The sequence below is a fragment of the Idiotropiscis lumnitzeri genome, chromosome 1 (genome assembly GCF_059441095.1).
Source record: "Idiotropiscis lumnitzeri isolate Australia: NSW breed Sydney's pygmy pipehorse chromosome 1, RoL_Ilum_1.0, whole genome shotgun sequence".
NCBI lineage: Eukaryota > Metazoa > Chordata > Actinopteri > Syngnathiformes > Syngnathidae > Idiotropiscis > Idiotropiscis lumnitzeri.
In genome coordinates this window covers 45,773,842-45,845,930 of record NC_142391.1, presented here as the reverse complement: position 1 = coordinate 45,845,930, position 72,089 = coordinate 45,773,842, and positions in this window count along the sequence as shown.

The following is a 72,089-nucleotide window of genomic DNA, read 5'->3' as shown; positions in this document are numbered from 1 at the left end:
GTACTTTTACTATTACAGTACTTTTACCATTGCAGTATTTTCTATCATGCAGTACTTTTCTATCATTTCAGTACTCTTACCATTACAGTACTTTTATCATTGCAATATTTTTATGATTGCAGTATTTTCAATCATTCAGTAGTTTTTATCATTACAGCGTTTCCCCCTCCGTATAATGGACAAACATTAGGAGTGTTTCCTTACACTTAGATACGTTTATACTGTGTATATTTGCATGCTTTTTCTGAATGTCTGCTGCTAATGTTATACATTAACGGCTACATTACGCCGCCGACTCTGTGTGATCTATATCTTTGCTGCTGTAACACCTCAAATTTCCCCATTGTGGGACTAATAAAGGACATCTTATCTTATAAAGGACATCTTATTCCACAAAACAGACAAGGTGCCCTGTAATGCGACATGCCTTGTGTGTAGACTGAGAGCCACAGACCTGTACATGTGCTATTGTGTCAAGGAACGGGCCTGTTTCACCGAAGGTCTTTTCAGAGTGCATGTTAGCACACCCTGCTGGTTAAAGTACGAGACCACTGTGTGCAGAATTGACTGTGACAAATAAATTCTGTACGTGTAAGTACGTGCGTGAGAAAGCTGGACAAAAGGGCAGCTGTCCACAATGTCATAGTCGGTCTTATCATTCATGTTATTGCAAGCAAGAAACATCACAGGTTTAGACAACAGACTGCAAAAAAAAACAACTCTGCCCATCTGTCTAACGAGCATCTGATTGGCTGAGACTGATAGGCTCCCAGAATGCATTGCAACTCTTTGTGTTATTTTTATTTCTTTTTGGGATATTAATGGCATGTTTTGTGTTAATTGTATTTCTTTGTTTCGTTGTTTGCTTGTATGCTATTCAGTGATTTGGTTTTGATTTAAAACGGTGACTCGAAGGAGTATGGTGACAAGTGACATCCCCCCTGACATTGTTGGTTTGCTTAGTTGTTAGGTGGATTCCTATAGTATCAGTGGTACTGCAATTGGCAAAACTGCCTTTCTCTATATTAGGGCTGGCTTGCGAGAGCTAGCATGCGCCTCATACTGCAATGCGTCTAGTGTGTGTGTTAAATACAGAAAAAGCACCCACAACTGACGCTGCGCCCTTTGATACAGCGCGTCTTTTGATCGTGAAAATATGATTTTATTTATTATTAGAAAAAAGTTGCAGCACAATGTGATTTTTTTAAATTTTATTTATTGACGACTTTCTTTTTATGATTGTCCGTAAATTGTAATAAAGTTAAACCGTGCACTTTTCATACCATTTTGGATTATTTTGTTTTTTCTTAAAAAAAAAAAAATGCTTAGATTTAACTGATCATCACTGTTGTTTTCAGCAAATTAAAAAAAACAAAAAAACTTAATAAAACAAATAAATAAATAAAACCCAATCTCACCTGTTGTTCAAGGTTGTATTGAAGCTTCCCCTTCCGGCGCCGCGCGATTGGCCAGCAGCTTTGTTCACTATTGAGCCTTTTTCGTGTGTTTTTTCCCTTTACCCTGTTGTATTTATTTTACCTCATCGCAGCAATGGACATCCAACTTGCGGTGGTTTTACTGCTGTTGGGGGCTGCTTTTTGCGCGATCGTGTCCGGAGACGAAACTCTTGACTACGGATCGATCATCTACACAAGAGATCAGCTGTTGACTTCAATCATGCTTCTCCTTCCTCCTCTCTGCATTCATTCACACAATATGTAACCTTCCACACCAGAGACAATAAAATATGTGACCTCTTCTATGCCAACACCAAGGAGGCGTACACGTCACTGCCCCTCCCCCCGCTGGGCAAAGCTGACCACAACTTGGTTGCTCTCCTGCCTGTGTACAAACCTCTCGTCCGCAGGCAGCCAGCTGTGACACGCACAGTTCAGCGATGGTCCGGAGAAGCCGAGGAGGCCTTGAAGGACTGTTTCAACACAACTGTGTGGGAGGTATTCAGCGAAGCTCACGGTGAGGACATTAATGGTCTAACAGACACAGTTACAGACTATATTAACTTCTGCATGGAGAACACCATTCCCACCAGGACTGTAAGATGTTTCTCCAACAACAAACCCTGGATCACACCGGACATTAAAGCTCTCCTGAAGGAGAAAAAGAGGGCTTTTGTTTCAGGCGACAAGGACGAGCTGAAGAGAGTGCAGCGTCAGCTGAGAAGGAGGATCCGAGAGGGGAAAAAGTCCTACAGGATGCGGATGGAAGAACAACTGCAGCGGAACAATGCCAGGGATGTCTGGAGGGGCCTGAAGACCATCTCAGGCCACGGACAAGCAGGTAAGACCCGGAAGGGGGGGGGGCTTCAGTGGGCAAATGAGTTGAACCTATTTTTCAATAGGTTTGATCAAATGTCTGACCCCGCTCAGGCTTCCCTGATGCAGCCCCCACCCACCCCTCCTGCCACTGCGAACAAGACCCTCTCTCCCCCTCTCTCGCCCCTCTCTCTCTCCACAGGCTCCAGTTCCCAGCCTCATCAGACAACCACCACTTCCTCCTGCTCAGCCTTGTTCCTCACAACATCTCAGGTGAAGAACCAGCTGAGGAAGATGAAGGCGAGGAAGGCGGCAGGCCCAGATGGGATCAGCTCCCAGCTCCTCAAATCCTGCGCAGACCAGCTGTGTGGAATCGTCCAGCACATGTTCAACCTGAGCTTGAAGCTGGGCAGAGTCCCCCAGCTGTGGAAAACATCCTGCCTGGTTCCGGTTCCAAAGACACCCCATCCGAAGGAGCTCAACAACTTCAGACCAGTGGCGCTGACGTCTCATCTGATGAAGACCCTGGAGAGACTGGTCCTCGTCCATCTGCGCCCCCTGGTCAGCTCCTCAATGGACCCACTCCAGTTTGCATACCAGCCTGGCATCAGTGTGGATGATGCCATCATCTACCTGCTCCACACTTCACTCTTCCACCTGGAGAAGGCGGGGGGCACGGTGAGGATCATGTTCTTTGATTTCTCAAGTGCTTTCAACACCATCCAGCCCGCCTTATTGGGAGACAAGCTGGAGCAGGCGGGAGTGGCCCACCACCTCATCACATGGATTCACAACTACCTCACAAACCGGCCACAGTACGTGAGAACACAGGACTGTGTGTCTGACGTGCTCCTCTGCAGCACGGGAGCGCCGCAGGGAACTGTGCTGGCTCCCTTCCTGTTCACCCTCTACACCTCGGACTACAAATACAATTCCACAACCTGTCACCTGCAGAAGTTCTCTGATGACTCTGCGATTGTCGGCCTCATCACTGACGATGACGATCGGGAGTACAGAGGGGTTACGCAGGGGTTCGTGGACTGGTGTCAGCAGAACCGCCTCCAAATCAACGCTGGGAAATCCAAAGAGCTGGTGGTGGATTTCCGCAAGCGTCGGCACTCTCCACCTGCACCAGTGAATATCCAGGGAACAGACGTTGAGAGGGTCTCAACTTACAAGTACCTGGGTGTTCATCTGAACAATAAACTGGACTGGAGCGACAACACAGACGCTCTCTATAGGAAGGGTCAGAGCAGACTCTTCCTACTCAGGCGGCTGAGGTCCTTTGGCGTTCGGGGAACACTCCTCAGGAACTTCTATGACTCGGTGGTTTCATCAGTCATCTTCTATGGAGTGGTCTCCTGGGCAGGAGGCATCTCGGGCCGAGACAAAAAGAGACTGGACAAACTAGTGAGGAGGGCCAGCTCTGTCCTGGGCTGCTCCCTGGACTCTGTGGACTCAGTGGGGGGCAGAAGGATGACGGCAAAACTGTCATCAATGCTGGACAAACCAGCCCACCCATTCAATGACACTCTGAGAACACTTTACAGCTCCTTCAGTGACAGACTTTTACACCCTCGCTGTACCAAAGAGAGATTTCGCCGCTCCTTCCTGCCAACTGCTGTCAGACTTTTTAACAAGAACATTGGGTCAGGCCTACAAACGGGAGGGCATTAGTGCAATTGTGCAGTCCTAGGATGCAATATTAACTACTACTGTACTTTCAGCCAAGGGTGTACTTAAATATTGACCAATGATGTATTTTGTTTACCATTACAGTATTCTTATTACAATACTTCTATCACTGTAGTATTTCTACCACTGCAGGATGTTCACTATTACAGTACTTTTATCATTGCAGTACTTTCATCATTAGAGTATTTTTCTATCGTTGCAGTACTTTTACTATTACAGTACTTTTACCATTGCAGTATTTTCTATCATGCAGTACTTTTCTATCATTTCAGTACTCTTACCATTACAGTACTTTTATCATTGCAATATTTTTATGATTGCAGTATTTTCAATCATTCAGTAGTTTTTATCATTACAGCGTTTCCCCCTCCGTATAATGGACAAACATTAGGAGTGTTTCCTTACACTTAGATACGTTTATACTGTGTATATTTGCATGCTTTTTCTGAATGTCTGCTGCTAATGTTATACATTAACGGCTACATTACGCCGCCGACTCTGTGTGATCTATATCTTTGCTGCTGTAACACCTCAAATTTCCCCATTGTGGGACTAATAAAGGACATCTTATCTTATAAAGGACATCTTATTCCACAAAACAGACAAGGTGCCCTGTAATGCGACATGCCTTGTGTGTAGACTGAGAGCCACAGACCTGTACATGTGCTATTGTGTCAAGGAACGGGCCTGTTTCACCGAAGGTCTTTTCAGAGTGCATGTTAGCACACCCTGCTGGTTAAAGTACGAGACCACTGTGTGCAGAATTGACTGTGACAAATAAATTCTGTACGTGTAAGTACGTGCGTGAGAAAGCTGGACAAAAGGGCAGCTGTCCACAATGTCATAGTCGGTCTTATCATTCATGTTATTGCAAGCAAGAAACATCACAGGTTTAGACAACAGACTGCAAAAAAAAACAACTCTGCCCATCTGTCTAACGAGCATCTGATTGGCTGAGACTGATAGGCTCCCAGAATGCATTGCAACTCTTTGTGTTATTTTTATTTCTTTTTGGGATATTAATGGCATGTTTTGTGTTAATTGTATTTCTTTGTTTCGTTGTTTGCTTGTATGCTATTCAGTGATTTGGTTTTGATTTAAAACGGTGACTCGAAGGAGTATGGTGACAAGTGACATCCCCCCTGACATTGTTGGTTTGCTTAGTTGTTAGGTGGATTCCTATAGTATCAGTGGTACTGCAATTGGCAAAACTGCCTTTCTCTATATTAGGGCTGGCTTGCGAGAGCTAGCATGCGCCTCATACTGCAATGCGTCTAGTGTGTGTGTTAAATACAGAAAAAGCACCCACAACTGACGCTGCGCCCTTTGATACAGCGCGTCTTTTGATCGTGAAAATATGATTTTATTTATTATTAGAAAAAAGTTGCAGCACAATGTGATTTTTTTAAATTTTATTTATTGACGACTTTCTTTTTATGATTGTCCGTAAATTGTAATAAAGTTAAACCGTGCACTTTTCATACCATTTTGGATTATTTTGTTTTTTCTTAAAAAAAAAAAAATGCTTAGATTTAACTGATCATCACTGTTGTTTTCAGCAAATTAAAAAAAACAAAAAAACTTAATAAAACAAATAAATAAATAAAACCCAATCTCACCTGTTGTTCAAGGTTGTATTGAAGCTTCCCCTTCCGGCGCCGCGCGATTGGCCAGCAGCTTTGTTCACTATTGAGCCTTTTTCGTGTGTTTTTTCCCTTTACCCTGTTGTATTTATTTTACCTCATCGCAGCAATGGACATCCAACTTGCGGTGGTTTTACTGCTGTTGGGGGCTGCTTTTTGCGCGATCGTGTCCGGAGACGAAACTCTTGACTACGGATCGATCATCTACACAAGAGATCAGCTGTTGACTTCAATCATGCTTCTCCTTCCTCCTCTCTGCATTCATTCACACAATATGTAACCTTCCACACCAGAGACAATAAAATATGTGACCTTTTCTATGCCAACACAAAGGAGGCGTACACATCACTGCCTCCCCCCCCGCTGGGCAAAGCTTGGTTGCTCTCTTACCTGTGTACAAGCCTCTGGTCCGCAGGCAGCCAGCTGTGACACGCACAGTTCAGAGATGGTCCGGATAAGCCGAGGAGGCCTTAGAGGACTGTTTCAACACATGGGTGGGTGGTATTCAGCAAAGCCCACGGGTAGGACATTAATGGTCTAACAGACACAATTACAGACTAGGGGTGGGACGATACGGGTAACTCACGATTTGATACTGTGACGATATTTGGCCCACAATAACGAAAATATCACAATACACAATGCCTGCGATATTCAATATATCATTAGAAATCTCTTCAACAATATATCACGACATATGTGACTAAAACAGAAAAAACTGGCCATAAAAATGAAAACATCAAATTTTTTTTCAATGCCAATACGTGTACAAAGTACATCATTGCCGCTGAGCCTTAACACTGTAGCTACGGCTAGACGAATTAAAGTGCACAAACATAACATGTTTTATGTAAACCAAGACACTGCACTGCTTTCTGAACCTGAAATGTCATTAAAGTGCTTTACGTTAACCCGCCCAGTGGAAACATCAAGGCATATTCTTCTTGAGGAACACTAACTGTACAACATGCTCCGACGTAAGAGCACACCAAAGGGAAACTTTGCTTTAAAAGCAGTAGGGATTGTCGGCTGTCTTGGTTCGCCTTTTTTTATCACCTGCGAGTAGAAACCGTGATAGCAAACGAGGTGGCTTTGCCGATTTGTAGTGTTGATGTTATATTTTACCTTTGCAAAGCAGTTCTTGCAGATTGCATACTCTTTATCCAGTGTTCTCCCGTTACCGGTCTCGTAGAAAGCGAAGTGTCTCCACACTTTCGAGTGGAAACTCTTGAAACTTGATTTGTTTTTCTGGGTTTTCCGCCATTCTTGCATTAGTTCTTTTTCTATTGTAAATTCTTCCCACTCTTCACCGGCCGCTGATCCCGGCAATTTTAGAACCGTTTGCGGCATTAGCGCCCCCACAGACAGGACAGGAGAGATTAAATACGGACGGTGATGATGAGGTAAATCCATTATGTGCGTTGTTTTGAAATATCGATATTGCCGCCAGGCTATCGATTATTTATTGCAACAGAGTTTACAACAATTTATTGCAATATCGATTTTTTTTCCCCACCCCTATATACAGACCATATTAATTTCTGCATAGAGAACACCATTCCATCCAGAATAGTAAGATGTTTCTCCAACAAAAAACCCTGGATCACACCAGACATTAAAGCTCTCCTGAAGGAGAAAAAGAGGGCTATTGTGTCAGGCGACAAGGAGGAGCTGAAGAGAGTCTAACGTCAGCTGAGAAGGAGGATCAGAGAGGGGAAAAAGTCCTACAGGATGCGGATGGAGGGACAACTGCAGGATAATAATGCCAGGGATGTCTGGAGGGGCCTGAAGACCATCTCAGGCCACGGACAAGCAGGTAAGACCCAGAAGTGGGGAGACCTTAAGTGAGCAAATGAGTTGAACCTATTTTTCAATAGGTTTGATCAAATGCCTGACCCCGCTCAGTCTCCCCTGCTGCAGCTCCCACCAACCCCTCCTGCAGCTGGAAACGAGACCCTCTCTTCCCCTCCCTCTCCTCTCCCCCCCTCTCTCCTCTCTTCTCTCCCCTCTCTCTCTCCACAGGCTTCAGTTCCCAGCCACATCAGACAATCACCACTTCCTCCTGCTCAGACTTGTTCCTCACAACATCTCAGGTGAAGAATCAGCTGAGGAAGATGAAGGCAAGGAAGGCAGCGGGTCCAGATGGGATTAGCTCCCAGCTCCTCAAATCTGCGCAGACCAGCTGTGTGGAATCGTTCAGCACATGTTCAACCTGAGCCTGAAGCTGGGCAGAGTCTCCCATCTGTGGAAAACATCCTGCCTGGTTCCAGTTCCTAAGACCCCCCATCCGAAGGAGCTCAACAACTTCAGACCAGTGGCGCTGACGTCTCATCTGATGAAGACCCTGGAGAGACTGGTCCTTGTCCATCTGCGCCCCCTGGTGAGCTCTTCGATGGACCCACTACAGTTCGCATACCAGCCTGGCATCAGTGTGGATGATACCATCATCTACCTGCTCCACAATTCACTCTCCCACCGGGAGAAGGCGGGGAGCACTGTGAGGATCATGTTCTTTGATTTCTCCAGTGCTTTCAACACCATCCAGGCCACCCTATTGGGAGACAAGCTGGAGAAGGCGGGAGTGGCCCACCACCTCATCACATGGATCCACGACTACCTCACAGACCGGCCACAGTGCGTGAGAACACTGGACTGTGTGTCTGACGTGCTCCTCTGCAGCACGGGAGCGCCGCAGGGAACTGTTCTGGCTCCCTTCCTGTTCACCCTCTACACCTCGGACTACAAATAAAATTCCTCCACCTGTCACCTGCAGAAGTTCTCTGATGACTGATTGTCGGCCTCATCACTGACTGAGACGATCGGGAGTACAGAGGGGTTACTCAGGGTTTTGTGAACTGGTGTCAACAGAACCACCCCCAAATCAACGCTGGGAAATCCAAAGAGCTGGTGGTGGATTTCTGCAAGCGTTGGCACTCTCCACCTGCACCAGTGAATATCCAGGGAACAGACCTTGAGAGGGTCTCAACTTACAAGTACCTGGGTGTTCATCTGAACTGGACTGGAGCGACAACCCAGACGCTCTCTATAGGAAGGGTCAGAGCAGACTCTTCCTACTCAGGAGGCTGAGGTCCTTTGGCGTTCGGGCAACACTCCTCAGGAACTTCTATGGCTCGGTGGTTTCACCGGTCATTTTCTATGGAGTGGTCAACTGGGCAGGAGGCATCTCGGGCCGGGACAAAAAGAGACTGGACAAACTAGTGAGGAGGGCCAGCTCTGTCCTGGGCTGCTCCCTGGACTCTGTGGACTCTGTGGGGGGCAGGAGGATGCCAGCAAAACTGTCATCATTGCTGGACAACCCAGCACACCCGCTCAATGACACTCTTAGAACACTCCACAGCTCCTTCAGTGATACACTGTTACACCCTCGCTGTAACGAAAGAGATTTCACCACGCCTTCCTGCCAGCTGCTTTAAGACTTTTTTAACAAGAACATTAGGTCGGGCATGAGTGCAATTTTGCAGTCCAAGAATGCAATACACACTACTTCTGTGCTTTATCCAATGCTGTACTTAAATATTGACCAATCCTGTATTTCGTTTACCATTACAGTATTCTTATCACGACAGTACTTTTATCATTGCAGTATTTTTCTATCGTTGCAGTACTTTCACTATTCCAATTCTTTTATCATTGCAGTATTTTCTATCATGGCAGTTTTTTTTTCATCATTGCAGTACTTTTACCATGACAGTGCTTTTATCATTGCAGGATTTATTTTTATCATTGCAGTATTTTCTTTCATTCAGTATTTTTTTTATCATTGCAGCGTTTTTATTTATTTCCCCTCTGTACCATGTACAGACATTAGGAGTGTTTCCTTACACTTGTATATGTTGTGGAATGTAAGGGTGTACATACATGGGGATCTGTGTATATACGTATATACTGTATATATTTGCATCCTTTTTATGAATGTTTGCCGCTAATGCTATCCATTAACAGCTACATTACGCCGCCGCCTCTGTCTGATCTATATCTTTGCTGCTGTAACACTGCAAATTTCCCCATTGTGGGACTATTAAAGGACATCTTTATCTTTATAATGTTGCTAAATCAATCATTACAAGAGCTCTGCAAAATTATGTGTAATTTATTACATTGCCAATGATTCGACTACTGTAGTAGAAAATGACACCAGCTACCAGTCATTTTTATGACATGCAAGCTTATCTTACAAGCACCCACTAGCACAAACAGCCATTAACAAATTACCTTTCACTAATCTCCCTAAAGTCTTATTTTTAAAGCCATAAGGGATACAATACATCCATCCATTATCTGTACCGCTTCTCCTTACTAGGGTCGCGGGGGGTGCTGGAGCCTATCCCAGCTATCTTCGGGCAGTAGGCGGGGGACACCCTGAACTGGTTGCCAGCCAATTGCAAGGCACACAGAGACAAACAACCATCCGTGCTCACACTCATACCTAGGGGCAATTTAGAGTGTTTAATCGACCTACCGTGCATGTTTTTTTTGGAATGTGGGAGGAAACTGGAGTACCCGGAGAAAACCCACGCAGGCACAGGGAGAACATGCAAACTCCACACAGGAAGGCCGAAGCCGGGATCGAATCCATGACCGCTGCTGTCTCTCACTGTGAGGCCATCATGCTAACCAGTCGGGCCACCATGTCGCCCCGCATAAAATACATGTGATACATATATACAGCAGTGGTGGGCAGCCAAGGCCTTTAAGGCCTTCTCTGCCGGCCTAACATAATTAAGAAATCATGATCATATTCTTCACATTGAAGTCGTATTATATCCTCCTGTTGTGTTTTAGTGAGCGTTTTTATGCAATCAGAATTCAGCTAGCTTGTTTTGCCAGGCACATTTCACAATACTAGTAGCACGCACTATTCGTCCGAGGTCTTCAGATACAATTGTGCGGGCATCTGTTCTGTCAAAGTCAATGAGCTTTTGGAGTTGATGGACAGTTGCGATAGCCAATGAGATCACGAGTTGGTTACAGTGAGCCTTCTCACTGGCCTTACGCTGAAGGTGATTAAGGTGTTTTGTGATTGGATACTCACTCGTGAAGGGGCTGCGCTATGTGGAATCAACACACCCAAGTCGTAACTGGCGACCGTTCGAAAGTGTAAAATATATAGATTTTTTTTAAACCACAATGGTCGAAGGAGGGAAAAATGTAGATTTAATTGCAGATACACTTGCGAGGCCATTTTCAAGACAGACCTTTCAAGATAAGATAGGTCGTCCAACATTTACTCAGTACTGTGTGTCTTTCTGTATATTACTAGTCCACTGAAGGCCAGTGTGTGAAATGCATGGCCCGCCACTGATATACAGTATATCTGTATTAGGCAGAAATTAATCTGGATGTACTTACCTAATTATGCCGCTTTCTCTCACTGAACAATGAAATAGGTGGAGTTTCTCAATTTAGACATTTTGAACATTCAGGAATGTTTATATATTTGTTTTCAAGCTATTTTCACCATTCTAAGTTGATTAATATTGCATGGAAATAATAAACGTACTTCTATGGGTAAATATGCTCGTGTTCTACCTTTGATCTCAGCAGACTAACAGGTTTTGACTTAAAAGGTGTTCCAAAATCTGGCCCCACCCCACCCCAAAAAAAAACATCAGAAAATGAGAATTCAATGACTTCTGAGTGTGCTTTGGGTAGGGATATTTTTCTGCAGACATAATTTTTGAGTCCAGAACCAAAAATTTAATGTTAGTTCCATTAATGTTAGATCCATTAGAGAGGAAACTAAAGTCGTAGTGATCATTTTCACTTAATTGAACAGCTCATGAATAGGTTTTGTAGATTAGCTAAGTATGTCTAAACAACAATTGTACTTTTTGATAACTGAGAGTCTTTAAAGAGAGAGTTGTAATTGTTTTTGTTTTTTTAAATAACCCTATTTTTTCTGGTGTAGCTGAATGACTAAGAAGAGGCTTTGGCTAACCAGAGGAAGGTGAGCGTCATGTTAGCCCACAAAGCTGAGAAAAAGCAAAAGCAGTTGCATTTTGACTGCCAGTCACCGCCAGTCTGACATGTCTCCAAAGAAACTACAAGCCACAGCGGAGAACAATAGAGGACATCAGCAAACCTCTGCTTCTACAGATTCTTTGGTACAGCCACCTTCACGATCCAACAGCTGCGTTCACTAATAAAAATCAGATTGCGTACCTCAGACATCGGGAGGCCAACATACGACCAGTGTCTCACTATGAAGCACCAAATATATGGGAGCCATTATTATGACCAGTGTTGGCATAGCACATCAGGGCATTAGGTCAGCATAGGGTGCGTATTCTGCCGCTCGATACACACACACACGCACACACACACACCCCCACCCCCGCACACACTCGCACACGCGAACGCACGCGCACACGCACTCCTACGCACCACGCCCACACACGCATATGCACGTACACACCTACACGCACACACACACACGCACACACGTGCACACGGAAAAAGCGTCTTCTTGTGTACTGCGTCAAAGGCCTCAAATGTTATGTTAAATGTTATGTCACTTAACACTTGGCATGGCCGTCAGTTGCGTGCCAAATCACTTGTACTGTGTCTATATCTCCTGCCTGCCTTGCTCCTTGTATTGTCCGCTCATATCCTTCTCTTCTTGTGTCCGACTAATCTGTTTGTTGTTAGTTTCAGTGTATTTAGTTCCTTTGTTTCACTTGAGTATTTTTTTGTTCTTTATCATTTCTATGCTTTCCTGGTACAGTTGTGTTTCTTCGTTCCAATAAATACTCTGTAGCACCTGATTTTTTTAAACTATTGATTTTTTTAAACAAAATATTTATAAATAAAATTATTCATAGGATCTTTTATTTTAAATTTCATGGATACTGTTTATCTGAGGACATTGTAAACCCCATTTTGTGTCGTAAACAAAAGCCTACCTGTTTGTATTCAGACCTTTTCAAGTTAAGAAAAGGAAATTATAATTTAATAGGATTATTTATGTTTGACACATATAAAGTGAGGACATAAATAAAATACAGATGAGTTTCACTTTTGGGTATGAATGGACTTGATGATTCATTAAAGCTGTGTAATTCTTTGTTGGGGTTGAAGAAAATGTCAAATGTAAACTAATTCATGCTTCAATTGCCATAGATAAAATGTAAAACAGTTTGCGATTATAATGTGAGTGTATTATTTGTTGATTTTGGTCTATTGATATTCTCAGTGGGCGGCACGGTGGCCGACTGGTTAGCACGATGGCCTCACAGTGAGACACAGCAGAGGTCGAGGGTTCGAATTCGGCTCCAGCCTTCCTCTGTGGAGTTTGCATGTTCTCCCCGTGTCTGCGTGGGTTTCCTCCCACACTCCAAAAACATGCATGGCAGGTTGATTGGACGCTCTAAATTGCCCCTAGGTATGAGTGTGAGCGCAAGTGGTTGTTTGTCTACGTGTGCCCTGCGATTGGCTGGCAACCAGGGTGTCCCCCGCCAATTGCCGGATGACAGCTGGGATAGGCTCCAGCACCCCTGCGTCCCTTGTGAGGAGAAGCATTACAGATAATGGATGGATATTCTTAGTGATTCGCAGAACTGTGTCGGTAAGGCAATAATAAGCCTGGTGCTTCAGCCTCTTCCATTTTTTTGTTGTTAAATGATGTGCAAATATATAGGTTTTTATATATTTATTTTTCTGTATTATATTTAACCATAAATCATTCATTCATCCATCCATTTATTCATTCATTCATTCAAAGAATAATGTCATGTTCAGTGACTAACCTTTGTTTGTCCCAGTCCTTGGGCATGGTGGATGGGCGGATCCTCCAGTACACACCTGCTTGTCATCCCAATCAGCTACCTGGGTATATAGGTGCTGGAGAAGTTGAAGCTTGTCGCCGGAACATTGTTGCTGCTTGCCTGGTGCCGTAGTTATCTTGTGCTTCTGTAATCCGCCGCATACCTTAATTTCTCCTAAATTAATTCTGGTTCTAGTTAGTGATGTTGAGATGAAGCTTCGTGAAGCATTAAGGCTTTCCATGCAATGAGACTCAAGGGTTTGACTCATGTGTCGAAGCCTCAAAGGTGGTTCAAGCCCCTCTGGCACTACCAAGTGGACATAAAGTTTATCGAAATGCAAGGAAGAGGTTTTCTTGTGCAAGGTTTTGATTAGGATCACTCACTTGCTCTCTTGTTTGAATAAAGTTTCTGTATTTGCTCACATTTATTTTTTGGCTCTGCTTTGGGGTTCAAAGTACTGTTCACACGATCGTAACAAATAAACTTATTTTTGGTGTTTTTCTGCCTGTACCTCTCCACAATGTCTCCATTCAAAGCCACAGCTCCAGTAACACAACATACACCTTTTAATTTCCTTCCATTCATTATTATTAATTACAGTAATAATTATTACATATGATACTGATACATTTTAACAAGGAAAAATATGCAAAGCTTTACATTCTTAAATTGTTAGGGTCCTACATATTATTGACTCAAATGGCGCAAAGTACATAATAATAATAATAATGATAATGATAATAATAATTAATCTGTAATCAAAACTATGCTTAACCAAACTCTCAACTGCTTGAAGCCTCACTCCCATTCTCACATACTGAATTTCATGCTTGTGTATGTGTGTCGCGCACGCAAGTCTCTGTGAAACTTTACAAATTGGTCTGCCATTATTTAAACATCATAACACAATGTATTGTAACATATTAAATATTTATAGAATGGAGAACATAAAGTGGGAAGCAGGGGGCAGTGTTGTATCAAACTGCAATCACGCACATCTGCAGGCATCGCAGCTCTGTGGGTTAACTGTGTTACATCCAGAGTGTACACTGCCTAATGCCCAAAACCTGCCAGGTTAAGCTCACCCATGTTCAACTATGGTTCTGCATTTGGTAATTCACTAACTTGCAAATATCTTTTTTTTTATAATTTGCAGAACCCCCTGCATATTTATGAGAATGTATTTTACATGCCAATCATGAAGGCGCATCCATTATTTTCGCCTGTGATTGGCTGGCAACCAATTCAGGGTGTACCCCGCTTACTGCCCAAAGATAGCTGGGATAGGCTCTAGTACCCCCTGCGACCCTTGTGAGGAGAAGGATAATGGATGGATGTATGGCATTATTCTCGCGATTCTCTGTCGGCCTCAGTTCCTGGCAAATGGAGCCATAGAGCAGTCTCAACATTTTTTCAGTGATGCACCCCTTGTGAAATATTTCTTCAGCCAAGTACCCCTGAACCAGCGCAAAGCATTTTTTGGGTTAAAAAAAAAAAATAGACTTGCCTTCATTGTTTGATTAAAGTTAAGACCCTTCCAAACTTCGTTTGTTGGTCCACATAAAAATAATCAACAAAGTGTCCTCTTTTGGATTATATATCTGTGATCAGGTCTTCAGAGATAGTGAATGGCTTCTTGGCTTTCGCTACGAGGAACGACATACGAAGTTTCCGCTTCATATCTTAAATTGATCTGAAGTCAGAGTATCCTTCTTGCTACCAATCTGACATCCATGTTTCTTAAGTTGGCGCTGCAGATGCGCTGCCTTCATGCAACTGTTAGCAACTGTTAGAAAAAAACCCCACAGGGCCTCTGGTTTGTTGTAACTTGTGGGTTTAAATCCAAATAAGATATCATTTCAACATACAATTGGAATTTTTCCGACTCTGGTTTGGCCTTCTTTTACAAGTGTGCCTCCGTTTTTTTGGAAGACTTACACTTCAACTACAACTCCATTGTTTGCATCTTCAAGTGATTGAAAGGTAACGATTGGTGGCACGTGACAAGTTGGGTCAAACCATTCTCGTATGGGGGAGAATCTATTTTTTTTTAAATCATCATTTTATGACCTTATATTTTCCTGAAACATGTAATTCAATAATTATTTTTTAAAAGATTTTTGAACGTACGTTTGTTTTATTTAAAATCTCGCATACCCCCTGGAGTTCCTTCAAGTACCCTCAGGGGTGCGCTTAGCCCCATTTGAGAAGCACTGCATAGAGGAAGTGGAGCCCAAACTGACCTAATTCCATGTCAGAGTTTCTACCGCAAGGAATATAAGTGGTTGAAGATGGATGGATGAGTAGGCACTCCAAGCATGATTGATTTATTCAAATGTATTTGTTAAGGCTACTTTTATGGTCATGTGTTGTATTTAGTTAAGTTAAATTAAGTTAGGTTTGGTTAGGTTAGGTTTAGGTTAGCTAAAGTTAGTGTAACACTCGATTCCCTGGGGGTGGTGAGTGCTAGTCCGACATCGGGGTTCGTGGGAGAAAGAACAGCACACGGAGAGGGAATAGCTCCACATACGACTTTATTCATTCGTCCGCTGACTCCATAACCTCGAGCCTCCCTCTCGCTCGTTCCTCTTTACACTCCATATCCCTCCGCCAATATAACAAAACAATAGTTCCCCTAAATAAGAAATAAAATAGATCTATACAAATATAGACATTCTCGTGAAAATAAATCTTACATACCTTCCTTCCTTCAAATGAAATGTCCCCATTTCAACTTAACTAACCAAATACATACATTTGTCCAGAAAAATAAACCATCAGTGGAGAAAACATGCAACCCATAACAAAGGATATGAGAACAATATCAAGTCATACATGAAAACACGTAAGCGAAACAAAGGCATGCGTTGCCCATTGGCTTTTCATTTTTTTTTTTTTTTTTAGCTCCCGTTACCGAACAGCCTGGCCCCTTTACACAAGAAGCCGCTGAGGCTTGCGAACAATACGACCACTTCTAGTCATAGTAGGCAGTGAGGGGTCACTGTGGGCGTGCAAAGATGGCCTATGGGAGACTCGCCCCGTCGGCCCCCTCTGTAAAGGCACAGAAGGCCCAATAGGCTCTGATATCTGAGTCGACCCATTGGCACCAAAACCATAAGGAAGAGAACCAGACAACGCTGTGTACCGAAAACTAGCGTCTGACTGAGGCAAAATCCTAGTCGCCGGGAATTCAATTTCAGTGCCACGGTACGGTTTCAAACGATCATAGTGAATGACTTTTTGTGCAGCTTGAGGATCCCTAACATCCAACAGCTTGTAAACAAGTCCGTCATCATTCACAGCAACCACCCTAAAAGGCCCAGTCCAGTTCGGACAAAGTTTTTGTCGTTGTGTGGTAGGATCATTGAGCCAAACTAAATCCCCACACTGATAAGGCTTAAAATTAACTTGTTTGTTATAGTAATGTTCACGTTTGAGGTCTTGGTCTTCTCGATGCAAACGAACCATTTCAAAAGCCGAGCCCATACGTGAAACCAGTTCCGAACCATAGTTTTGTGGGCTGGCAGTTTCCCTGGGAGGGGCCACTTGCACCTCCGCGGGTAGCCTTGGCTCCCTGCCATGAGCAAGAAAATAGGGTGAATAACCCGTGCTCGGGTGAGGGGTCGCATTAAAGGACAGGATCATAACAGGTAAAAAATTATCCCATTCTCCCCCATGACCATGAATGAATTTAGCCAATTGTTCCTTCAACGTCCGATTAAATCTTTCCACCATACCGTTACCTCGTGGGTGGTATGGCGATGTTCTTTTCTTTTTAATGTGTAGTCGCTCACATATAGTTTGAATGACCTCTGATTCATATTGTCGGCCTTGATCGGAAAACAGTTCTTCAGGAACACCATGGTCTGGAATGTACCGCTCACAGAATAACTGTGCAACCGTTGTAGCCTTTTGGTCACGCATGGCATAAGCATTGACATATTTAGTAAAATGATCTTGTATTACTAATACACATCTGTTGCCCGCTGCGGTAACTGGGAGTTCAGTGATGTCTGTGCACACAAACTGAAACGGTCGGTCAGACTGGATGGAATGTAAAGGCGCTCTGCGTTGAGGCACGGGTTTCCTAAAGGCTTCACATGACTTACACAGGTTACAAAAGTTTTCAATATCCGATCGCATTCCTGGCCAATAGCACATCGACAATGCTCGCTTAACAGTGCGCTCCGCACTGTAATGACCAGAACAAGGATTGCCATGAAGAAAATGCATGGTGTCTGTAACCAGCGAGGCTGGAATCACCACCTGATAGCACTCGGGCTTCCCCGGGACACTGCGACCTTTACGACATAGTATGTCATCACGCAATACTAACTTAGGGAACTGCCACCAGAGCTTCCTCTGAACCCGACCCTTAACCTGTCTAAGGTATGGACGTTCTCGATTTTTCACCCAAGCATACACTTCAGAAAGCATTGGATCAGACAGTTGTGCAGAAATTATGTCATCAGTCTGTACAGAAAACGTTGGTGATAACAGTGTGTTGATCTGCTCAGTGTTGCCATCCACCGAACATACCTGGGTCGAGTGCCCATTGTCAACAGAAGGTCCCAAAGCTGGGCCTGACAAGTCAGAAGTGGGGGCCGCAATTTCAGCGTCTTTCTGAAGGGAGTGACGCTCAACTGAGGGCAAAGTCGACTCCTCGCGTGTCCCAGATGGAATCCGTGACATAGCGTCCGCATTGGTGTGTTTCTTCCCTTCTTTGTGAGTAATCGTCCACTGATAGGGATCCAGTTCCAACGCCCAACGACCTCGGCGTCCCGTGGGGTCATGTGTGATGTCCATTTTTCTCAAACTGAGCAAAGGTCGGTGATCAGTAACAATCGTGAATGGGTTACAACTCAAATAATGCTTGAAGTGTCTAATAGACCAAACAATAGCATACAGTTCTTTATCATAGGTAGACCATTTCTTTTCAGTTTTTGAAAGCACATGACTCGCATAAGCCACCACCCTTTCCAGCCCGTTTTGAACCTGAGAGAGAACTGAACCAATCGCAAAATTAGATGCATCTGTACTCAGAACAAATGATTGGTCAAAGTCAGGGAAGGCCATGATGGGTGACAAAGTCAGTGCATCTTTTAGTGTCTGAAAAGCCAAAAAACAGTCATCTGTCCATTCAAAAGGTACTTGTTTTTGTGTAAGTCTGTGAAGAGGCTGTGCCACAAAGGCATATTTATGTACAAAACGTCTATGGTAGGAGCACAGACCCAAAAATGCGCGTACCTCTGTCGGTGAACGTGGAACAGGCCAGTCACGAATGCGTTCGCTATTAACTGGGTCCAACGTCAGTCCATCACGGGACACAATGTGTCCCATATACTTCAGAGTCGTCTTGCAAAACTCACACTTCTTTGGATTAAGTTTCAAACCTGCTTCTCTAAAACGGCCAAGGATGTCTGACAGATTATGTAAATGATCGTCAAAACTCTTTCCCATACAAATAATGTCGTCTAGATAAATTACACAGGTCGTCCAGTGAAGTCCTCTCAGAACAAGTTCCATCAGCCGCTGAAATGTTGGTGGGGCATTTTTAAGACCCATGGGCATTACTTTAAATTGGTAAAGACCATCGCCCGTTGTGAATGCCGTTTTGTGTCTATCTACGGGATCCATTTTCACCTGCCAATACCCGCTAGACATATCCATTGTTGAGAAGAACTGAGAGCCCGATAGCGCATCTAAACTATCGTCCACCCTAGGCAAGGGGTGTGCATCAGTCACAGTGACAGAATTTAGTTTCCTAAAGTCCACACAAAATCTGTATGAACCATCTTTCTTCCTCACGATCACCACCGGACTGGCCCAAGGGCTCATACTGTCCTCTATCAAATCCTGTGCTTTGAGAGCCTCCACTTGACGGTGGATCTCTGCTTTAACATTCTGAGAGGTGCGATAAGCTCTCTGTGAAATTGGTCTGTCAGAGGTCGTAGTGATTTTGTGTGTGAGTAGGTCAGTCCTCCCGAAGTCGTGTGAATGCTGACTAAATACGTCGGCAAAAGAGGTCAAAGTGTCTGTCAGTTGTTTTTGTTGTGTAGGTGTCAGTTTCGGATTCCCCACATCTGGAAGGGTGGCTGCCTTGTTAACATCAGATTTCTGAATATTCACGTTACAAACGGAACTGTCAACAATCGTGTATTCACCCTGGCCATCATTAAGGACAGCGTGAAAACGTCCTATTTGTGTACCACCATGTAACTTGACCTCATCATGACAGAGATTCGCCACCTTAACGCAAACAGAGCCTTGGTCTACCTTAACCACTGTCCATGCAAAACTCATTGTAGATTGATCTGTGTAATGTGGCTCAAACACACCTGTATAGTTGTTAGGCTGAAGTCCCTTAATAGGTGCCTCAAGACTAGCAGTGATGACCTTCTCAGACATGGCAGGGATAGTGACTGTGGATGAAACTGAAACAGTAGCCAAGCACGGAACATATTGACGTGGACTAACTAATGGCACAGTTCTTCCACCCACATCCAGTGTCATGTTCCGGGTGTCCACGACCATACTATTAGCAATCAAAAAGTCCCAACCTAAAATGACTGGTTTGGTACAGTTCCTAACAACCTGAAGAGAGTGAGTCATTGGCTTGTGTGCGATACTTAGGTTTACAGAAATTGACCCTACAGAGTCCAGGGGGTCACCTGTGACCCCAGTGAGAGGAATAAATTGTCTCAAAATCGGTTTCCTCTGTAGAGCAGGTGAACGCATTCTAAAATCCTCACTGACAACAGAAATGTCCGCCCCTGTGTCGACAAATGCATGCACAACAGTGTCCTCAATAATGATTGAAACATATCTCCTCTCATTGTCAGACAGAGATGTATCATCACTTACAGGTGAATCAAATGGCGTGTCGATGTCCTTCTGGGCCTGGGAGCAAGCAGTCGACAATTGGCCCTCATTGCCAACTACTCGCAGTTTCCCATATCCGACTGAGGATGTGAAGGAGACTGGAAACGTACACGTCCAGCCGGGCTTGGAGAACGCCGACGGTGTCCGCCGGAATAACGATCAGGAGAACGGCCATAGTCGGTGTACGCCCTCGGTGAAGGACTGCGGCCTCTTGTGTAGCGACGTGACAAGTCAGATTGAGTGCGCGGACCTCGTCGGTTGTACTCATCCTCCTCACGTTTGGGCCTCCGGTATGAGCCGCGATGAGTGAAGTTGCGCTCGTAGGAAGAATCTCTGCGACGAGGTGGTGACCCGTAGTGCCATTCCAAAGGAAAACGATCTCGACGTAGTCCATCCGGCGTGGAACTCCTGTGACGAAATCCATAGCCAGGGCCATCACGATGCGAATCCTGACCTTGCCGGTTAACAGCCAATCGAAGCTGTTCCACCTTGTCTGATAATGTCTCAATAGTCTTTAACATCTTTGTCATCTCATCAGCAGTGGCTGAGTGGACACCCGGGGAAGCATTCGGCAGATGGGGTGTTAAGATGGGTGAAACAACTGGGTACGTTGGCACTGCAGGAAAAGGGTGAAGAGGTGCAGGAGCAGCAAACACTCTGTTCGCCTGATGGGCAGTCTCAATTTGTATAGCAAACTTCAGAGCATCCTCCAGCGTCGCAACACCCTGTTCGTGACATCGCAGTTGTAGATAAGGATCAAGTCCAGCAATGAAGCGTCTAAATTTTTCTCCTCGCTTAGCATCATCGCCATATGTTGGAAAAGCTTCGTCTACCAGGCGGCTGATTTCTGCAGCGAACACAGGGAGAGCCTCACCAGGAAGGCGACTGCGAGCATTAATGTAGCTTTGAAATGTAGACAAATATGCTGTTTGTCCAAAAACAGCCTTCAGTTTCTCTTTAGCCGTTGCATAGTTGTTCTTCTCAGCATCAGATAAACTGTCCCAGTAACTAAAAGCAGCTCCACCCAAGCACGTTGGTAACAGCTTTGCCCAACTGTCCTCGTCAGCATCAGGATGAGCACTCATAGTCACTTCAAAATGTCTGCACCATTTTGCAAAATCTTCTTTTCCGTCCCCCATGAAGATTTGGCGGCATTGTGGAATGGCGCGGTTACTATTTGACTGAAAGGGGACCTCGTTCCAAAAATGATTTGCCATAGCTCCACGTTAGCCCCGAAAATACAATCTATAAAGTGTCCACCTCCGTTCCTTGACAAACGCGGCTCTTCTCAGTCGAATCGACAACAGAAGAAAACAAGACATGAGACACACAGCGTCGCGTCGTCCTTCGTTGTGAGGGGAATATCGGGCCACTCGCAGTTGTCATCGGGCGCCGCTAGCATAGCATTAGCATCGAAGTCCGAGCAAAAGTTCAACCTCACCGAATGCTGAAAGTCCACAAACCGCTGCCACCAGTGTAACACTCGATTCCCTGGGGGTGGTGAGTGCTAGTCCGACATCGGGGTTCGTGGAAGAAAGAACAGCACACGGAGAGGGAATAGCTCCACATACGACTTTATTCATTCGTCCGCTCACTCCATAAGCTCGAGCCTCCCTCTCGCTCGTTCCTCTTTACACTCCATATCCCTCCGCCAATATAACAAAACAATAGTTCCCCTAAATAAGAAATAAAATAGATCTATACAAATATAGACATTCTCGTGAAAATAAATCTTACATTAGGTTCCTGGGCAATGAAACATCCATTGTACTGTATTCAATCATATTATGCAACTTAGACTTAACGTTATAGAAATGTATTTGAATATCAATGCTACTGTTGGAGTTGAGTCACCGTGGAAATGAGAAGTAGTTAGTAAAGCAACCTTTAAAAGCCAAACTTACTCCAATAGGTGTTCGTTTTTTGTACTCAAGAAGAAAAGGGTCAAATAAAGACTCAACAACTGATTAGAATTCCGATATTTAGTTTCTTCAATATCTGGAGTTCAGGAAATAGTACAAAGACAGATATCTGGGCGGCTTTTTCTCTCACGAGAAACTGCACTCGGGCGAGCACAGTAAAAAAATGTGCACCATCTTTCAGCCCAGCTTCAGTTTTTATAGGAGTTTTTTATGTCAAGGGTAATGTAGGTTGAATCGGTTAAATCGGTCGTCCTCGCTCCCTCCCACGGGACGGGTCCACGTCCAAGGGAAGGTCCTCCCCAGGTTAGTCATCGTCTGGATAGTTGATTCCCGTCTGGTCCTCAAGACTGGCACGCCAAGGCTGGCCTTCTCCGGCAGGCAGTCTCTCCGTCTCGCTCCCCTCTGGCATTCCTCTGTAATCTGGTCGGTGTGCATGTGTGCGCGTGTATGTGCAGGTGTATTTATATGTGCCTGTGTATGTGCGCGTGTATGTGCAGGTGTATGTATGTGTCAGTGTTTGTGTAAGCGTGTATGTGCGTGTGCTCCGATCTCCAATTGTTATGTCTTTCGGAATGTGTTTTTTGCGAGAGCGTCTGTGTGAGTCCTCCAGTGCCCAATTTGGTATGTTTGCATCTCTACAGCCAATGTGGAGAATGTGCTTCGTCGTCTTTGTCCATGAAGTGCTGTGAATGTGAGGGCAGCTCATGGAAATGCTATGTGTGCAAATCTGTTCTCACTACTGAGAATTTCAATAAAGTTCACACATTTAAACTAAGTACTAAAAATTTAGCATATGAGAATAATATAATAAATCAGTAAACATCAGGCCTACAATCCCAGTCATTCTTGTGACCAGTGCTTCTAGTTCCATTTGATAAATGCTTCTTGTTTCATCCATGTTTAAAATATTCAGTAAATATGAACCTGCTAACTTTAATAATCGACATTCTGTCCCGTATGTGTTTAAAATAATGCCAGTAATCGTAATACAATCCTTCACTACCTCACACTGAGAGCGCTTTCACGACGGTTCCCTTGCTCACATTAGTTTTCTCTACATGCTCCAGAAGTGTCCTTGGGTACCTTGAAAGGTGCCACACAGTGATAGTAAACATAGAATGTTCAATTACTAGACTATCAGGCTATTTTATTTTGGATAGCGTTTTCTTTTTTTTTACAGGTCTGCAATCGGATAGGGAATAAACCACATTGGACCAAGCCCCAAAATAGTCGTCTTGAATAGGCTCGAAGTCACTCACAACACAAAAGAGAACAAGTGATGGAGAAAATGGATTAATTCTTTTGACAGTCATTTGTTGTATAAAGCGGAACTAAGTGTTGTGTTGCGACATGTAATGTTCCTACACGGACACTGGAGAATAAGAACAAAAACCTAAAAAATACAGTTTATTCATAACTTGTGGTGTCGTGTGTCTCTCACATACATAGAAAACGTTACATGGTGTCAGAAGCTACATGGAAATAATGGATGAGGGGGACGCGGTGCAAAGTCGGTACGGCTACAGAGGGAGGGTTATGTCTCAGTTCGCCGCGCCGGGGAAGTTTGACTTTGTGCAAATTGCTGAGTGGCCGAGTTGACTGAAGCGTTTTGAGCGCTACAGAGTAGCGTCAGGACTGGATAAGCAATCGCAAGAGTTCCAGGTAAACAGCTTTATGTATGCTGCCGGCGGCGATGCAGAGGAAATTTTAAACGTCCTACCTCTGATGGATGCCGAGAAGAACTCCTACGATGACGTTACGAAGGCTTTCACAGCGCATTGCGTTAGCAAGAGGAATGTCATCTTCGAGAGGGCGCGCTTGTGCCAGGAGCAGGGTGAAAGCGTGGAGTCCTACTGTGAGTTTGGTGTTTTGAGAGAAGAGCTCATACGAGATTGCATTGTTGTGGGCATAGGAGACGCTAAATTATCAGAGAACTTATAGTTGGATGCAGATTTAACATTAGAAAAGGCTATGGCAAGGGTGAGACCGAGTGTAAAAATAAAAAGGCAACAGCCAGTCCTAAGAGGGATTGAACCGCAACCAGGACAAATAGAGACAATGCAGAATAAGTCTTCAAAGCAATTTAAGGCAACTAAAGACAAAACAGACACCAAGACAAGCAAGTGCAGTAGGTGTGGACTGTTAAAGAAACACCCTCGATCTGAGTTCCCAGCAAAAAAAGTGTAGATCTGCCGGAGAAGAGCAAAATGACACAGAGCTCCACAACAAAGATGGAGATGAAGGAGAGTTCGCATTCCTGGGTGAGATGGACAGCATGGGGAAAGAGGAGTGGAGTGAAATAGTGCACTTAAATCAAGGCAAAACACTCTTCAAGTTTGACACTGGAGCAAGTGTTACAGCAATCTGAAGCAGCATCTATTCCCCACAAAAACATGGATACTTGCAGGCGCCAGGAAAAGTACTTTATGGTCCAGCAAACAGAAATTGGATGTCAAAAGACGCTTTAAAGGTAAACTAACTAGGGCTTGGAGGACAACTATACTGGATGTGTACGTTGTTAATGGACTGTACAAACCATTGCTGGGTCTCCCTCCGATTAAAGCGCTGGGGATGGTAAAACGTGTCAGTGCAGTGCAGGCACAGGCAGAAGACTAAAGCTCAGTATCCAACAGTGTTTCCAGGCCTGGGGGAAATTGGAGGACCCTACAAAATAGAACTAGAAGCAGGAGCAACTCCCCGCCGAGTACCTTTGCCCCTGCGAAACAAAATTAGAGAGGAGTTGGAGTGCATGGAGCGAATGGGCGTGATTTCCAGAATGACACAACCCATACCGTGGTGTGCTGGTCTTGGGGTGGCACCAAAGGCACGGCCAGATCAAATAAGATTGTGTGTGGGTATGACCCAACTGAACTAATGGGTGAGAAGGGAGAGACACATCCTTCCAGCTGATGACCACACACTAGCCATGCTATCCAGAGCAAAGTGTTCACAAAACTTGATGCCAATTCCGGGTTTTGGCAAATCCCGTTGGCCGAGAAAAGCCGGCTTGTCACGACGTTCATCACCCCTTTTGGCAGATATTGCTTTAAACGGCTGCCATTAGGGATCTCATCAGCACCAGAGCACTTTCAGCGTTGAATGTCGCAGATGCTGGAGGGATGTGAAGGAGTAGTCTGCCATGCTGATGACATTGTTGTTTTCAGAGAAAACATTATGGAGCATAATAAGAAGTTGCACAAGTTCCTACAAACTCTCAGGGATCGAATGTGAGTTCTTAAAAGACAAAATTCTGTTTCTGGGACACTGTGTCACATCTGACGCCGTCTGTCGCCGGATCCAAACAAGGTCTGCCCCATCATGGAGATGCCTGAACCAAAGGATACGGAGGGTGTGAGGAGAATTATGGGCATCGCCAAAGATTTGGGAAAGTTTCTCCCTCATCTCGCATCCTACACAAAGCCACTGAAGGACCTTCTCAGTGAGAAGAACGAGTGGCACAGGGGTGTTCAACAGGACGCATTAAAGAAATTAAAAACAGAATTGAGCTCACTTGCTGCAGAGACATGTGTGACAGCTGACGCCTCATCCTACAGGCTTGGCGCTGTCCTCACACAGGAGCAACCAGACCAAGCATGGAGACCCACAGCGTTCATCTCAAGAGGCCCAACAGATGGCGAAAAACACTATGCCCGAATTTAGAAAGAGGCTCTTGCGGTCACATGGGCGTGCATAAGATTAGCGCCATACATTCATGGACTGAGATTCAAGATAGAGACAGACCACAAGCCTCTTGTGCCTCTGCTTAGCACAAAAGCGTTGGATGAGCTCCCACCCAGAGTACTATGGTTTCACCTTAGGCTGATGAAATTTACATTTGACATTGTGGATGTCCCGAGGAAAAGGTTGATAACTGCGGACACCCTGTCGAGAGCACCAGTTAAACATGTGCCGACACAGGACGAAAGGAACAAGGAGCTGGAGGTCAAAGTGTCCATGGACACTGTGATTCAAAGTATGCCAGCTACAGCACCAAGGCTTAAAGAAATCCAGCAGATGCAACACACAGACCCAGTCTGTGCCAAACTCATCCAATACTGCCAGCCAGGATGTTCCGAGCAACATGACTTGTCTCCTGAGATGGGACTTTACTGGCCTGAGAAGGAGAACATTACTGTGGTTGGAGAGTTTCTGCTTAAAGGACCAAGACTGGTTATTCCACAAAGCATTAGACAGGGAACCTTGGAATTGCTCCAAAGGCATAGTCAAATGCAGAGCTCGAGCCCGCCAGTCAGTCTGGTGGCCTGGACTGTCAGTGCAGATTAGCCAATATGTGAACAACTGCAACACATGTGCACACCACAGGGTGGAGCACAAGGAATCACTGATGACAACTCCAGTACCGCAGCGTCCATGGCAGAGAGTAGGCACGGACCTATTCTTGTGGGAAAAAGAGATTTACATTCTATTGGTGGATTACTTCTCAATGTACATCGAGGTGGCCAAACTGAAAACGCCATCGGCAGCAGCAGTGATTTCAGCCATCAAGGATGCTTTCAGTCGTCACGGGATACCAGAGACAGTTGCGTCGGATAATGGACCGCAATACATCAATGAACTTTTTAGGGACTTTGCTACAAAGTTTTAGTTCACACACATCACTAGTGGCCCACGGTACCCGCAGGCAAATCGGGAATCTGAGCGAGCTGTACTGTAAAAGGACTGTGGAAAGGTGGGGGTGATACAACAGTAGCGCTCCTCACATACCGAGCTACACCTCTTGAGTGTGGATCTTCTCCAGCGCAACTCGTGATGGACAAGCGATTGCAAACTGGTCTGCCACAGCACCCTCTCACCTTACTCCTCCGATGGCCAATTATGAAGGACTTCAGAACCAAACAAGGACTGTCGAAAGAAAATCAACGACATCACTTCAATCGCCGCCACAGGGCCCGGACTGACACCCCTGCAACCGGGTCAAAATGTGTGTCTGCCGAGAGAGAATAAGGAGGGGACAATATTAGAACATGCAACTACACCTAGATCTTATGTCATTAACATGGATGAGGGAAATATCAGACAAAATCGCACTCAGGTGAGGTCATTATGTCCAGCACTGGGTGATACACGGGTTAATACTGATCATGAGAGGAGTGGTACACAACCTGTAAGTACATCTGATACAGCTAGTAATAGCATACAAGATACTACTGATATGTGACAGCCTCAGGACGCTTGGACCTGTAGGGGTATTGTTTATCTAAAATACTTATACAGAGTTTGAGTCAAGCAAAAAAAAAAATGTCAGTTATAAAAACATGTTGTGGGTTAAAGGAAAAGAAACAATCCAGGTTACTGTATGGATGTGTTGTAGTGTGAATGTAAATGGCAAAAACAACAAAAGAAATGTGAAAAAAGGACTGTTGTATGTCAATGCTGATGTTGAAATGTACGGAATGTTCTGACTTAAGAGGGGAGGTGTTGGATATAGTGGAACTAAGTGTTGTGTTGTGATGTGTAATGTTCCACATGGACACTGGAGAATAAGAACAAAAACATAAAGAATACTGTTTACTCATAACTTGTGGTGTCGTGTGTCTCTCACGTACATAGCAAACGTTACATCATTAGCTGGCAGTGTCGCTCTGTAAAAACATGATGTTCAGAGAAGAGTACTTTTATGCATGTCAGGCATTGGCAAAGTGCGGTTCATGTGTGTCATCTTCAACACCGCTAATCCCATACGTAGGGGGTCACGCTTGGCAGTGGGGGTGATAGGTTGGTCGATGTCGGGCCAAAGGCAATCAAAGGGTGAGTCTTTACTTTATTTTATCTAATTTTATTTCACTCATTTACTACCAGCCCAGGTAAAATGAATGTAGTTTTTGGCGTCTATATCCGTCAATGGTAGCGAATGTTAAGAGTGGTTTACTTCTCTTTGTACTTTTAAAATATGGATTAAAAAAATCAAGCATCTGCCATGAATGTCACAGTTTGTGCCTGGATTTAATTAATTCACTTATTTTATAGAAGATAAAAATTATGTTTGAAATTAGAGCAACCTTGAAGCCAACTTTTCTCACAGATAAAAGGATTATGATCAACTCGAGGTTCAGCTTTTTTTTACTTACCTCGTTTGGTTATTGTACATGAAGATTTAGCCTTCTGAAAAAAAGGCCAATCCAAAGCCGGCAAAATTCCGGTTGTATACAATACAATACAATACAACTTCAGTTATATAGCGCATTTCACAACAGCTGTAGCTGTAACAAAGCACTGTCCATTTTGAAGATTATGTTTTATTTGGATCTACGCCCACAAATTGCAGTTGTCTTCTATGATCCAAAAGAGAAACTTTATGTTGATTGTTTTTTTGTGGGCCAATACAAACTTAAGTTTGAAAGATTCTAAAGTTTAATCAATCAGAAACCAATGGCATGTTTTAAGTCTTTTTTTAAAACCCAAAAATGCTGAAAAATATTTCACAGGGGGTGCATCACTGAAAAAAGGTTGAGAACCACCGCTCTACAGGATGAATTTTTTGGCCACATGCCATATATTTCGGCATGACTCAACCGCAAATGGTGTCCAAATTCATGCTTTTTCGAGCTTTTTCAAGAACTCAAATCTTCTAAACTTTATGCCTCCTTTCCTTCACCTTTGTCGTAGTTCATCATCAGGTCAAGGAAAGATGAAAAGGTGCTTCCTTTCCAATATGGGAAAGGACAGCATCTTTCAAATTAATTCCACTCTACTTTTGCTAATAGCGTCATCGCTTGATGACGAATATTGTTGACGTTAAACTCTAGCTTGGAGACTTTACCAGCAAATTATTAGCTTCAAGTGTAATGGACTCCCAAAAAAAGTTAGGCTAAAAACTTTTTAAGGAGGAGTAGGTTCCAAAAATTACTACCAAAAAAACAATGAAAGATGCAGAAAATTTGATATTTTCGCAAGTTGGTCCGCCCACAGTTTGAGCCAGTGCGTGTGTGTACTGGCCCAACGGGGTCATCTTCAGACTCAGAAGAAGCCGATGACAAGCTGCCAATAATTATTGGTCGCTGCGTTTTTGTCTAATTAAAGGAGTCTCACCTGCACATGAAAGCAAAGGATATAGCAGTATTTATTGCACACAAAACAAGCCTTGTAATTTGATCGAAATACGGAACATGGTTATGGTCCGATTGCATTGAAATATGGTGTCGAGACGGGAGTGAGGTTTACAGTCTTCTAAACTGTCGCGGGTTCCTTTTCGACCTCCTCCAAAACAAATGGCGTAGCCAGAATATGTGCAACAGTGATGTTTATTGTGCAGCCCTTCCAAAGTGCAACACAGTGAAAAGTCCCCCAAAAACCCAAAAAGTGACAATATAGTAATTTACAAAAATAAAGGGTGTCTATCTATATATATTTACAAAACCACTGAATGGAGTTCAACCATAACTACCATATCAGCTACTTTACAAAATGCGTCACTGTCTCGCTCTCCAGTACTACCTTCACTGCAGCACCTCTCACTCTATCTCCCGCCGCCTCTCTTTCCAAACAACTTACTTTATATAAGATTCGCCCCTCCCCTTGGGCATCAGCTGACATAATTGACGCGTGAAACAAACATATTTAAGAAACGCGGAAGCTCCCCCGCTGTTTGGTCTTCCTCTATGTCGTGGCTGTTATCTGCCGCGTCTCGTGACTGGTGAGTGTTCAATTGAACATGCGCGCGTGTATGTGTCCATGTATGCTTCCATTCATAATAAAACTACCAAGTGTGCACCCTCGGTCGCTCTATTAAAACTGTGACTGACGTGGTATTGAAGTGGTGCCAGGTGGGTGCGTATGTATTTCACGGGATGGAATTGAATGCATCAGTATGGGAATGTGCGGTGCATGCGTGTGCGCAATTGCGCTTCCGGGACCATGCTGTGCTGTGCTGTCCTTATTGACGGAGCTGCTCCGTCAAATCATCCCCCTCCTCCCGGAGATTGACGATGTGCGGCAATCTTGACAGGTAGTCTGCCACCACATTTGTTTTGCCCGCCTGATGCCGGATGGTAAACTTGAAGGGTTGCAGTGAAAGATACCACCTGGTAAGGCAACTGTTGTTGTCTCTCATGCTGTTGATCCATGTGAGGGCTCTGTGGTCAGTTTCCAGGTCAAACTCACGTCCAATCAGGTAGTAGCGCAAGCTCTCCAAGGCCCACTTTATGGCCAAACCCTCTTTCTCCACTGTGGAATACCTGGTTTCCCGTGGCTGAAGTTTGCGGCTCAGGTAGAGGATCGGATGTTCTTGTCCTGGTTCCCCTTGGGCCAAAACGGCACCAAGGCCGATAGCAGATGCATCCACCTGCACTAAGAATCTTTTCTCAAAATCAAGACTCTTGAGAACGGGAGCTGAACACAGGTGCTTTTTCAGCTTATCGAAGGCTGCTTCACAGTCCTCAGACCATTCGACAGGATTCTTTTTGTCCTTACATGTTAGGTCGGTGAGTGGAGCGGCAATTGTTGCGAACTGTGGTATGAATCTCCTGTACCAGCCAAGTCCAAGGAAGGACCGAACTTCCTTCTTGGTTCGGGGTCGGGGACAGTTCTGGATAGCATCCACTTTATCCATTTGAGGACGCACCTCTCCTCGTCCCAACTGGTACCCCAAGTATCTTGTCTCCTCTCGGGCCCATTCACACTTTGAGGGATTCAGTGTTAATCCCGCCTCTTGGAGTTTCCCCAGCACCACAGACAAGTGTTGGAGATGTTCTTCCCAGGTTTTGCTGTAAATCACCACATCATCAAGGTACGCCGCACTGAACTTGTCACATCCTCGGAGCACGTTGTCCATCAGTCTTTGGAAGGTCGCGGGTGCTCCATGCAGTCCAAATGGCATGACCGTGAACTGGAACAGTCCAGCTGGCGTTTGAAAGGCTGTGTAAGGACGACTTGACTCCTGTCGAATGGTCTGAGGACTGTGAAGCAGCCTTCGACAAGCTGAAAAAGCACCTGTGTTCAGCTCCCGTTCATTGATTGAAAGTGTCATTTTCTTCATGATTTTGTTGTACAAATGTTAGCAAGTACAGTATCCTATGCTTTTAGATAATAATTTGCTCTTGACAGTGACACAATAGGTTGATTGAACCGTTGTCATTTGAGGACACTGAAAGATATAGCTATGTGTCATCTGTATAACTGTGATAACCAACCTTGGCCTTTTGAAGCATTTGACCCAAAAGTAACATATACAGACTGAACAGAAGGGGTCTTAGCAATTGTTGTGTTGTTTGTGTTCAGAATTGTAGGCAATATGCATTTGTCAATCAATCAATCCATCCATCCATCAATCAATTAGTCAATCAATCAATCAAATTAAATTTAAATAGCATTTTTCACTCATAAAAATGCAACTCAAAGTGTCGTGCAATAAAGAAATCCAACATAAAAACAAGACCCATCCCCTCCGACTTAACATACACAGCGACATACATCCATCAGCACACCGGTGCTCACATACACATTAGTCACAGAACCTGATAAACTGCGTTAAAAAATTACCAGGCAAGGCACAGAGATTCCAGGCGGCACGGTGGACGACTGGTTAGCACGATGGCCTCACAGTGCAGAGGTTGTGGGTTCGATTCCGGCTACGGCCTTCCTGTGTGGATTTTGCAAGTTCTCCCCGCCTGTGTGGGTTTCCTCCCACATTCCAAAAATATGCATGGCAGGTTAATTGAACATCCTAAATTGTATTTGTGTGCCCTAAGATTGGCTGGCAACCAGATCAGGTTGTGCCCCGCCTACTGCCCAAAGACTAAACTAATCAGCAGAAGACAGAAAACATCAATAACTAATCATCAGTAACTCTAGCAGGCAGAGAATCACAACTCACAGTGTAAAGGTCAGTTTAACTATACACATCATCAGGATACAGTGTCTGTGTGCGTGTGTGCTAAAATAACAAGTAAGTGTCTGTGTGTGTGTTTAAACATGAATGAGTGTATAAAAACATGATTATAAATACATAAACTGATTAACTATCCTCAGCCCATCTTACACATGGACACAGCGGTTAACGGCTCTCTCTTCCAGTTCCACTCTTTCTTACTTTTTATTTATGTATGCTCGGTTTTATTAACACCAACTGTGGCACAGTATCGATACACCCGCCAGGACATCACGGACATTGGTTATCGATACAAAATAAACGTCTATGATCACAAAATTCCTGACACACTAGCGAGGCCACCTGGCTCACCGTGGATTGTTATCAGGACCGGGAGGCGACGCAGATGACGCAGTGAGAGGAATCAGAAGCAGGGCTGCAGGTCCATTCTCCTACTAAAGTTACGACAGCAGCCCCACAAGCAACCACTGCCAAGTCTCTACCCCACCAACCACAGATCCGTAGTCCATAAAATTGATGATCTGGAATTACAAATCCTGGCAAACCACTATGTTCGGGACAATTGTGTAATCATTATGACGGAATCCTGGCTGCACTCCAACGTTCCCGACGCTAGAATCCAGCTAGCTGGGCCCTCGCTTCATTGTGCGGTTGGTACGAGAAACACCGGTAAGAGCAGGGGTGGGGGTCTCTGTATTTACGTGCATGAGGACAGGTCTGAGCGTCATGAATCACAGCTGGCTGTCTGGCTGGGTTCCACAGGAATGGCGTGTCGCTACAATAATCCCGTTCCTGAAGAAGGACCGGGACCCAGCGAGCGTGGGAAGCTACCGTCCAATAGCCCTGACCTCGACAATTGGCAAGCTCCTAGAGCGTATGATTACAAACCGACTATCCTGGTGGCTCAAAGGACACACCATCCTCAGCCCATGGCAGGCCGGCTTCAGAAAGGGTCGCAGTACCACCGATCAATGCCTCCGACTATCCCAATTCATCTCGGATGGGTTCCAGTCGTCGCAGCGCAAACGCACCGTCGTCACATTCTTCGACTTCAGCCGGGCTTATGATCGAGTATGGCGGATAGGTCTGCTGACATCTATGAACAGAATCGGGGTCCCACTACGCTTTGTCGAATGGTTGGCTTCGTGGTTCATCAACCGGACAGCGCGCGTGAGAATAAATGACGCAACAGGTCGCAGCAGAGTCTTTAAGGAAGGCCTTCCCCAAGGTTCGGTCCTTTCACCCCTGCTATTCACCATCTACATAAATGACTTACTGGATAAGTTTGAAGACTCGACTTTGGTGAGCGCATATGCGGATGACCTCGCCATTGCAAAGAACGGCAGGAACAAGAATCAGGTATAACAGGAGCTGCAGATTGAAGTTGACAAGGTCGTGGCCTGGAGTGAGGAGGCGAGGCTTACCCTCAACACATCCAAATGCGAGACGGCGTTCTTCAGCTTAGATAGCGCCGAGGCGAAATGGAAGCGCAATATTGCAATATCCGGGGTGGGGCTGTCCTGCAACCCTAACCCGACCTTCCTGGGTGTCACCTATGACCGCCAGCTCTCCTTTGGGGAGCATGTTAACAAGCTCTGCCGCTCGATATCGCGACGTACGAACTTGCTGCGACATCTCGCCGGAACGACCTGGGGCTGGCGCAAGGCGGATCTTCGCCAAGTCTACACCGCCATGCAACGCAGCCTTGCTGAGTATGCGGCCCCCGCCTGGTACCCTTAGCTGTCAGCCACCAATATCGGAAAGCTCGGAAGAGTACAGCTTGAGGCAGCCAGAGCGATAACGCACCAGGTCCGAACAACCCCTGTCGAAGCCATCCTGGCTGATGCAAACCTTCCCACAATTGCATCGAGGCTTCAAGCCTCCTCCCTTATTAAAGCGGACGACTGGGCGCACCTCCCAGCGACAGTAGCCCGCAACCAGCTCCTTCATCTTCCCACCCACCATCGACTCAAAAAGGCTGATTGGCGGCACCTGAACCTGCCCACCCTCACCCGTCTCGGCATTAACCCCCAAATACCCCCCGACAAACGGCACTACCAACCCCCATGGGAGCTCCCACCCTCAATAGACACCATTTTTACTCCTGCATTCAAGACGATGCCCCCCGAGAAACAACTACAAGCCGCCACAGATACCATTGCCGCACTCCCTACACCCGACTTCCAATTATACACGGACGGTTCAACCCACGAGGGCACCACAAATGGCGGTGCTGGAATTGTCGTCATGGCCAAAGATAGAGTTGTACACGAATGGCATGCCCCCACGGGATGTCATAGCAGTTCCTTCCAATCGGAGAGAACCGCCCTAACTGAAGCTCTGCGCTGGTTAACAACCACCTCTTGGTCGTCCGCAACAATTATCTGCGACTGCAAGTCACTCGTCACAGCCATCAACAACCCCTTCCCCACAGACCCAGAAATCATCACACTCCAGCAAAAAGCCGCCTCCATCTCAAAAGACAAAGGCCTCCTGGGGATATGGGTCCCCGGCCATTGCAACCTGCCTGGCAACGAGTTAGCCGATGCCCAAGCAAAACTCGGCTCATCCCTGCCACAACCCCCAATTACAGCAGACATCGCAACACGCCGTGCCCTCATACGAAGGGAATGCCGACCGCCACCAATAGAGCACCCACGGATAAAGGAAGTCTACAAAAAAGCTCAGGACGAACAAAAGGAGGCCGAGTTATCAAAAGCCGACGTCACGGACCTTGTGCGGTTTTGAAGCGGCCACCATCCATCCCTCCGAAGGTGGCAACATCTAACGAACCAGACGGAGGACCCAAACTGCAGACTATGCAACGAGGAGGAGGAGACTGCGGAGCACCTCTGGCTGAGGTGTCCCGCCTTACAGATCAACCGCTACCAACGGCAGCAAGGCCAATCGATGGACGAGCTCGTCCGTCTACCTCGAGGCAGTCTAGCGCTTCTGAAGGATATCCTCAGGCGCCTGAGATGATTCAACAACAACTACAACAACGGCATGATCGTAGAGAAACTCTTCTCCCCCGACATCAAATACATGTCTGCTAAATGTCGGCCTTATTATCTCCCAAGGGAGCTAACAGTAGTGATCGTCACTGCATCCCTCCCGATGCTAACACTAGCACGGCGCTCTCGTTACTCGTGTGCGTCATCAACAAACAACAGCGGGCCCACCCTGAAGGCAGAGAAGCAGGAGACTTTAATAAGGCCAATTTGAAGACTACTCCCGAAGTTCCCCCAGCATGTTAAGTTTCCAACAAGGGGAGAAAACACACTTGATCATGTTTATTCAAACATCAAGTACAGAGCATTCCCCTCACCCCCCTCGGCCAGTCAGACCACCTGTCCTTGCTGCTCACACCGGCATACACCCCTCTCAGACGCAGACTCAGGCCCACCACAAAGCCTGTTAAAACATGGCATGAGACCGCCATGGATGAATTACAGGACTTTTTCCATCACACAGACTGGGACCTCTTTGATCATCAGGACCTTGATGTTTACACACAGTGGGTACCGGACTACATCAAGTTCTGCATGGAAACTGTGTCCCTGAATAAGACCATTCGGACTTTCCCAAACACAATACCCTGGATGTCAAGCCAGGTTCGCTCACTACTCAAGGCCTGTGACACTGCCTTCAGGTCAGACGACAGAGCTCTGTACAGTGTGGCCCGTGCTAACCTGAATAAAGGCATTAAGAAAGCCAAAACGGACTACAAGAAGAGGCTGGGGTCCCACCTTGCCAGCAACAGTCGACAGAAGGTGTGGCAAGGTTTACAGTATCACCAACTACAGAGGAGGTAGCATAACACCAGTAGACCTGAGTGCGTCGCTGGCGGAGGAGCTCAACTCTGCTTGCTTTGACTCACCCCAACCGCTACACCCCCGCACTCCATGCCTCAACTCCCCCTCACTCATTTTAGAGGAACACGGTGTGCTCCTGGCAGTAAACCCCAGGAAAGCCACTGGACCCAACTGAATACCAGGCAAAGTCCTCAGAGCATGTGCCCACCAGGTATCACATGTTTTTTGCAGGCTCTTCAACCGCTCCATGACTCAAGCAGTCAGCCCCTCCTGCTTGTAAACTTCCACCATTATTCCTGTCCCCAAAAAGTCACCCACAATCCACCTGAATGACTACCGTCCTGTTTTTCTCACGCAAGTCAAAATGAAGTGGTTTGAGAGGCTGGTTCTCCAGCGCATCTGAGACTGCCTTCCTCCCACACTGGACCCCAACCAGTTTGCATACTGAGCTAACAAATCCACTGAGGACGCCATTGACACTGCTCTCCATGTTGTGTTGGGCCACCGGGAACAACAGCAGAGCTATGCCAGGATGCTCGTTGTGGACTACAGCTCGGCATTCAACACAATCATCCCAGACATCCTCATCACCTAACTGGACATTCTCGGCCCCCCCGCCCTCACACGCACCTGGATTAAGGACTTTCTGACCAACAGACCCCAGACTGTGCTGCTCGGCCCCTAGACATCCTCCACCCGAACGCTGAGCACCGGTTCCCCTCAAGGATCCGTGCTGAACCCTCTCCTGTACGCTCTCTACACCTATGACTGCAGCCCGGTGTTTTGAAATTCCTTCCTACCCATCAAGATGTCCTACCAATGCCTTGTGCGTATGCACCAATCGTGATTTTGTTTGTTTGTTTGATTAATAGTGGGGAGTACTCAATATTTTTATTTTCATTGAGTCTTATTTTAATTTTTCATTGCCTCAAAATACTCTGACGTGTGTTTCTGTTGAGCACATTACTCACACAGTATGTATGCCATACTTGTTTGATATCGCCAGTTAAAGTTGTGTGTAAACACATCTATGCATATACATAGAAAATTAAACTGTCAGGACGTCCTACCTGCTTGTGTCTATGTGTATTTTACTAATATATATATATTTTTTAATGCTACCTATTTTCATGTAAACAAAACAATCTGAAAGCACACGGTTGTATTTTGCTGAAAAATTAGCCTCTGGTATGAAGTTTTGCATGAGTAGGACATTTTGACAGCTCAGGCTTCTGCTGGCCTTCTACCACTCGGCCATCGAGAGCCTGCTGACGTACTGCATCTCTACCTGGTACGGCGGCTGCACTGAGGCAGACAGAGTGACTCTCCAGAGGACAATCAGAACAGCGCAGAGGATTATTGGCTGCCCTCTCCCCTCCCTGTCGGACATCTACACCACCCGGTGCCTCAGCAGAGCTCTCAATATCATTAAAGACAATACTCACCCGAGCTCACACCTGTTTGACCTGTTGCCCTCTGGCAGGCGTTACAGGTGCATCAAAACAAAAACTAACAGACTGAAAAACAGTTTCTTTTTCGAGAGCCATCTCCATGTTGAACTCTCACGCACACACATACCCTTACCTTGCAGAACAGCGACATAATCTGTCTTTATTTTTCCAATTTCATATTTATTTTCTATTTAATTATTTAATCTTAAATTAATCTATTTTATATATATTATTAAATTATTGTTGTATTGCACTGGAGCCGGGAGCTCTCTAATGTCGTTGCACACTGAGTTCAATGACAAAAAGGGAATTCTGATTCAAATTCTGATTCCCTCCATGGCTCGATGGGAATCAGGCAAGACACAATTGGTCCATTCAAAGTCATTGTATTTACGTCATTAATAATGTCAAGATAACGGGACCAACTGGCCCCAATATATATGTTGACACAACACGATAAGCCTGTTTCCCTCGACAGTTAACAGTAAGCGCTGCCGTGGTGTTAAAAGTAACAGCAATGCTCAAGGTAGCAATTAGCTGCTTTACGCTTATAGATGAAATTGTAATATATTACGACCTACGAACTATTAACCTTACGAAAAGCCTTTCAGAACGCATTGTGTTTACTTATTTTGGTGACTTATTGAAGAAAACTGGCAAGACATGAGAAACTGCATGTAATCTGCTCATGTCCCCATTCTCTTTTAAATCAGCCATGGAAAGGCTACTCGTTGTGCAATGTTTTCAGAAGTCGAAGTGGGTGTCCACATGCATTTTGGGTCAGGTCATTATTTTGACATTATTTGTGACACAATTACAATGACTTTGGACATGGACAAATTGGGATCAGTCTCTCGCCTGACTCCCATCAAGACATGGAGAGAGGAGAGGGGGTTGTGGCCATATTCCTTATTTCGTGTGAACGGTTTTAAAGTCATTAGCTTTTTATTGGGGCAATACAGTGGACAACTCAGAGGTGCAGGGTTTGATTATGGGCTCCTGTCAACCCGCACCTGTGTGAGTTTTCTCTTCTTACGTCAGTTTCCTCCCATGTTCAAAAGACATGCATGGTAGGTTGATTGGATCCGATAAATAGTTCCAAGGTGTGAACCAGTTCATGCAACCAATATTAGGGTGTACCTTGCGTACTGCCCATGGACAGCTGGGATAGGCTACAGCACGTCCGCGACCCTAGTGAGGATAAGCAGCTCGGATAAAGGATGAATGGATGGATAGTTATGTATTGATTCCTGCGAAACATTTATTAATTAAAAACTAAAAAAACACTTTGTGCTTGAAAATGCACAAGGCTGAAATATGCATGTTTTTCATGTGGATTTTGCGTCTTTTCCCGATGCTTGTGAGGATTTGCCCTGGGTATCCCTGTTTTCCTTGCACTGCCAGCAAACAGGCTTATAAGGTTAACTGAAGGTTAAGGCACAATTACAGCAAGCGGCATAGTTGAAAGGGTCTGAATTATATTAATACTAATGCAAATACTTAAAAATACAGTTGCCGATCAGTGCCAGCTGGTGGAATTTTACACACACACACACACGCACCCCCACACCCACACACACACCCCCAACCCCCACGCCCCCCCCCCCCCCCCCACACACACATGACAATGAGAAAACAATAAAATTCTGTTTTAGGTAGTTATATGTCAGGAATCCCCTCTATACGCCTCTTACTCGCTGTTGCAGGCTGATGGCTAGTAGAGAACCTAAGGGGCATCTGACATTAAACCGTAAGAACGACACAACTGGAAACCCCCATAGACACTACAATGACATGCCGGGACTCGGGAGGCTCCTTAATGGGTCAGGCTCGTTGTCAAACACACTGACAACAAAATAAAATAAAATTTGTCTTTCCTTTTCCTTTCTTATGGGAGGCGGGCGGCATTATCCTGCTGGCCTGAGGGGTTCCAGGGTCTAGAAGCTCCCCTGCCTGGCTCAATGGGTCACCCATCCACTACCCCTCAAAAGCCAGTTAGCAGGAACAAAGGACCTTCATAACATGGAATAGACACATGCTTTTTGGGCCGCCTGCACCCTACAGGCTTTATTTATTTATTTGGGACAGCCTGAGCTTCCAGGATTCTTGTTCACACAATGGAAAATATTTGTACTGCCTGAGCTCAGACCACGTGCCATTGATTGGTTCTTTAGCTGCATGGCTGAACTCTGACCAAAGCTGTTTCATGTATTGACAGGACTGGCGTGATTAATTAAAAAGAAAATAGTTTTTAGTATGGCTGGCTGCATTTAGCTCTGATGTAGTGGCGAGTGGCAGTAGCAGTGGCACAAAAGGGGCAGGGAGAAGTACACACTGACATGACAATGACTGCATATTGTGGGGGTGTATGAAAAACATTAACCCACAATACACTGCAGAGTTTTGACAGATTTCTCCTCCAGGGCTGTTGAATTTACGAGCCATTACTACTGCCGGCCCAAAATCTCGTTGGTGCATTATGTTCCATGTCTTTCTCGATTAGTGGGGCAGTGACTGACATCTATTGAATAAACCAGTATTCTATGAGACAGGCCAGTTGATAGCATCTGTGTGACATGCTTGGACTGAGAGGAGGCCAAGTTGTTGTGATCTTTCCAGCAGCCCTTGTACTTCTTCTTCTTCTTATTTTTTTTTTTTTGTGCTTTCACGTGTTAATATTCGCAATGATCAGTAGACAATACTGGAGCCTCCTAGTCATCAAAGCAACTATCATGCTCTTCATTAAGATCCAGCTGGCCTGTTTCCACATTGGGAAATGGAACATTTTTGCTGAGGGGCACTGTAAAAAGAAATAGTTTCCTTCATATATAGAGACATAGAGTTTCATAAGTCTTTGAAAAAGAAATATTGGGAAGGAAAAATAAAACTTTCAAACGCAAAACTGTAGACCTCTATTAAGGTCAAGCAAGTCTGGTGATTATCAGCGCACAATAATGCATGCAAAAACCCCACATTAGTAGAAAGTCCTGGATCTGCACAAACATTATCGATTCTTCGTTGCTCCCATAAACAAGCAAAAAAAAAAAAAGGAGCACTTTTAAACAGCATTACTTCATTGCAATCTGTGCAAAAATATTTCATCAAATACCAACCTAGTAACAGACGTTACTGGCGTTCCTCTCAAAATTGTCCTGATTAGCCTCGAGTTTAAATAGTGTCCAAATGGGATGATGGAGGTTAATCGGGAAAAGCAGTCCTGGCTACTTGTCTATACACTTGGAAGGGAAGGTCATTTTATCGAACTATCTGGATATGCATGCATGCATGCATGACAAAATGCTGACAAATAATCTGTGAGGCCTTGATGCTCCATTAAATGATCGATTTAGCCCGTTTAGAGTAGGGGTTGCTCAGGGACCACTAAAGGTCAGTGTTTGCTAGTTCATTTATGGAGTGATTAATAAATCAATAAAGGTGAGTGAAAGGTTCAGTAAATCATACAATTCCAGGAGAGACTTGTGACTAATCTTAGTAAAGCTGAAGAGAGAGTCACTCCTGCTACTTCCTCTACTTTTATGGATACTGCTATTCATGCTTCTGAGCCTGTTGTGGAGTCAGTCATTTTTGTTCCTCTTGTCACTGCAACCATAACATATGAATGTCATTCAAGCATAGACTAATCAACGATGCATGTGTCCCACCTACTGTCTGGTTGTTGTAATTTTTTTGACCATTCAGAATATAACCTTTTCTTCATAAATTGGTGCATTACCCATAACAAACAAAGGTAAAATGTAAACATTGTAGATGTACAATATTAGAAATCAAAGTCTTACTGTTTTGGAGTGAGCCACGTGGCTGCAGTTATTAAATTATTATCAATCTTTATTTGACAGGGACAATGCAATGCAATCAAGCACGGCTTGCAGCTGATGTGATACATATGGAGGTCATGGCTAATACTATTTCCCAACTCCAGTCCCAAGTCGGGCTTTTCCAAAACATTGTAGAATAATATGAGATATAAAATATACATCAATTCATAACACTGACTGAGTTAATGTGTACTTCATGCTGATAGAAGAGGAGGATGCCAAGGTTCACAGCAAGTCTATAATAAATATTCGATCAGCGATGTAGTGGCATAACCCAACCTGCCGCAGAAGTCATAGCACAATGCCACATAGACAAAATATATTGTTGCTGCCTGATTTGCAGATGTAACTTTGACTTACATGAAAAGTAAAACATCAAATATGCAACAGGACAAAACATGTTTAATGTATCATTTAATCATTATTTCAACAAAATACTATTGCACAAAGTAAAAGGTTAAAAAACAACCTTACTTTTAGAATCACAGATTTCAAAATGAATGTGACGTAATAAATGGGTGGTAAATTAACAACCGCAGATTATTTCAAGTTAATACTACACTGGTTAATAACACAATTGGCCTCCTCCATGTTGCGGCCCTATTACATAGAACAAAAGTTGTTTATTGTTTTTAAAAGAGGTTATTATGTTGACAGATTGGTGTTGACATCTTGTAATGGCGAAGATGCTTTTAGATGATCTAAAGTGAAAGAAAAAGCTAATCAACAGAGTAATTGAGGAAATTAATATACTGTATCTTCAATAGCAGCCAGAGGGAGGCGGTAGCACCCCATGCCTCTCATCCACTGGTTCTTAAAAGAATACCAGTACTGAGGACCCATGTTCAGGTTTCAGTGCATTTGCTGTGGATTACTCTTTGAGCTATATTTTCTTTGCCTTTCAAAATGGACGGGATTGTAACACATACACATATTTGTTCATGTAATGCATACTTTATACCAGGGATAATTTTTTTATATGCATCCTGCCATTTAACCGTTGCTTGCTTCCTGCAGAACCTTTCTAACACATCCAGCACCATGAAGGGAGAATGCGGTAGGTTGTGCCACTTCTTTTTCAGGATCATGACAGGGCTGTGGTTAAATTTTCTGGAGCAAAATATGAAGATATGATAAACAATTATTATACAGTATAAGGTGTCCCAAAAACAAATAAACAAACAAAAACATTTTAGCAGCTGATAACTCCAATCTTTTTTCTTTGCAAATTGAATCCACTAAACCAAATCATGGCAGCCAGACTAAACTCTTAAAAAAAAAAAGGAAATTCATACTAAAATGCTACTGGAAGTATAAAAACGCAAGTTGAAGTGCAGAGACAATTTGGAGGGAGTTTAAAAAAGAACCACAAACATGAGTTACCATCATTCAAATTAGAGATTAGTTTGAAGTTCACCAGACCTCACTTAACTAGACTTCATTTTATGGCGATACCTAAAAGACAAATTCTATGCAATGAGACCTGCAAGAGTCACTGAATTGAGAGCAAATATTGAACATGAATGCACGCAAATACCAAGGGAATTCCTTCATGTGATGTGTCCATCAGTTTGTGTTGTCGTCAGTGTCTGGACCAGAATGCACATGAGTTTGACAACAGGGGGTGACAAAACAATAGAAGGATTTTTGTAAATTCTTTTACATGTTGAAAATTAAACATATTATAATAAGCATCGAGTTTACAATTTATTTAAAGTGTGTATACATTTTTGGGACGCCCTGAATATATCAGGATTTTTATCCCCCTAAAAACAAGCACATTCAGTGTGAAATTGTAGTTTTGTTGTTATAGCATGTCCAAAAAAAGTTGGCTTAGGGAAGATGTGCAAAGGGCTTGGCTAAGTGAAGCCATTTCCCTTTTTTTTCCCATCCTACTTCCAGTAATAAAAGTATAAAGCGAAGTAATCAGGGACTTACTGGGACTGAAATACGGGTATGTGGGGCACGGGGTGGATGGGTGTTGCGTACGGCGGCCAACATGCGGCAAAATTAATTTGTAGATGGAGAGCATACGGCGGCTGACATACATTGAACCTTATTTGTTGATGGCTGTTGATGAAGTGGGACGTATAGCGGCCGATTCGCTGTGGTTGTGGGTTGGTAGATGGGGGTAGGGGGGTAGTTTGGTGTGGCCTAGATGCGCACCAGTTTCAACTGGGGCATTCAAGGAATCTCTCGAAATTTGTAATGGCCACCATGCATGGGACATTAATACATAGGTGTACCAAATGAAATCAGTCATTTCCTCAAACAATTATGCATATATTTATTAATATACTAACACTATATATATGCTGATGATACACAGTTGAATATCTCTGTGTCTCCTTGGGACACAAGTCCATTGAATGCTCTTTTTAACTGCATTTTTTATATAAAATCCTGGATGGCAGAGAATATTCTCCCTCTTAACCAGGACAAAACCCACATTTCAGTTATTGGTCCTTATGGATTGATTAAACACAAGTAGACAGTAAGGCTTCTACTACTAGATTTTCTTTCAACATAAAGCCTGTGAATACTGTAATGTGTGATCTAAAAGATAACATGAATTATGAATCCTCCTGTTTCTTGATGGAACTGTGAACACCAACAGAAACTTTCATGCTCTATATCCATTCTTTTTTTTTTTTTTTAAATTCACTTGCTCCTCCATTTCATCTGTTCATCCCTTCACTGCATCCATTTACCAACTTCCTTACTTTGCATTCCATTTGCCTATATTGCATGAACAGACTATCCCTCTCTTACGTCCTGCGCTGCTTTGTCAAAGGCTTTAGTGGGAGCTAAAAAACCCTGCTCATTTTTCACTGGAACAGATTCTCATTTGCAATGTTGAACCGGCAGCAGACAACAGACTAAAACTAAGCATATTTTTGTCCTTAGCCCATTTCGGTAAGTAGGTTGAAATGAACGTTTGGCCACCTTGCGTCGGCGTCGAAGACATATGATGTACGTTACATAGGCACACGAGGGATTATTATAGCGATGGACGGTAATCCACTTCCGCCCTTGTTTGGTCCATCCTTTTTCTAAAACCTCTCGCCCTCCGCCCCTCCGTCCCAAAAATGCCCTTTCATCCGGGACAGACGGACGGACCGATCCGTCTCTGGGATGGATTGTCCATCTCTCTTTAAAAGTGCTTCCCATAGGCTCACCACTTGTGGGAGGGGGCAAAGGGGTTGGGTTCCATGAGAGCCGGGCAGCGGCAAGAGGCAGGGACCTTGGCGCTACAAAAATTCGCTGTTGGGACATGGAATGTCACCTCTCTGGCGGGGAAGGGGCCTGAGCTGGTGTGTGAGGCAAAGAAATTCCAACTAGATATAGTCGGGCTCACCTCCACACACAGCTTGGGTTCTGGTACCAGTCCTCTTGAGAGGGGTTGGACACTCTTCCACTCTGGGGTTGCCCAACCTAAGAGACGCCGAGCAGGTGTGGGCATACTTATTGCCCCCCGACTTGGCGCCTGTTCATTGGGGTTCAGCCCGGTGGATTGCCGCATATCGTCAATCTCTGGGAGGAGGGGGATGATGTGACGGAGCAGCTCTGTCAATAAGGCATGGCCCCGGGGACGCAAATGCGCACACACATGCACCACACATTCCCATACTCATTCATTCATTTCCACCCTGTTTAATACATACACTCCCCACCTGGCACCACGTCAATACCACAGCAGTCAGAGTTTTAATAGAGCGACCAAGGCTGCACACTTGGTAGTTTTATTGTGGATGGAAGCATACATTGACGCACACACGCCGCACGTTCAATTTAACACTCACCAGTCATGAGACGCGGCAGACAACAGACACGACACGACATAGAGGAAGACCAAACAGAGGGGGAGCTTCCGCATCGGTTAAATATGCGTTTTTTTTGCCCGATAATTTCGTCAGGTGATGCCCAAGGGGAGGGGCTAAGCATCCATCCATCCATCCATCATCTGTACCGCTTGTCCTCACTAGGGTCGCGGGGGGTGCTGGAGCCTATCCCAGCTATCTTCGGGCAGTAGGCGGGGGACACCCTGAACTGGTTGCCAGCCAATTGCAGGGCACACAGAGACGAACAACCATCCGCACTCCCACTCATACCTAGGGGCAATTTCGAGTGTTCAATCGGCCTGCCATGCATGTTTTTGGAATGTGGGAGGAAACCGGAGTACCCACGCAAGCACGGGGAGAACATGCAAACTCCACACAGGATGGCCGGAGCCGGGATCGAACCCACACCCGATGCTGTCTCTCACTGTGAGGCCATCGTGCTAACCATTCGGCCACCGAGGGGCTAAGCATGTATATATAAATATATATATATATATATATATATATAAATATATATATATATAAATATATATATAGAGAGAGAGAGAGAGAGAATATTTGTAAAAGAGGAGAGAGAGGAGGAAAGGTGCTGCAGTGAAGGTAGTGCCGTAGAGCGAGACAGTGACGCATTTTGAACTTAGCTGACATGGTAGTTGTGGTTTTATATATATATATATACAGTGAACCCCCGGTTATCGCGGTTAATGGGGACCGAGACCACGCGCGAAAACTGAAAATCCGCGAAGTAGCGTCGCACCTTCAAAAAAAAAAAAAGACAAAAAAAAACACCGTGTATATATATACTTCGCACCTATATATATATATATATATATATATATATATATATATATGTATATAAATATATATAGGTGCGAAGTAGCGGCACACCTTCAAAAATGCTTAAAAAAAATAAAAATAAAATATATATATATATATATGTATATATATATATATATATATATATATATATATATATATATATATACTGGTAGAGAGAGAGAGAGTGAAATTCATGTTATAACAAAAAAAAATTATTATTAAAACTTATTTTTTTATTCCCCAGCCATTATTTTTGTATTTATTTAATTACTTCGACTTTTACCTGCTGGTACGCCGTCCGGTGTGCCCTGTGAATGTTATGATTGAACAGGACTCTCCAAACGCAGACACGGGAAAAAAGGTGGTGATACAAAGATATTTATTATAATCACAATATAGTCAGTGTAATCAGCGCGTCTCGCAGCAGCTGACGAGACGATCGCTGGAGGAACGCCCACACAGCTGAAAAAACAAAAACACACGGCATGACAGGCACGGATCATGACAGGCACGGATCATGACAGGCACGGATCATGACTGTGAAATGAAAGGTGGCATTCTTCATTTATTTATTTATTCATTCATAACTGACAGCCTCGCGCTCCGCCGGTGCCCGGGCGGAAGGTGCTCCTCTTCGGCTTACTGTGACGCGAGCATGCCCTCCTCCTCGGGAGCTTCCATTCGGTTAAACTTAGGGGCCGCTTGGAACCGCCCGTGCCCGGGGAAGGTGCTCCTCTTCGGCTTACTGTGACGCGAGCATGCCCTCCTCCTCGGGAGCTTCCATTCGGTTAAACTTAGGGCCCGCTTGGCACCGCCCGTGCCCGGGGAAGGTGCTCATCTACGGCTTAACTGCCACGCACGCCGGCCGGAGCTCTGATACGGTCCGAACCGCGCGAAACGTCGCCACCAATCGTGTCAGGGGGAACCTGCTCTTCTTCGTCTACTCTCTTCTTCGTCCACTCTCCTCTTCGGCGCACGCCGGCCGTCTAACCGCTTCAGCGCCTCCTTGTGCCGCTCGGCAAAACTACAATGCCCCCGAATATTTTTTAGACCCGCGAAGCACTGAACCCGCGAAAGGTGAACCGCGAAGTAGCGGGGTTTCACTGTATATATATATATATATATATATACCCTTATTTTTGTAAATGACTATTTTTTCACTTTTTTCTGTGTTTCTGTACTTTTTGAGGCTAGTCACCGTGTTGCACTTTGGAAGGGTTGCACAATAAACATCACTGTTGCACATATTTTGGCTACTCCATTGATTTTGGAGGAGGTCGAAAAGAAACTCGCAACAGCCACCTTCCGCATTTCACAGATTCGGCAAGGGAGAGATGCGTCACTGCAAATGCTCGTTCCTGGAATAAAACAAGAAACAGGCCTTAGATTACCATCTATTGTTGTTACAATACAGCAGCCTGGAACCAACGAATCTAATGTTGCCCCACATTTTGTTCTACAGTGACGTGTCTGTATATACATATATACCTTAATTTGAGAAAGAGAAGAGATACCACCAACCAACGAGTAGTCACCTGGTGAGAATATTTCTAAGTGAGTAATTCACCCTGGCAATTACACAAATCTACACTAAATTATAAAAACAGTCAAAATGCTTTAAATATAGCTACTCAACTTTTCAGGCTAGCGTTGAATCAAACTTCTTTAATTTACATTGTGCACACGCATGCTCATTTCAGCTCTTCTTGGCAGATTGATTTTAATGTTGCATTGCATTTACTTCTTGTCTGTTGCACATTGTACATTTATTGAGCTGTTTCTTCACCAGTAGTTGTGAGAATAAATTAGCTTTATAATAGGAGAAAAATGTCAGCAGTGACAAAAAAACACATTTAAAAGGAAACACAAGGCCAATACGTTTTATATTTACATTACTCATGAACTTGAATGTGATGGTTGAATGTTACTTACTATGCGCTACTTTATGAAATTGGCTAAAAAGAAAAGAGAAAACGGGCTCCATCGCAAACGGGCGTCACAACAGATGGACTAACTGTTGGACCTTCGCACAAGAAAAAAACCCCATCTGTTTTATTCATTAAATTCACGAACAAGTTATCGTTTCACAAGAGGCTTCGAATACAGCTACTTGCTAATGTTTATCTACGATGAACACGGAAAGACTCGGCTTATTTTTTTAAATATACATTTATAAAAACTGTTAGAAACTAGCATAGTGGCGCTGTCTAATTTCTGGCGGTCCTGTTGTCGCTAGGAGCAAGTATAGTAGAAACAAAAACCTATAAAAGTCTCTTACTATTAGCAAACTTTATTTTTACCTAAAAGTGCATCACGCTCAAAAGGAGAGTTGGTAGGTGAACTCTGCTGAAAATGTTGTCAGTTACCGCTACCCATTACGCATGTTAAGTTACTGGAAGACCGTAACTGTAACAAGCTTCTTGTTTGTTGCGGATTTGTACTTGAAAAGATGAGTTGGTACAATTGGATAGTGTTTGTAAAAGAAAAAACTCAAAATATGGAGTAATTGAAACAACTAAAAATCTTTGCAGACAAGACATTTTCATGTAAAGATACAAATTCAGATTTTCATTGTTAAGTTTACAAATTTAACTTATGTAAAGTATACATCTTCTTTGAATCACTTTTTTCAGTGAAGTCAATGAGGCTATAAAGTAAGTGGGTGGCAAGATTGATTCGGAGCTTTGGCTGTCCTTTTCAGCAGTAAACTGGCGAGATTGCGCATTAGGTTTGGTACTTTTTGCCCCCGGACGATAGGACAAAGTGAAGGTGAATCGGTCAAAGAACAATGCCCACCGGACTTGAAGGGAAATCAAGCTCTTGGCAGAACGCATATATTGCAGATTTCTGTAATCGGTCCATATCACAAACGGATATTCAGCTCCCTCCATAAAATGCCGCCATTCATCCAGTGCCATCTTCACTGCCAGAAGTTCCCTGTCGCCAACTACACAATTCTTTTCCGCCTGAGACAGCCTGTGCAAGTAAAAGGCACAGGGATGGACCTTAACGTTCTGAAATTGCTGGGACTGCACTGCCCCAACCCCCACCTCTGAAACATCCACTTCGACAATGAATTGCCTACTCGGGTCTGGGTGGACAAGGATAAGAGCAGAAGAGAACAGCTTCTTAAGTACATCAAAGGTAAAGTCAGCCTCCCCTGACTAGCGGAAGGTTACTGTGGTTGAAGTGAAAGCGGTAAGGGGTGATGCTTCCCAACTGTAGTTCTTTATTAACCTACGATAAAAATTGGCAAAACCAAGGAATAATTGCAGCTCCTTGCACGTGGATGGTTTCGGCCATAAAGTGAGAGCGATTGTCTTCGCTGGGTCCATTTAGAGCTGCCCCTCATCTATAACGTAGCGGAGGAAGGAAGTCTAGGAAACATGGAATTCGCATTTTTCTGCCTTCACGAAGAGCTATTTTTCAAGTAGGCGCTGGAGGACATGGCATACATGACGTTTATGTTTGGAACAGGAGCTGAAGTGAGTTTCCTCTGCCAGGTGTACGGGCTCTCCCTTAGAGATAGGGTGAGAAGCTGTCATCCGGGAGTCAAGGCGCGGCTTCTCCGCATTGAGAGGAGCCAGATGAGGTGGCTCAGGCATCTGATTAGGATGCCTCCTGGACGCCTCCCAGGGGAGGTGTTCCGGGCATGTCCCACCGGCAGGAGGCCCCGAGGACGACCCAGGACTCTCTGGAGAGACTATGTCCCCCGGCTGTCTTGGGAACGCCTGGGGATCCCTCCGGAACAGCTAGAAGACGTGGCTGGGCTTCCCTGCTGAAGCTGCTGTTGTTGTTGTTGTTGTTGAGCAATGAGATAATTCGGGTTAGTGCTGTAAGGGTTGGGGTTGTGAGACATCTGGCAGATCAGTCATAGAAGTCCATCGCTCCCATTTGAGGAGCGTTATAGCAGGGTCCTTCGTCATAGTGTCGGGGGGAGGGGGTTCAGCAGGCGGCCTGTGGATGCGCGGGCAATCATAGATGACGTGCTTGGCAGTTTCGTCACCCAAGCCGCATTTTCTGCAGATTGTGTCCGTAGCTCGGTCGATCTTGGCTAGCCAATATTTGAGGCTGGGGCGGTGGCCAGATCGAAGGCGGCTACGTGTCACCTGGTCCTCCTCTCCTCTCGAGGTGTTGTTCTGCGAGACGATTGACTTTCACTCCTCTATCACCATAGATCTGCTGGGTGCGTTCATGGGCCGCCGGGCCACCCCTTGTCGCTCTCCGAATGGGTGCTTTAGCGGAGTCATAATGGTGGTCGACTGTGGTTTGGTCAGGGTCCGTCCCCTGTCTCGCCTGGGCGTCTGCTAACTCACACCACAGTGGCTTGGGCACCAGGTGAAGGTCACTTGGCATCCTCGCTCCGAAAGCACCAATAAAGCTTGAAGTATGATCTGTTCATCGTTGTCTTTGCACGGTCGGGATGGGTGCGCTGACTGGATGCGAGTCAAAACGTAGAGGCTGCCGCTGACGATTCTGGCTTTTTGGACATGTCCTTCGGCCTGTATGAATTGGAGCGCCTTAACCATTGCTTTGGTCTCTGCTTGGAAGGAGGAACACCATCTGCCGGTGGGAATGGCGAAAGAGCGGAGGACTTGGGGGTCTCTGGGGTGGCCGGTGGTGACGACGATTCCACCACCGCCTGTTGCGGTACCGCTCGTTGCTGATCCATCAGTATAGAGGACCAGGCCGAAGGTGTTGCAGCCTTCCTCCAGTCGTTGCAGGGCCCACTTCTTGTGGGCTTCCACATCTCCAGACTTTCTGCCGGAGGTCTCGAAGATGTGTTCTCCAACCACGGTGGGAGAAGTTCTGGCTGTTGGGAGGGGGGGGCAGGTGTTTCCGAAGATGGACTCCTAGATCTCTCCTGCCTTTTTCCGCCAGCTGGGCTTTTTCGTGCGTTGGGTGACTTTTTGAGTTGCTACTTGGTAGCGTGGGTTTTCTGGGTCGAGGCGTTTTGACTTTTCTAGCGCTATCACACCAAGCTGAATTGCCCTTGTAGCTAGCTTCGGTCGGTCCGCTTCTGCTAGGATCGCCTCCACCGGGGTGGTTTTGACCTGGCCAGTAATTGCCCGGCTCACGAAACGTTGGCAGGCTTCCAGCTTCTCCATCGTTGACGACGAAACCCATGGAAGCCAGGCCGATGCAGCGTATTCGACAGATGCTCTGCCGGTTGCTCTGTAGGTGGCTCTGAGGGTGCATTTATCATACCCCCACTCTGTAGTCGCCAGGCATTTCAGAGCCTTTGTCTGCCTGCGCAGCTTCCTGCCGATGGTCGCCGCATGGTGGGCAAACGTCAGCTGACGTTCATAGATGACGCCTAGGAACTTCGGGTGTGGGTTGTACTTTAGCTGTTGGTCGTTCAGCTTTAGGTTGGGGCGCCAGCTCGCCTCGTGGGTGTTGGTGGAGAAGAAGTAACATTCCGATTTTTGGGCCGAAAGCTCCATTTTCCACTTTTTACTCCATTCTGCTGTGGTTTACGGTTGATTGGAGGCGTTGTTCAGTGAGTCGTAGGCTTGGGGCCTGGCTCCACACTGCCACATCGTCGGCAAAGAGGCTGATTTGGTGGGTGTCGAGGCCGGTGGTGAGGTCGTTTATGTAGAAGAGGAACAGGAGTGGCGACAACATTGACCCCTGCGGGACTCCTTGCTTCAGGACGACGGTCTTGCTCTTTTCCCTCTCAAACGTTACCCAGGTGAGTCTGTTGGAGAGCCAAGCCTGTATCCACAACCACCTTCACGAGGTGTTGGGCGCAGCGGAGAGTTCCTGGCAACGAGTAACAACGAACAACGAATGCTGAAGCTGCTGCCTCCGCGACCCTACGCCGGATAAGCGGCGGATAACGGATGGATGGGTTTTTAGTTATTCTTAACATTCTATTTTACTATTTAATCATCTGTTTATTTTTCAATTTGAGTTTGCCATTTATAATGGATACTTCTAACTGGGGTTACACAAGACAAGACAATCCCTAGAGCTGACTTTCTCAAATGGCACACAAGATAGAACGTGGGTCGTATTCGACCGACTTGCCCAGTTAGCATTAGCCCCAAGCATCTTGCTAATTGTGGTCTGCCTGTTGCAGTTCCATTCCACCTTGGTCTTCTGGCTCCTGCACTTTAGTTATAGGAGATGCCATCATTTGCAATATTAAGCGTGAAAAGCAGCCACAGAAATGTGTATTCCTGGTATAAGGGCACCTGACATTGAAGCTAGTCTCAGGGAGTTGGCATGCAGCAGGCCTAGACACCAGCCAAAGGCTACCAACACTAGCTACTCAGATTGTCATACATGTCGCCTCCAACAATACTCGGATGAGGCAATCACAGATTATAGAGAAGAACAGAGCGAGGACTTGTAATCTTGCTGAAAAGATGAGTCGGCATGAAACAATTGTCTCATGCCCTTTGCCTGTGAGTGGCAATGATTGCAATTCAATACAATTCAGTTGAGGTTTAACAGATTATTTGCGCTTAACTGGTGACTGGCTAGCTTTTGTAGCAAGCAGGGATTGCAGTTAGTGGATAATTGGCCCTCTTTCTGATGCCAACTGAGGTTAGACGGCCTTCACCCTAACTGGAAAGGCAGCATCACTCTTTCTATAAACATAGAGGACTGTTTGAGCCTTTCATGGCTGTCCACCTAGAGCAGTCCGGGTCAAAGGTGATTAGCGAGCCTCTAAGGACGGGAGTGGAGTCTGTAAATGTAGAGCTAACTAGTGATATGATAAACTATTACAACACATATAGTCTTCAATCTAGATTACAGCGTCATACTTTACACACTCATTCACTACCTACATAAGCATCCCAATCAGCCTTCTCAGTTTCTTAGCTGTTGGCTCATCATCATCTCATCCTGTTCTTAAGCTGTCATCCTCTTTTATTAACTACCAGTCTACTGGAAACCTATGATCAGCCTCTCTTAGCCTCTTCTCTGCAGCTGTTCAAGTGTCTATAAACGATTAAGATAAAGATGTCCTTTAATAGTCCCACAATGAGGGATATTTGCAGATCCTGGCCTATATTACCACCAAACCTTTCAAATTTAGAGAATATATTAACATTTAACAGTCAATGTAGTTTGGCAGCAACTACCTTCTGATTATTGTTCAGAATAAAGGGCAGAGCATATGTTCCAAGCAAAAGCAGTGTGAAAGATCAATAATCATATTCACTCACTGGACAATTCACTCAGACGGAGCTTCAGTTTGACCTTGAGAACCTTGTCATCTTCCCACCAATTTTTTTCCACTCATTAAAATCAAAACAGTCATGTGTAAGTGGTAAAACATATATACAAATGCTTACAGCAACACTTCATAATGAGTACGCACTAGTAAGCATTAGCAAAGCATTTGTGAATACTGAAGTCATCATTTATAAATCATGCATAATTATTTGCATATAGTTTGTAAATACGATAATAAATGTTTTCCTCTTCCTTTAACAATCAGAATCAGAAATCCCTTTATTGTCATTGTACAGTGGGCAACGAGATGAGAGAGCTCCCCTCTCCAGTGCAGTACAACAATATCTAATCAAATATATAAATTAGATAAATAAAAGAATAAATAATGAGATGGAAAATAATATGAAATTGGATAAATAAAAACACATTACGTCGCTGCTCTGCAAGGTAAGGATGGTTGTGTGTGTGTGAGAGTTTGCATATTAGTAAAACATAAACAGTAACAAATAGTTTACTCATTTTTAATCAGCTCATTCATAACATGCTTAATGATTGTATTTTCATACTATAATTGTCAGATTCAACATTACTAGATTATGTATTGTATCATTTACCAATCAGTCCTTCAGGAATTGTTTGTAGTTTTTAAGGTCGTTTGAAAAGTGTACACAAATGACTAACAAACCAACCATATTTTTACAGCTGTATCAACGGGCGCAGCAACAGTTGAGGGTGCCATTTCGGTATTTAATAGTTATACTGGGCGCGCTGCACTATGAGGCACATGCGAGCTCGTGCATGCTAGCACTCATGCGAATAAGGGATTGCTGTCAGTTGCAGCTCCTCAGAGGGATGTCATAGCAAAACATCTAATGGACAACGACAGGGGAGGGATTTCACTGGTCACCACACTCCTTAGAGTCACGGTTTCAAATCAAAACCAAAAATATCTCAGCATACAAGTAAACAATGAAACAAAGAAATTAAATTAACACAAAACATGTATCCCTCATGCCATTCATATCCCCAAAAGAAATAAAAATAACACAAAAGGTTTTCAGCAATGCCATTCAGCCTCAGCCAATCACATGGCTGTTTAGAGAGATGTCAGTGGTGTGCTTTGGGCAGTGTGTTTTTATTTAATTTTTTATCTTTTTGCAGTCTGTTGTCTAAACCTGTGATGTGTCTTGCTTGCAATAACATGAATGATAAGACAGACTACGACATCGTGGACAGCTGCCCTTTTGTCCAGCTTTCTCCTGTACCATCACAAAAAAAATTATTCACATAATGTATTTGTCACAGTCAATTCGAAGCATAGCTACATCAGACTTTGGCCAACAGGGTGTGCTAAAATGCACTCTGAAATACCCCAAGGAGATCAGGCCCAATGGTCGAGAGAGTTGCTCAGTCTATATAATAAACGTGTCGCATTACAAGGCGCCTTGTTTGTTTTGGGGAAGATTTGGGACTTTGAAGTGCGCCTTACGGTTGCGAAAATATGGTATTTAGATACACACAATATCTTTAGTTTGTTTGGTTGAGATGTATTTCTGAGCAGGGAGCTTGCAAGGCCTCGAAGTTCCAGAGGGGATTGCATACTTGTACATGATTCTGCTTTGTCATTTCATGTATATCTGTGACCAGACAGTTGTCAAGGATTGACGAGAGACAATATTTTATTTCTTATTTTATATTTGTTCATCCAGGTAAGGCAATTAAGAACTGAGTGGGAACAGATTCTCATTTGCAATACTGAATGGGCAGCAGACAACAGTAAAACTAAGCAAAAAAAAGGAGCTAGTTTACCACTTGGTGAATTTGGCCAGTGTTCATAATGGACAATCCAAGCATTGAAGTCCCCCAGCAGAACGAGGGAGTCTCCAGGGGGAGCGCTCTCCAGCACACCCTCCAAAGACTCCAAAAAGAGTGGATAGTCCGAACTGCTGTTTGATGCATAAGCACAAGCAACATTCAGTACCCATCCCCCCACCTTGAGGCGGAGGGAGGCTACCCTCTTGCCTTGACAGATAGTCTGTAACCACATTCGTTTTGCCTGCCTGATGCCGGATGGTAAACTTGAAGGGTTGCAGCGAAAGATACCACCTGGTAAGGCGATTGTTGTTGTCACTCATGCTGTTGATCCATGTGAGGGCTCTGTGGTCAGTTTCCAGGTCAAACCCATGTAGTAGTGCAAGCTCTCCAAGGCACTTTATGGCCAAACCCTCTTTCTCCACTGTGGAATACCTGGTTTGGCTGCCAGGATGGCCGAGTGGTCTAAGGCGCCGCGTTCCGGACCCAGTCTCCCCAGGAGGCCTGGGTTCGAATCTCGTGGCTGCCAGGATGGCCGAGTGGTCTAAGGCGCCGCGTTCAGGACCCAGTCTCCCCAGGAGGCCTGGGTTTGAATCTCGAATTTCCCCATTGTGGGACTAATAAAGGCATTATTATTATTATTCCCGTGGCTGAAGTTTGTGGCTCAAGTAGAGGATCGGATGGCATGGGGTGGAAATGAATGAATGAGTTTGGGATTGTGCAGTGCATGCGTGTGCCCATTTGCGTCCCCCGGGCCATGCTGTACCGTCCTTATTGACGGAGCTGCTCAGTCACAGTGCCACATTCAAATTTGTTTAAAGTTTTCTTATAAAAATGAAGGACTGCAATATTAAACTGTCAACAACAGGAGCATATACAATATGTTCGGTGTCTATATGTTAACGTTGACAAAATGATCAGTTTTTGAACAGAATTGAATCAAAACTTTCACGTGCTGATGCTGGATATTTGGTGTTAGATGAACTGATATTCGGTGAGTTAATTTTTGAGACACACATTGATTATGACTGAACATGTTCTTTAAATGTAGTTGATTATACCTTTTCCATTTTGACAGCTGGAATTGCACATCCTTTCAGTGGTCACCTGTTCAAACTCTACAAGAAAGACTCTGTGGCGTTCTGATAGCATGTCTTACCTTCAGTGTTCATGACTAAAAATCTTCTATTGTCAAATAAATACGCTTATTTAAACTGAAGAAAAAGTTACCTTGTATTTTTTGAGTAGATCGGCCTCAAAATTTTTATCAGTTTTGGGAAGTACAGGTATTGGTGTATAATGCTCAGCGAAACCATTCTGTTTCACAAATTATGTTACTGTAGTCAGGACACTCATCTTGTCTTACTTGTCACCCAGAAGTCCGGAGGACTTTAGCCTTCATCCGTCAGCAATTCTGGTGGCCTACCATGGAAAAGGATACACGTTCGTTTTTGTCGATATGCAACATTTGTGCCCGGAACAAGTTATCTTCGAAACCTGTTTCAGGTTTACTTCGTCCACTCCTTGTATCCAAGCGCCTATGGTCAATATAACTTTGGATTTTGTTACTGCACTTCCTCCCTCTACAGGCAACGCAGTTGTTCTTACTGTGGTGGATAGGTTCCCAAAAGCAGCGCACTTCATTGCACTTTCCAAACTCCCTTCTGCCAGAGAAACCACTGACCTACTTGTCCATCATGTTTTCTTCCTAACACGGGATTCCTACTGACATTGTGTCCGACAGAGGACCTCAGTTCACCTCGCAGGTGTGGAAGGCTCCGCTGCATTACTCAAACCCATCCTGCCTCATGGAGCACCCAACTTGCGTGGGTTGAGTATGCCCATAACTCTTGGCAGAACTCCTCTTCGGGAATGTCTCCATTCCAGTATTCCTTGGGCTACCACCATCCTCTGGTTCCATCGGAGGAGACTGACCTGGATGTCCCTTCAGTGCAGTCTCACACTCGCCGGTGTTCCAAAGTATGGAAACAAGCCCGTTCCGCCTTACTCCAGTCCTCTGCAGTCTCTCGAGTGCAAGCTGATGAACATATGTGTAAATCTACCTGGAAAATCTCAAATGTCCTGGATTGTTCCTAACTTTTCTTCCATCCATCTTCTATACGGCTTCTCCTCACTAGGGTCGCGGGGGTGCTGGAGCCTATCCCAGCTTTCTTCGGGCAGTAGGCGGGGGACACCCTGAACTGGTTGCCAGCCAATTGCAGGGCACACAGAGACGAACAACCATCCGTGCTCACACTCACACCTAGGGGCAATTTAGAGTGTTCAATCGGCCTGCCATGCATGTTTTTGGAATGTGGGAGGAAACCGGAGTACCCGGAGGAAACCCACGCAAGCACGGGGAGAACATACAAACTCCACACAGGATGGCCGGAGCCGGGATCGAACCCACGCCCGATGCTGTCTCTCACTGTGAGGCCATCGTGCTAACTAGTCGGCCACCTAAAACACCTTGACGGGGCACGACGAGCAAAATGACTGAAATTAAAGTGCAAGAAGTAGGAACGAGTTTGGAGAAAAAACAAACTCCAAGTTCATTTTGACCTGTACCCATTTACTGTCTTTGTCATTTGAACGAGTTAGTAAAAGCTAGACAACAGCACTTGTCTGAAATCATTACTCAGAACATGACTATACTATATTTATTGCGATAGACAAACTCCCATTCCCCCAAATCAAATAGCATTTCTTCTTTGAGAGTTTTCTTGTTCTTCTGTCAAAGACAATCATGTATGTAATTACGTGGGTAGTCCGCAGTGTTCAGACGCAGACACCACAGACCTAAATGTCACTGCTGCGTGAATAAAGACAAGATAGGGACAAGACAACTTTATTTATATAGCGCATTTCATAAAACAAGCCTGAAGCGTTGATTGATATGTATTGATTTATTCATAAGTTTTATCTATGTTTGTGTTATTAGGGCCCAAGCAGTGATCTACGGTGGCCGAGAAAGGTCACAACAATTGCAAAAGCCAAAACACAACATTAAAATACACGCTATTTCAAAATCCACAATGGAAATGCAAAAGCTACAACACATCAACAGTGAACCGCAGCGCTATTACAAAAGCTACAACACAACGGAAGTACTGAGGCAACAGAAATGACCGAAACTCTCACGGGATGGGAAGAGACGCAAAACTGGAATAGTATAATTAAATCTTAACAATTGCAATCTAAGCATTACGAACCGGACGGGAGGGCTGAGCAAGAGGGAAAGAAGCGGACGGAGACTAGCGAGAGGGAGTAATTATGACGGCACGGGTTGCTTGGAGTTGGCGCCTGCAAGAGGGAGTAATTATGACGGAATGGGTTGCTTGGAGTTGGCGTCTGCTCTGGACCACAGCAGAGGTGTTGTAACAATAAAAAAAAGGAGATAACTACAGTATTTTCACGAGCGCAAGGCGCACTTTAAAGTCCTAAATATTCTCCAAAACACACAAGGCGCTCTGTAATGCGGAGCGCATTGTGTATAGTCTGATATCCATAAATCTGGACACATGCTATTTGCTTGAGCAAAGGGCCTGACTACATTGGAGCATTTCACAGTGCATGTTAGCAGACCCTGCTGGTAAAGTCTGAGACTGCAATGCAACGCAGAATTGACTGTGAGAAATAAATTCTGTGAACGCTGTTGTAGGTGATGATTTGAGACAGTCAGTTAGAACAGACCAGTATGTACATGCGACAGAAAGCTGGACAAAAGGGAAGCTGTCCATGATGCCTTAGTCTGTCTTATCATTCATGTTATTGCAAACAAGAAACATCACAGGTTTAGAAAACAGACTCTGCAAAAAAAATAAAATACATCCTGCCTAGCACACCACTCACGACATTTCTCGGACCAGCCATCTGATTGGTTGAGGCTGAAAGAACGCTGTGGAGTACTTTTTTTGTCTTTTTTGGGGGGGGGGGTATGAATGCCATGAGAGATGCATGTTTTGTGTTAATTGTATTTCTTTGTTTCATTATTTGCTTGTATGCTGTTCAGTGGATGATTGGTGATAGTTTGAGTTTTGATTTCAAACTGTGACTGTAAGGAGTGTGGTGACGAATAACATCCCACCCCTGACATTGATAATCTCACCTTGTTAATATCAATGTGTAAAACCAATGGCTGGCCGTGTTGTCCCTGAAGCTGCTTTAGCACCTGTGGGACTGCTAATGTTATGTGACTAACGTAGTTTTACCTTTCTGAGCTGTCTTTCTCAGAATGTGAGCCAGCATGCGCCCGATAGTACAGTGCGCCCAGTGTATGTGTTAAATACAGAAATAACACACACAACTGAGACTGTGACCTTTTACTCGGCGTGCCGTATGAGAGTGAAATTACAGTAAATGAACGTCTGACGTGTCTTTTGAAGATGCTACAATACTTTGAAAAGCGCAATCTAAATAAATGACAGTATTACTTCAGCTTGTTTTTCCAACTTCACAATTTAGCAGCTCAGACTAGTTTTATCAAAACATTAACTCAACTTAGCATAATCATAACATCTAATACATGGCTGACAAGTGACAGCTTTCTTCTCGTACATGTTCAGCCTGTCGTACACGCGGACAAACTATAGGAACATCACAAATAAATAATTTGAAAAACAGCATAAATAATTTCTGATATTGCTACAGTGACACAAGCTCCAACAATAAAACAACTTTACTTTTATTTATTTATATATTGGCTCTCCTGCCTGTGTACGAACCTGTGGTCCGCAGGCAGCCAGCTGTGACACGTACAGTTCAGAGATGGTCCTAAGAAGCCGAGGCGGCCTTAAAGGACTGTTTCAACACAACTGTGTGGGAAGTAGTCAGCGATGCACACGGGGAGCACATTAATGGTCTAAACAGGCACTGTTACAGAGCATATTAATTTCTGCATGGAGAACACCATACCCAACAGGACAGTAAGATGTTTCTCCAACAATTAACCCTGGATCACACCGGACATTAAAGCTCTCCTGAAGGAGAAAAAGAGGCCTTTTGTGTCAGGCAACAAGGTGGTGCTGAAGAGAGTGCAACGGCAGCTGAGAAGGAGGATCAGAGAGGGGAAAAAGTCCTACAGGATGAGGATGGAGGAACAGCTGTACAGAACAATGCCAGCGATGTCTGGAGAGGTCTAAAGAACCAGATCAGGCCACGGACAACCCAAGACCCAGAAGGGGGGAACCTTCAGTGGGCAAATGAGTTGAATCAATTTTTCAATAGGTTCGATCAGATGCCTGGCCCCGCTTAGTCTCCCCTGCTGCAGCCCCTACCAACCCCTCCTGCTGCGAACGACACCCTCTCCCAATCCCCACAGCATTCAGTTCCCAGCCACATCAGACAATCACCACTTCATGCTCAGCCTTGTTCCTCACAACAGCTCAGGTGAAGGACCAGGAAGATGAAGGTGAGGAAGGCAGCGGGTCCAGATGGGATTAGCTCCCAGCTCCTCAAATCCTGCATAGACCAGCTGTGTGGAATCGTCCAGTATATGTTCAACCTGAGCCTGAAGCTGGGTAGAGTCCCCCAGCTGTGGAAAACATCCTTCCTGGTTCCGGTACCACAGACCCCACATCTGAAGGAGCTCAACAACTTCAGACCAGTGGCACTGACATCTCATCTGATGAAGGCCATCGAAAGACTGGTCCTCGTCCATCTGCACCCCCTGGTAAGCTCCTCAATGGACCCACTCCAGTTTGCATACCAGCCTGGCATCAGTGTGGATGTTGCCAGCTCCCTCCTCCACCCTTCACTCTCCCACCTGGAGAAGGCGGGGAGCACTGTGAGGATCATGTTCGTTAATTTCTCCAGTGCTTTCAAAACCATCCAGCCTACCCTATTGGGAGACAAGCTGGAGCAGGCGGGAGTGGCCCACCACCTCGTCACATGGATCCATGACTACCTCACAAACCTGCCACAGTACGTGAGAACACAGCAGGGAACTGTTCTGGTTCCCTTCCTGTTCGCCCTCTACACCTCAGACTACAAATACAACACCCCTACCTGTCACCTGCAGAAGTTCTCTGATGACTCTGCGATTGTCGGCCTCATCACTGATGGAGACGATCAGGAGTACAGAGCATTTACTCAGGGTTTTGTGGACTAGTGTAAACAGAACCGCCTCCAAATCAACGCTAGGAAATCCAAAGAGCTGTTGGTGGATTTCTGCAAGCGTCGGCACTCTCCACCTGCACCAGTGAATATCCAGGGAACAGATGTTGAGAGGGTCTCAACTTAAGAGTACCTTGGTGTTCATCTGAACGATGAACTGGATTGGGGCGACAACACAAATGCTCTCGATAGGAAGGGTCAGAGCAGACTCTTCCTACTCAGGAGGCTGAGGTCCTTTGGAGAGGACATTCCTCAGGAGCTTCTATGACTTGGTGGTTGAATCAGTCATTTTATGTGGAGTGGTCTCCTGAGCAGGAGGCATCTCGGGCCGGGCCAAAAAGAGGCTGGATAAACTGGTGAGGAGGGCCAGCTCTGTCCTGGGCTGCTCCCTGCACTCTGTGGGGGGCATGAGGTTGATGGTGAAACTGTCATCATTGCTGGACAACCCAGCCCACCCTCTCAATGACACTCTTACAGCACTCCACTTTCAGTGATAGACTGTTACACCCTCGCTGTGTAAAGGAGAGATTTTGCCGCTCTTTCCTGCCGGCTGCTGTCAGACTTATTAACAAGAACATTGGGTCAACTCTTCAAGCGGGCGGGCATTAGTGCAATTGTGCAGTCCAAGGATGCAATACACACTATTACTGTAATTTTATTCAATGATGTACTCATATTGACCAATGCTGTATTTTGTTTCCCATTGCGGTATTTTTATCATTGCAGTATTTTTTTTAATCATTGCAAAATTTTTATTTATTTCCCCTCTTTACCATGGATAGACTTCCCTCTGGACAATGGACAGACATTAATTGTAAGTCATGATTTTGGTCCCAAATGTTGTGGCCAACAAGTGGTAGCTTTATACACTGTGGATACAAAAAAATATAAAGACAAAATCCACAAATTGTAGCACAACCCAATGTAAGGTTTACACCAATGTTTGCAATTAGCAGAGGTACTGGTCGCATGGTGTACAGAGCGGGGTTCGAGAAAATTAGCATCTTGACATGCATCAACAGCAATTTTTTTTTCTCCTTTCATCTGTGTGGCCCGGGCCGCAGACCGGAGGTTGAGGACCACGACAGTCTACAATTGTATGACAATTGGTCCTCAAAAGTACATACCTAGGACAACTTGTCCTCTATAACTGGTCCTCAGGTAAGTTTAAAAAAAACTTTATGATTTACCCTAAGCCAACAACAAGAGATGCTCTGTGTATATATAGTGAGATCACATACAATTATTACTATAACTGGATAAGCGGAGAAAAAAAATACTAACATAAATACTAAAAAATAATAATTGTGATCCTGGAATTGATGGTTTTTGTTTAACACACACTGTATAACTGCAGTGAAATTGATGTGAGGTAGTGTGGTGGTGTTTCTCCAACTAAGTGTCTATTTAGAGATAAGAGGAAAAACATTACTCACATATGTAACATTTCAAATACCGTACACAGATGAAGGCTTTCTAAAGAATAATTTTTTTCGCCTTTTCTTTAAGAGTGTTACCTTACACTTGTATATGTTGTGGGATGTAGGTGTGTGTATATACATGGGGATTTGTGTATATATGTATATACTGTGTATATTCACATAGGTTTCTTTTTTCTGAATATTTGCTGCTAATGTTATACATTAACAGCAACATTACGCTGCCATCTCTGTGTAATCTATATCTTTGCTGCTGTAACACTGCAATTTCCCCATTGCGGGACTAATAAAGAACATCTTTAGCTTTATCTTTTATCTTTATTACTGATCCAACTTTGCGTCCTTTACCATCTCGCGTCTCGCGGGCGTTTCGCTTTTGCAATAGCGCTGCGGTTTAATGTTGTTCTGTTTTGGCTTTTGCAATTGTTGTGACCTTTTTCTGCCACCGTAGTATTAGTGTCCACTAGAAGTTATCATGATTGTTTTCTTTGGAAAAATACACATCTGTGGGAGTTTGATAAAAACCTGTGGAAAAAAAAACCTCTCTTACATGCACTATAACATAAACACACTGCCCCGGGGAGTGTACTACTGGAGCAAATCAGTCCATACCGACTGTGACCCTTGTTGAAGTTTTGTCATTTGGCCCCATGCATGCCATATGGGGAGTAGTGTGCGTGTGTGCGAGCGTGTGGGTGCGTGTGCGTGACTATATATGCACATGCAGAGTCCTGTTCCATAAGCAGCTGTTCAACTATTAGCACTCCTCCTCCTCGTGCACACCCAGTGTGGACTCACAGCATGCTGGCTTTTCAGGTTTCAAGGTCCTGTGCTGCTGATAAATGGCTGAGCTTCAGATGGATTAGCAGCTTGAGATAGAAAGTGTGAATGTATTTATCCCCTGCTCATAGCAAGCCGCCAGAAAAGCTCCTCAAACGTAACCCCAATCCACCAGCTATCAGATGGCTGAGGATTTGGGGTGGAAATACAATTCTGTTCTCAACCTTAGATTTTCCATGATCATAAACCCCTCCTTGGTTGCTATTTGTAGGTGATTGTTTGAGCTTGGAGTCGGTTCTTTACTCGAAGTCAGAGAAAAAAAAAAAACTGTTGTTACAGTAGATGCTCTGGATGAAACACATAAGAGATGCTATCTTATAATTGAACACTTTGCAGTAACAGTGTCACTTCACAAATATACGTTATATATTTTCAAACTGTGAAAGTACTGCAGATAGTTATTGTAAATCCTTGCCGACAGATATAGTATAACACGTCTGGCTGTCATATATTTGTGCATGACAGTGTGAGATATGAGGAAGGTATTCTTTGACTCATCTGGCTGCTGTTCCTAGCTTTTAGGAGTGACAATCGGCCACCCATGACAAACTTTTGGGTCTACTCTAACATCCTAGCATTTCCTGCCTATCCTGTTCAAGGTCAAGGGTGAGCTGAAGCCTATTACAGCTGACTTTGGGCAAGAGGCTGCATACATACTTGACTGATCGACACATTCATACCTATTTGTTTAATTTAGAGTGGAAGGAAGCGAAAGTACCCAGATAAAACCCACCAGACCATGTCAACTCCACACAAAAAGGCCACATGGTCCACTGTGCCTTTACGTAACTAGCACAAATTTCTCATTGAACCGTGATCTTTTTTATTTTAAACATGCAATAAAAAAACTATGCTTGAAAATAATTTTGAATAATCTACTAAGTTCCCACACCTTTTTCTGAACATAGCAATAATACTTCATATGCACTGATACAGAATAATTCAATCACTAATCACCATATGATCAATCGAAAAAGTGATGTGAACAGTGGCTAGATGGATGATATTGGATTTACCATCCATCCATCCATTATCTAAAGCCGCTTATTCTCACGAAGGTTGCGGGGGTGCTTTCGCCAACTCCAGCTGCCTTCGGGCAGTAGGCAGGGTATACCCCTCAACTGGTTGCCAGCCAATTGAAGGGCACACAAAGACAAACAACTATTTGTGCTCACACTCATACCTAGGGAAAATTTTGTGTTTTCAATCAACCTACCATGCATGTCTTTGGAATATGGGAGGAAACCAGCATACCGGGAGAATACCCTCTCAGGCACAGGGAGTACATGCAAACTCCACACAGGAAGGACCCACCCAGAACTGACCCCAGTCGACCACCGTGCTGCCCTTGGATTTACCATATGGGGGGGATCATCATTATTGTCACTGTGTATATATATATATATATATATATATATATATATACATATATATACATATATATATATATACATATATATATATATATATATATATATATATATATATATATATATATATATATATATATATAAGGGCGGCACGATGGCCTCACAGTGAGCAACAGCTTCGCAGCATCGGTCGTGGGTTCAATCCCTGCTCCGGCCATCCTGTGTTGAGTTTGCACGTTCTCCCCGTGCCTGCGTGGGTTTCCTCCGGGTTCTCCGGTTTCCTCCCACATTCTAAAAACATGCATGGCAGGTCGATTGAACACTCTAAATTGCCCCTAGATATGAGTGTGAGCGCGGATAGTTGTAATAAAATGGCCAAGTCAATGTCAGTACAATGACTTATACAAATTATGTTTTTTGTTTTTACAGGAATTTTCATACAGATATTTGTGGTCAATGTTTTATTGCATCACATGTCCATCCATGTATTCTCTGTATAGTTTATCCTGAGTCACATGTGTACTAGAGCCTATCGAAGATGACTGAGTGAGAGGCGGTTGCACACTTAACTGGTCTTGAGCCAAAGGCAGGACACATACATATAACCATTCACAGTCACATACACACCTTCAATCAACCTATTATGCATTTTTTTCTGGAATGCGGGAGGAAACTAGATTACCCAAAGAACACCCATATCGACAATAAGAGAAATTTCACACAGGAAGATCAGGGTTTGGATTTGACCCCACAACCTCAGAAGTGAGAGGCGGGTATGCTAACTTGTCATCCACCGCGTTGCTCCGCATTCCATGTATTCATTGTACAAGTAATATTTGTTAATGTATACTATTTCTCTTACCTTAAAATATATTAATCAAACAAATCCCTGACAGATATTGAGGATGTCAATTTGGGAATCAAAGTGATACTGACTGCCCTCAAAAGGGGAGGACAACAATTTCCTCAAAGCACAGATTCATTTGGTTGCAGGCGATATATGAAGTTTTGCAGAGCTTTGCTGTCAAGAAATATAAATCATCATAAAAGCAGACATGCACTGTTCAGGTCACAAATCTGTTCTGTTAATTTCATTTGAAACTAAAGAGCTATGAGAAGAGACCTCGGGCACCTACAATATTAAAAAAAGAAAAAAAAAGAAGACAATGTGCAATGAGAAGTATATTTTAAAAAAAGACATGCACATAAAATCTAGGTGGCATCTGCTGGGAGGGATGATGCTCACTGGGAGTGAAAGGAGATTATGTAAAGCCTGAGTGAGGCTTTTGCATTTGGTCAAATCCTGATGGCATAATCTAATCTGTCTCAATCCAATTTTTAATGCTGGTGACACATAGGATTAAAGTAGGACAGTTTGCTTTGTAGGCCATTTGGCAGTGTAGCAACATCTGTTGCTGATGGTCGGAAGATGTACATGTTAAAAGAGATCACAGCCAGAGAAAAGGTTAAGCAGATTTTGATGTTCACCGGAGCAAAGAGTATCTTTACTACACAAGGACATATTTGAATATTCCTGTATTGTATATTAAGGCTGCGCTTTGTGTAAAATGATCACTGAACGTATGCTTTTTGGTCTTAAGTATTTGACATCACCACGCTGGAATCTGTTAAACTGTTACACCATGCTTTATTTAGTTGCATGATTCTAGAGACTAATGAAAGTCATTATAATGTTCTCTACTTCTTCCTACTCCCTATTGAACATGTAGATTGTATTTATGACATTCCTTTTTTCTTCTTTCCTTTTAAATCTTTTATTTTTGACTATATCATTTCTGTTCTGTTTGTATGTTCAATGAAAAAAAATCATCAGCAAATAATATCATAGTTTACGGACGACAAAACACACCTGATTAAAAGCCGCAACAGCTATATTTGGCCATAAAAACAAACATGTAAATGTATTGTCAACTTCAAATTAAAAGCCGCAGGTCTCCATGTTAGAACATCAGGTTTTTGCAAAGGAAGAGGTCACACATATGGATTTTTAAAAAGTACTTTGATCTTAACTCTTTCACTGCCAGCCGTTTTCCAAGCAGCCACTTTTCCAGCCGTTTTGAAGGCTTTTCACTCATCTTCCAAGGCCCAAAAAATATTGTGCTGGACAGTTCTTTCTACCGTTCTCTGTTCTTTAGTAATCAGCAGTAGAAAATGGACAAGTTTCATCATGTTTTTCATTTCTGAATCGAAAAAAGAAATTAGCTTTTTGTGAAGATTCATTTGAAGCTGCACTAAGACATTTCAAACATCTAAAGAGTGCTTTCCTTCCTTACAACAACATAACTAACACTGACAAATCGTTTTCAATGGCAAAATAATTTATGTTCAAGTATAACTACATAATTTACAATTTTTAAATTTGACCAAACTGTATGAACTTTGAACTATATACAAGTATGTCCGTGTGTGTGTGAGCGTGCGTGTGTATTTATTCACCCCAATTATATCTATTTACAATGTTAACAATTGGAAAAAAAAAAAAAAAACTTTACTTTGAGTTTGAATGATATAAGTGCGTGTGTCTCATCCACAATATGCTGGAATATTCCATTGTGGCTTCACATATAGTCTTGTTTCTTCTGCTTTTGGTATATATATATATATATATATATATATATAGCATGGAATACAAGATAAAGGACGCCGCCGGGAACCAAAAATATCAAAACAGTATTTATTAGGTAACCGCAATGCTCAAACTACTAAGTACATCTCAGTACCAAAAGCAGAAGACACAAGACTATATAGTGTATATATATATATATATATATATATATATATATATATCTATATCTATATATATATATATATATAGGGCGGCACGGTGGCCCGACTGGTTCACACGATGGCCTCACAGTGAGAGACCGCAGTGGCCGTGGGTTCGATCCTCCGGCCTTCCTGTGTGGAGTTTGCATGTTCTCCCCGTGCCTGCGTGCATTTCCAACAGGTAGTCCGGTTTCCTCCCACATTCCAAAAACATGCATGGCAGGTCCATTGAACACTCTAAATCGCCCCTCGGAATGAGTATGAGCGTACATTGTTGTTTGTCTTCGTGTGCCCTGCAATTGGCTGGTAACCAGTTCAGGGTGTCCCCCGCCTACTGCCCGAAGATAGCTGGGATAGGCTCCAGCACCCCCCGCGAACCTAGTGAGGAGAAGCGGTTAAGATAATGGATGGATGGATATATATATGTATATATATATATATATATATATGTATATATATATATATATATATATATATATATATATAATATAGACTCAGATTTACCTTTATATACTCTACACTGTTTGCTGTTTGTTTCTTTCTGGTGTTTAAATGGTTATATAATTCATGGGTCAAAATTTTACCATCTGATGATTTTTTAACCCTAGAGGTGTACAACTCACAAGGAAACAAGTATAAACAAAGTCGATTTGGGAAAAGGCATAACATTTCAAGAAGGTAGTTTAAGGTATTTTTTCCACAGACATACATGATAGTTGGTCACTTTTGACCCACAAAACAACACATGGTAGCCTGTTTAAAACCTTTTGTTTAACCCCGTCTGTAGTATTAGGTGACATATGTAGGTAGGAACCTTACGTATGTACTGTGGGCTTGGGGGCAAATAATAAACGTTACGCAATAATACTGCACGGTGTGTGTCGTTCCTCCTGTCGCCTATAGTTCGGCCAGACTCACGAACTAACAATACATGGTGTCAGAAGTGGCAGAAGAGGGTCTTTTTGGAGCTGAATCTTACCGAGAGAGTGTCCCGCGTACACGCGAGTTTTCGTTTCATACGAGACAGTTCAGGCTGCGGGGGCGAGCCCGCGTAACGGCAAGATGTCTCAGTTTCAAGTCTCCCCATCTGAAAAATTTACGTTCAGGGCTGAAGACTGGACGAAATGGATAAAGCGTTTTGAACGGTTTCGCATTGCGTCCGGGCTGGAAACGAAAGCAGACGAGAATCAGGTGTATACGCTTATCTACGCCATGGGGGAGGAAGCGGAGGACATTCTAGTTTCTCTCCACCTGAGCGCCGTGGAAGCGAGTGACTATGTCACAGTCAAAAATAAGTTGGACACCCACTTTGTGGCTCGCAGAAATGTCATCTTCGAGAGGGCAAAGTTTAATTTGCGTCAACAAGAAGAGGGGGAGTCGGCTGATGGCTTTCACACGGCACTACATTGTCTCGCGGAGTACTGCGGATACGGGGCTCTTCACGACGAAATGGTGAGAGACAGATTTGTTGTCGGCTTGAGAGATAAACGTTTATCAGAACAACTGCAGTTGGACCCAGAATTAACACTGGTGAAGGCAATTACCAGAGCTCGTCAAAGTGAGCAAATAAAGAAGCAACAGGAGGTGTTAAAGTCTAACTTTAAAGTTGACATCGCCAACACTCAGCTGGACAGCGTGCACGCGCGTCACCGCGGAGGCGCGCGGCCGAAACAAATGCCGCGACAACATGGAGGAACATTTAAAAAAGCACAGAAGGACAGACAGAGACAATGCAAACGATGCGGTGATCCTAAAGGACATAGTCTGCAACAATGCCCAGCTAGAGAAGCAATGTGTAATTACTGCAAGAAAAAGGGGCATTATGCAAGTGTGTGCAGAACGAAGAAAATAAAAGGAGTGAATGCTGTCATAGAGACTGATGATGAGGCAGAAGTTGCATTCCTTGGCTCCTTGTCAGCCGATAAAATGACCAGTCCATGGATGACAGACATAAACATGGACAATTACAGTGCAGTGTTTAAGATTGACACTGGCGCGGATGTTACAGCTGTTTCAGAAACACTTTACAGCCGTGGTAAATTCAGAAGACTGGTGAGACCTCTTAAAGTTCTGAAGGGACCAGGGGGCGCACGTCTAAAGGTCAAGGGCATGTTCACAGCCACACTCAGTAAGAACAATAATTGCGTCAAGGAGAACATATATGTTGTGAAAGGGCTGAGCACACCACTGCTGGGCGGGATGGCTGCGATGAAACTGCAGCTGGTCGCTCGACTGGAGAACATCAGCCTGGTCTCCATGGAATCCATAAAGGAGGAGTTTCCCAAGCTTTTCAGTGGATTAGGTAAAATGGAGGGTGAGTACAACATTGTACTGAAGCCTGGTGCACAACCTTTCTCTCTTTCGACGCCCCGACGTATTTCTCTCCCACTCCTGCCAAAAGTTAAAGAGGAGCTGAAGCGTATGGAGGCGCAAGGAGTCATCTCTAAGGTGGAGGTACCAACGGAATGGTGTGCACCAATGGTGGTGGTGCCGAAGCGGACTTGCAAGAGCAGAGTGAGAATATGCACAGACCTCACTGAACTGAATAAATCTGTCATGAGAGAAAAACACCCTCTTCCCTCAGTCGAACACACCTTAGGTCAGTTGGCAGGCGCTAAGGTGTTCTCAAAGTTAGATGCCAATGCTGGTTTCTGGCAGATACCGCTATCCAAGGAGTCTTCTTTGCTGACTACGTTCATCACTCCGTTTGGACGCTACTGTTACAACCGTCTGTGTTTTGGAATCTCATCTGCACCGGAACACTTCCAGAAGCGTATGTCGCGCATTTTGGAGGGCCTGGATGGAGTTGTATGTCAAATGGATGATGTGCTCATCTGGGGAGCGACGCAGTGTGAGCATGATGAGAGACTGAGGAGTACTTTGTTACGTCTACAGGACGCGGGCGTCACACTGAATGAAAAGTGTGAGTTCTCAAAGAACACAATAAAGTTCTTGGGACAAGTTATCGACTCATCGGGGGTCAGTGCAGACCCTGACAAAGTGAGTGCTGTAAAAGTTATGAAGGAACCAAGCAACATCAGCGAGGTGAGACGTTTCCTAGGGATGACTAATCATCTTGGCAAGTTCCTACCTCACCTGGCGGAAAAGACGCGTCCTCTCAGAGACCTGCTTAGGAAGTCCAACATGTGGGTCTGGGGACCACAACAGCAGCAAGCATTTGATGGCATTAAAGCGGACTTGACGTCGACCCCTGGGCTGGCGTTATATGACCCAAATGCTGAAACACTGGTCTCTGCTGATGCATCCTCCTTCGGGTTGGGCAGTGTGCTTCTCCATAAGCCAGTGGCATATGTTTCCAAAGACACCCCATCCGAAGGAGCTCAACAACTTCAGACCAGTGGCGCTGACGTCTCATCTGATGAAGACCCTGGAGAGACTGGTCCTCGTCCATCTGCGCCCCCTGGTCAGCTCCTCAATGGACCCACTCCAGTTTGCATACCAGCCTGGCATCAGTGTGGATGATGCCATCATCTACCTGCTCCACACTTCACTCTTCCACCTGGAGAAGGCGGGGGGCACGGTGAGGATCATGTTCTTTGATTTCTCAAGTGCTTTCAACACCATCCAGCCCGCCTTATTGGGAGACAAGCTGGAGCAGGCGGGAGTGGCCCACCACCTCATCACATGGATTCACAACTACCTCACAAACCGGCCACAGTACGTGAGAACACAGGACTGTGTGTCTGACGTGCTCCTCTGCAGCACGGGAGCGCCGCAGGGAACTGTGCTGGCTCCCTTCCTGTTCACCCTCTACACCTCGGACTACAAATACAATTCCACAACCTGTCACCTGCAGAAGTTCTCTGATGACTCTGCGATTGTCGGCCTCATCACTGACGATGACGATCGGGAGTACAGAGGGGTTACGCAGGGGTTCGTGGACTGGTGTCAGCAGAACCGCCTCCAAATCAACGCTGGGAAATCCAAAGAGCTGGTGGTGGATTTCCGCAAGCGTCGGCACTCTCCACCTGCACCAGTGAATATCCAGGGAACAGACGTTGAGAGGGTCTCAACTTACAAGTACCTGGGTGTTCATCTGAACAATAAACTGGACTGGAGCGACAACACAGACGCTCTCTATAGGAAGGGTCAGAGCAGACTCTTCCTACTCAGGCGGCTGAGGTCCTTTGGCGTTCGGGGAACACTCCTCAGGAACTTCTATGACTCGGTGGTTTCATCAGTCATCTTCTATGGAGTGGTCTCCTGGGCAGGAGGCATCTCGGGCCGAGACAAAAAGAGACTGGACAAACTGGTGAGGAGGGCCAGCTCTGTCCTGGGCTGCTCCCTGGACTCTGTGGACTCAGTGGGGGGCAGAAGGATGACGGCAAAACTGTCATCAATGCTGGACAAACCAGCCCACCCATTCAATGACACTCTGAGAACACTTTACAGCTCCTTCAGTGACAGACTTTTACACCCTCGCTGTACCAAAGAGAGATTTCGCCGCTCCTTCCTGCCAACTGCTGTCAGACTTTTTAACAAGAACATTGGGTCAGGCCTACAAACGGGAGGGCATTAGTGCAATTGTGCAGTCCTAGGATGCAATATTAACTACGACTGTACTTTCAGCCAAGGGTGTACTTAAATATTGACCAATGATGTATTTTGTTTACCATTACAGTATTCTTATTACAATACTTCTATCACTGTAGTATTTCTACCACTGCAGGATGTTCACTATTACAGTACTTTTATCATTGCAGTACTTT